We start from the raw sequence: 72089 nt of genomic DNA, 5'->3' as shown, positions 1-72089 counted from the left end.
ACGGCCGACCATCGGCTTGGTGTGTTCCTGCCTTGAAATCAGAAACATTTTATTCATTTTCGTTGGTAAAGAAGATACCTTCGGATTGAAGGCCAGAGACTTGGGGTCATGAGGGTCAACCACAGAGGGGTAAGGGTCAAAGATAATGCTTTTACGGGCAGATTCAAGTGCAGCACGACACATTGCCACCAGCAGGTCCACTACCTGTACAAAAAAACATTACCTTTATATAAAATTTAGATTTTTTTTAGTGTTTTATGCTCACCAAGGTTGCATTTTATTTGATAAAAAATACAGTAAGACAGTATTGAATGGAAATCATGATGCACTTTTCAGGATTCTTTGATGAATCGATAAATTCAAAAGAACAGCATTTATTTGAAATCTTTTGTAACATTATAAATGTATTTACTGTCACCTTTGATAAATGTAGTACTGAATAAAATAATTAAATTCTTATTTTAAAAAAAGAAATCTTAACCCAAACATTTGAATGGTAGTATATCGCAGTTTCCACAAAAATATGAAGCAGCACAACTCTTTTTAACATTGATATAATAATAAATGTTTCTTGAGCAGTAAATCAGCATATTATAATGATTTCTGAAGGATCATGTGACACTGAAGACTGGAGTAATGATGCTGAAAATTCAGCTTTGCCATCACAGGAATAAATTACATTTTAAAATATATATTTAAATAGAAAAAAGTCATTTGAAATTGTAATAATATTTCACAATATTACTTTTTTCCTGTATTTTTGATCAAATAAATAGCCTTGGTGAGCAGAAGAGACTTCTTTCATCAACAAATCTTAATTATACCAAACCTTTGACCGGTAGTGTATATAAATATTATACACAATTCTCTTACATAACAACAATTGAAGTCTTTGGTATATCCTGATTTAGCTAAAAGTTAAGTGTGTGTGATACCTCAGCTCCTGTGGCTACATCTTCTGCAGCTCCTGACATGACTCCCAGAGTGTTGAAGGAGAACACACACAGTTCCCTCGTACAAACAGCAGGCTGAACGACACAGAGAAAAGAGACTGTGATGATAGTGGTATGGATGTGCCGGTGTATTTTAATGGACATTTCCAAGTATGTGTTGTACCTTGAGCATGGAGCCATTCTGAAAGACATGCTGTTCATCACAGACCACACAATAATCGTTCAGAGTTGGGATCCTCTGCTCTGAGTACTTCATAACCTAGAGGACAAAAAAGGATAGTTGGATAATCAGAATAGTTGTGGAACATGGAAGTTAAATAGATTTAAGAATAAAACAGCAAGAAAGAAGACCAATTGCTATTTATTATGCAAATATGTACATTTAATACATTTAATTATGTTGAGGTTTACCTGCACGAGGAAGCCGTACTCCAGAGTTGGGATGCTCTTGCAGTGGATGAGCGCTTGTGAGGAGAAGAAGAGCTGAATGAGTTGCCTGGTGGTGATGTGCACTGTGGATCTTGAGCCTGGGACGGCCACAGTCTGTTAAAAAAGCATTGCATCAATCATTTGACATAAATTGTTATATAGATTTATTTATATATATATATATATATATATATATATATATATATATATATATATATATATATATATATATATATATATATATATATATACAGTACAGTCCAAAAGTTTGGAACCACTAAGATTTTTAATGTTTTTAAAAGAAGTTTCGTCTGCTCACCAAAGCTACATTTATTTAATTAAAAATACAGTAAAAACAGTAATATTGTGAAATATTATTACAATTTAAAATAACTGTTTTCTATTTAAATATATTTCACAAAGTAATTTATTCCTGTGATGCAAAGCTGAATTTTCAGCATCATTACTCCAGTCTTCAGTGTCACATGATCCTTCAGAAATCATTCTAATATGCTGATCTGCTGCTCAAGAAACATTTAATGTGTACAATTGTACAAAATATTTGTGTACAATATTTATTTTCAAGATTATTTGATGAATAGAAAGTTCAAAAGAACAGTGTTTATCTGAAATCTAATCTTTTGTAACATTATAAATGTCTTTACTGCCACTTTTGATTGATTTAATGCATCCTTGCTGAATAAAAGTATTCATTTCTTTAATTTCTTTTCAAAAAAATAAAAATAAAAATTCTTACTGACCCCAAACTTTTGAACGGTAGTGTATAATGCTACAGAAGCTTTGTATTTCAGATAAATGCTGTTCTTTTGAACTTTCTATTCATCAAGGAATCCTGAAAAAAAAAGTACACAACTGTTTTCAACATTGAAAATAATCATAAATGTTTCTTGAGCAGCAAATCAGCATATTAGAATGATTTCTGAAGGATCATGTGACACTGAAGACTGGAGTAACGATGCTGAAAATTCAGCTTTGCATCACAGGAATAAATAACAATATATTTAATATATATTGTAATAAAATAGTTATTTACAATTGTAATAATATTTCACAATACTAATGTTTAACTGTATTTTTAATCATATAAATGTAGCCTTGGTGAGTCATGATATACTGTAGATCACATTATTATATATAGGCATGTTTAAACGCACTTGTCCGGTTGGGCTGGAGGTGTTCAGTTCTCCTTTGGTGCAGGACATGGAGCGGCTCATCAAGCGGGTCACTCTCAACTCCTGTCCTGCTGGTCTTGCCTTCACCCCAGGGCCCTGAATAAGAGGAACACTGGAGCACCTGGGGGAAAAATAGCTGTTATTATATTAAATTGTTAATATTACTATTAGCATATTTGGCACATTTATTCTCTAGATCAGTGGATCTCAACCTTTTTTACTCCCCCTTCTTCTCCAAATCAATACTGAAAGACCCCCCTAAGATGCTAGTGTTATTACTTTTCTCCTGTATGTTTTTTTTTAAACAAAACAAATTCAAGATAAAGAGATATAAACCTTCAGTATTCTTTTTGCAAACCTACTTTGTAAATTAAAGCTATACTTTATAACTTCTTAAAAGATTATTATACATTTTTAAACAATATATACGACAGATTCAAAGCTACTGAATTATTCACTGCAGACATTCTTTACAACTTAAAATACCAAACAGGACCAAACCAGCCACTTTGACCTGACTGCATTTAAAGGAACACTCCACTTTTTTTGAAAATAGGCTCATTTTCCAACTCCCCTAGAGTTAAACATTTCATTTTTACCGTTTTCGAATCCATTCAGCCGATCTCCGGTTCTGGCGGTACCACTTTTAGCATAGCTTAGCATAGTTCATTGAATCTGATTAGACCGTTAGCATCGCGTTTAAAAATGACCAAAGAGTTTTGATATTTTTCCTATTTAAAACTTGACTCTTCTGTAGTTAAATCGTGTACTAAGACCGACAGAAAATGAAAAGTTGTGATTTTCTAGGCCGATATGGCTAGGAACTATACTCTCATTCAGGCGTAATAATCAAGGAACTTTGCTGCCGTATCATGGCTGCAGCAGTGTAATGATATTACGCAGCGTCTCTCACAAACGTCTCCATGGTTGCAAGGCACACTCCCTGTGTAAGCAGGGGCTCACGGGCGCTGCGTAATATCATTGCACTGCTGCAGCCATGGAACGGCAGCAAAGTTCCTTGATTATTACGCCTGAGTGAGAGTATAGTTCCTAGCCATATCAGCCTTTTTATTTTCCGTCGGTCTTAGTACACGATTTAACTACAGAAGAGTCAAGTATTAAATAGGAAAAATATCAAAACTCTTTGGTCATTTTTAAGCGCGATGCTTATGGTCTAATCAGATTCAATGAACTATGCTAAGCTATGCTAACAGTGGTACCGCCAGAACCGGAGATCGGCTGAATGGATTAGAAAACGGTAAAACTCAACTGTTTAACTCTAGGGGAGTTGGAAAATTAGCCTATTTTCAAAAAAAGTGGCGTGTTCCTTTAAGACCAATATATCGATCCATTTAGAAATAATATACACAGAAAAAAACAAACAAATGAAAAATAAAAATGACACATTGATCTGAAGGTGGGTTGACGTCATCAGTGAACAGTTCCTCTGTCAGAGCGAGTGTTTGTATTGGGAGTGTCTGATGCCCGCATGTACTGTCACAGTTATGCTTAGTTTCTTTGTGTTTTGGTTTGGTTCTGTGTCTGTTCCCTATCATTGTACGTTTGCCTATATTCCTTGTGAATGCCAATTAATCACTAATTAAAGGTGCCCTAGAACTTTTTTTTTTAAAAGATGTAATATAAGTCTAAGGTGTCCCCTGAATGTTTCTGTGAAGTTTCAGCTCAAAATACCCTATAGATTTTTTTTAATTCATTTTTTTAACTGGCTATTTTGGGGTATAATTCGAAATGAGCCGATTCAGGGTACGCGGCCCCTTTAAATCTAGTGCTCCACGCCCCAAGAGCTTGCGCTTGCCTTAAAAAACATAAAAAAAATTTCACACAGCTAATATAACCCTCAAAATGGATCTTTACAAAGTGTTCGTCATGCAGCATGTCTAATCACGTAAGTAAAGTATTTATTTGGATGTTTACATTTGATTCTGAATGAGTTTGATAGTGCTCCGTGGCTAACGGCTAATGCTACACTGTTGGAGAGATTTATAAAGAATGAAGTTGTGTTTATGAATTATACAGACTGCAAGTGTTTAAAAATGAAAATAGCAACGGAACTGAACTCTTGTTATTTAACTATGCCGAGGTAAATTCAATTTTTGAATCTAGGACACCTTCACCTGTCATTTTTTCCCCTCGTTTACCTCTGTTTATTAAGTCCTTGATTTCCTTTGTTTAGTTGTCCGTTCTTCTAGTGTTTTTAGTTCTGTTTTAAATAGTGCCACTTCTTCAGTGAGCATTATAAAACACTTGCAGGACATTCATTTTGACAACTATGCAAATCAATTGAAATGTATCACATTCGTCATCCATCAAAACTTTACTAGCGCAACACTGGTTTGCTCTGTCCAACCGAAAGATGTAGTTTGCGTACAGCAGTTGTTTTGAGCCGTCGTTCAGTCAGTATTTCACACAGAGCAGTGAAAACTGGCTTGGGCTGCTCTGAAACAATCAATCACAGAATACAAGAGATGTCGTGCTTTGTTAATTATTAATTTTACACATTAATAATGAAATTAATAAATTATAGGAATATATTTAAAGGGGTCCTTGATTATGATTTCACTTTTTAACTTTAGTTAGTGCGTAATGTTGCTGTTTGAGCATAAACAACATCTGCAAAGTTACGACGCTCAAAGTTCAACGCAAAGGGAGATATTTTCTTTTACAGAAATAGCTTTTTAAGGACTAAAACAAACAGCTGGTCGAGACTACAACGATCTTCTACCCGGGTTAGTGACATCACTAAGCCTAAAATTTACATAAACCCTGCCCTTTAGAACACACAACAAAGGGGGCGAGGCCATGTTGGGCTGCTTGAGAGAAGAGGAAGAGTTGTTGTAGTAGAGTGTTGTTGTCATGCCGTTATTTTACGCCGGAGTGCTTCGCAAACGAGGATCAATTCAATGCTGGATTTGCACAATAGATTAACATGACGGCACATGCTAGTCGAAGAGTTGAATCAACTCCACAGCAACTACATAAATGTATCCACTAACTGTTCAGAAACATCCAGTTGCATTCTAAAAGTTGTAACTTCTTCCTGAGACTCCATCAGTGTCCGACTCCGATTTGAACAATGTAAGGCTGAACACTGTTGCTGACAATCGTCAATTTGGCTGCGTGAGATTCTCCAGCTTTGTTGTTGTTGAGCAACTGAAGCTCGAGCTGTTAAAGCTCCGCCCTCTTCTAGAAAGGGGGCTGGGAGCAGCAGCTCATTTGCATTTAAAGAGACACACACAAAAACAGTTTTTGCTCCCACCCAAATAGAGGCAAATTTGACAAGCTATAATAAATGATCAGTAGTATGTAGAGCTGAACACATTCTGGGGACACCAGAGACTTACATCTTGTAAAAGGGGCATCAAAGGTCCCCTTTAAATTAATTTTACATTATCTCATGGCCCTTCTGGAGGATTACTGAGGCCCAACCCCCCATCCTCCCCTCCCCAGTTAGCTGCAGTGCCCCCCCACCCCCCCAACCCAGATGAGAACCACTGCTCTAGATTGTATTGGAACTTACTTGGTTATTGGTGAGAAGATGCTGAGTCCAGCTCTGAACTTCTTGATGGTTCCTCCAGCCTTAAACCAGCTGTGTCTCTTCCTCTGTTGTGCATTCAGGAACTCATTGCTGAGATGTTTCCATTGATTAGATACAAATGTGCTGAGAATTCTGGGAGAAGACATCAATATTAGTTGGTGTAATCATTACAGGGGCATATGCAGTATGTCAGTTTGGAAAAAAAAAATTAATAGAAAGACTGCTCACCTTTTAAGCTGCACCCCAAGGCAGAAACCATCTTTACAAGTTGGCTGGAACACCTCCACTGTGGGTTCTGAAAGAGGTGGAGATGCTGTCAGTGGATTTAGGTGGAGTCATTTCCTGTCTTCGCTAACTAAATTAGTTACTTACCTGGTCCATCCAGATACTGGGAGAGGGAGAAACGAAGGCGTAAAATGATTGGCTCTGTTCTACTGACCTTCCATGCTGACGCCACCTCCTCCTGCAGAATGCAAACATTACTTTAGTACTGATATTTTTGAATTTTGAATTTATTTATTTTCATATTTTCCGTTTTCATTTTGAGTTAAACTTTTAGTAGTTTTGTTGTGATTTTGTCATTTTATTTTATTTCAGTTAATGCTTATTTTATTTAAAGTAACAAAAGTATTTTTTATGCTTTTAGTTTTAGTTTAAGTTAACTATAATAGCCCTGATTTGGAATTTGTTAAATATGGAAATTATTAAAAGTAAATTCCAAAAGCTCTTACATCCAGGAAGCTGACGTTAATGTGCAGGTCAATATCCACATCGTCAATGGTCTCATACTCCCTGAAATATAGAGAGCAGGTAAAAACTCCACAGTTACACTGATGGTGAACATCTCTGGACAGAGGCTTCCCAAAGAAGGTAATTCATCATATAATAAAATAATCATAAATGACCTCAAATGCAGTAGAAATTACATGATTCTCATATACAAGCTCATTGATGTCCTTTTATTTCCATGTTAGCATTTCATGGGACTTGTAGAAGCTTCATGGGTCAAAATGTACCTGACAGAAACGGCACTTTCAGAATAGATGTCCTTCACGGCACCAACATCGATGTCCAGCTGCGGGTGTCGACTCAGGTCAGTGGCATAATGACACTGCAAAGAAACTTGCTTTAGCATAAGAGTCATCTACTGTACAATGTACAAGGGTACATTAAATGTCTATTGATGATAATGATAAAATATTTTTCTTCAGAAATGGCATTTTACTCACTAAGGGAAAGCATATTATAATGTATGCATCCTATCTTTTAGTTTGCTTAAAAATTGCCTTGATGCCTGCAGTGTTCATTTTTGATGCGAGTGGGTCTTGAGTTTAAAATGATAAAAGAAAAATGTTAGAGTCAACATTAATTCAGTTTATGTTTTATTTTATTTCAGATATTGAAAATGTTTTTTTTTTTTTTTTACGGTTTTAGTTGTAACTGTAACTATAAAAAAATGGTGTTTCACAACACAATGTGACCCATATGGTGTTATTTTTTTCTGTGGTGGACATTTTGAACATATTATTAGTCAAGGAGTATCTATCAGCTATTCTGGGTTGATTTCAGTGTTGCCAAGTCCACGATTTTCCCATGGAATTGGGATACTTTTAAGTTGTTGTTGTGGGTAAAAGCTTTTTCCGTGCATTGATTTCCACCCCCGTACATACGATTTTGTCATTCCAACACCCCCAAAACTACACTCAGACGTACAAATTCAGTGGAGAATTCAGCCACCCGATGGAGAAAATCACATTGGGCTATTTTTGACTGGCCATTGGGCTACTTTTGTTGCATAGACCTGGCAACCTTGGTTGGTTTGCAATATTTTTATCATTTCACTTCAAATATATGTTCAAATGAGGCTAAACTGATCAAGAAAATAGCACATGTTTGGCTAAACAAGGCCTGCCATTGAAATTATTATTGAGTCAAAATGGTGAAATTGTCAGCTATGCTCCCTGTCCACTTGTAGAGCCAATTCTTGGATAACAGATACTGTCCAGGCTCTGTGTAATTATGTCCACTGATGATAATGAATTATTAGATTGGTTTTTATCAGAGTGTGTACTGCCAGATTTGACAGGGAAAACATCCTTTCATTTGTAATATCAAAATGGTGTTTAAAGGGTTAGCTCACCCAAAAATGAAAATTATGTAATTGACTCACCCTCATGTCGTTCCAATCCCGTAAGACCTTCGTTCATCTTCGGAACACAGTTTAAGATATTTTAGATTTAGTCCGAGAGCTTTCTGTCCCTCCATTGAAAATGTATGTATGGTATACTGTCCATGTCCAGAAAGGTAATAAAAACATCATCAAAGTAGTTCATGTGACATCAGTGGGTTAGTTAGAATTTGTTGAAGCATCGAAAATACATTTTACAATAAAAATACAACCGTCGTAAAACAGGAAAGAAGAAGAAGAAGCGGAGTCGTGAACGCGAATAGACAACAAACCCTGAAGAGAATACAATGCTGAATAAAGTCATAGATTTTGTTATTTTTGGACCAAAATGTATTTTCCATGCTTCAAAATGTTGCGGATGTCCTAATCGCCAAAAACAACCACGGCGACGTAAAAGTGCATTACCAACGCCGACAGATGAAAGGATTCAATGGAATCAATTCAATGGAATCAATTCAATGGAATCAATTCAATGGAAAGGATTCCGGAAGAGAAGACAATGCTGAATAAAGTTGTAGTTTTTGTTATTTTTGGACCAAAATGTATTTTCAATGCTTCAACAAATTCTAACTAACCCACTGATGTCACATGAACTACTTTGATAATGTTTTTATTACCTTTCTGGACATGGACAGTATACCATACAAACATTTTCAATGGAGGGACAGAAAGCTCTCGGACTAAATCTAAAATACCTTAAACTGTGTTCCGAAGATGAACGGAGGTCTTACGGGTTTGGAACGGCATGAGGGTGAGTCTTCATTTTTGGGTGAACTAACCCTTTAATGGTTTAGCTTGACAAATAGTAGTTATAATACAAACTGAAACCAATAGTAATTTTACCGTTTTAGCTCAACTAATCGAAAATAATGTCCTGAATGATTTGTTATTCATTAAGAGACGATAGACACTCTTCGTTTTGGCAAGAAATCTGAAGCAAGATCAGGTAATCTGAAAAACTCAAGCCATCTGCTGCTCCTCATACTAGGGAGCCGCATTTAAACCTACACTAATCCCCTGAAAACCCCACGATACACTTTGGTAACCCCAATGTACTCTACATTCAGCCACTGGAGTATGTAGACGTAGAACAACATCAACAAATTATAGATAAAATACATAAATAAATGAACAAAATTAGCTTTGTTTGCTAATTTAGCAAATTAGCTTCAGGTTTAGCATGTGTTCTAGTAGACTGTTTGGTAATATGCTAACCTGGGCAGCGTAGAAGAAATCTTCACAATCGCTGTCACCATCTGAGTCCACATCGCTCCAGAATTGCTCACCGATGCTCTGAAAAAGTTATCACGGGTCAATCACAGCTAATTTCCCCTGTGATGCACCAATTCATTACCCATCCCCCATTCATTAGACACTGAATATCCCTTATCAGTCAGTCTGTAATCTACTCAACAAGGTGAGTGTGTCAGTAGGGCAGCCTACATCTTAGATCATCAGCTTGGTCTGGTTATACTGCCCGTCAAGGCATGTTATTTACTTGCAGTGCATTAGATAATGGTTAGCATGTGTGATTTCCCTACCATGCTGTTCATAGATGCTGCTTTAGTGAGTTTCCTCTGCCACATTCATCCATTCCAGCTAAGTGTGGTTTGGCTAGGCTGGGATTTGTTTGGGAAGTCAACGCAGGTTGAACAAAGCCGACTGAAGGGCTGTGTTCATTTTCTGGGATCCATTAGCAAAGTCATCTCCATGGCAATCTGTGACAACACAATTCAAGAGTGGCAATTCATTAAACATCCATTTAGAGTTCATTTGTGTCACCGCATATTGACATGGCACACAAACACATAAAATGTACTTAAAATGATACATATTTATACAAATACAAATTAAATTTATTGATTTTAATTACAGTAATTTATATTTTATTTTATAAAATTGATAATCTGATTTAAATGTGAACACTGTGTGAATCCATTGTTTTTGTTCTTTACAGGTGTCATTTGTCTTTGTTAATTAACCTGTACACCTGTTGGATGTTCGGATGTTTTCTTTAAACAATAAATGAACAAAACTCTGAATGAATAAAACATAATATGAGCACAAGAATCCATAAAATATTAAACTAGCTATATTACATTCACAGTAGTTCTTCACTGTAAAAGAAAATTCCAGTCTTACCTCTTGAAGACGAGGCAGATGCTTTAAACAAGGTGTGTATGGCATAACCTTAACGAAACATCCCAAAATGCTCTACACCAGGAAGCATGTATATATATATATATATATATATATAAAGTGAGTCGGCTGACACAAAGAGTCTTAATTAGAAATGTGTACCCCTATTGTCTAGCGTCACTGTCTCTCATCTGGCTCCTCTCATGGCTTGCTTTTCTCGCTGTCTCCGCTGTCTGCTTTCTCCCTGACAACACACGACAGCTCGGGCATGCTCAGTGTGTGCCGTCCAGGTCATGAGACCGGCAGCTGACAGCCAGTGTGCTAGTAGCAGGAGGGGAGGGGGTGAGCAGAAAAGACATGCCTGGTAGATCATGGAACAGAAGATCAAATGCAACCCCCTGCGTGCCCATGACCTGATATTTTAATGCATGCTGTGTTATACACACACGTGTGTGTGTTATTCATTTAACAAAAGGGTGGATCTGTTGTGTTGAGTTGTTTTCTATTCTGTATTCATTCTATTTTGTTCTATTCATTTGTTCTATTCTATTGTGTTTTATTCTATTCAGTTTTTTATGGCATGTTAAGTTCTATTCTGTGCTATTCTTTATAGTTAGTTGAATTCCATTTTGTGTTCTATTTTGTTCTATTCATCTGTTCTTTTCTATTGTGTTTTATTCTATTCAGTTTTTATGGCATGTTAAGTTCTATTCTGTGCTATTCTTTATAGTGAGTTGAATTCCATTTTGTGTTCTATTTTGTTCTATTTATCTGTCTATTCTTTTGTGTTTTATTCTATTCAGGTTTTTTATGGCATGTTAAGTTCTATTCTGTGCTATTATTTATAGTGAGTTGAATTCAATTTTGTGTTCTATTTTGTTCTATTCATCTGTTCTATTCTATCGTGTTTTATTCTATTCAGTTTTTTATGGCATGTTAAGTTCTATTCTGTGCTATTCTTTATAGTGAGTTGAATTCCATTTTGTGTTCTATTTTGTTCTATTTATCTGTCTATTCTTTTGTGTTTTATTCTATTCAGGTTTTTTATGGCATGTTAAGTTCTATTCTGTGCTATTCTTTATAGTGAGTTGAATTCAATTTTGTGTTCTATTTTGTTCTATTCATCTGTTCTATTCTATCGTGTTTTATTCTATTCAGTTTTTTATGGCATGTTAAGTTCTATTCTGTGCTATTCTTTATAGTGAGTTGAATTCCATTTTGTGTTTTATTTTGTTCTGTTCATCTGTTCTATTCTATCGTGTTTATTCTATTCAGGTTTTTTTGGCATGTTAAGTTCTATTCTGTGCTATTCTTTATATTGAGTTGAATTCTATTTTGTGTTCTATTTTGTTCTCTTCTCGTGTGTTGGGTTCTATTCTACTGTGTTGAGTTATATTTTATTCTATTCTTTTCCTTTGTGGTGAGGTTAATTCTTTTCTCTATTATGTTTTTGTTCTTTTGTGGAGTGTTGAATTCCAATTTGTGTTCTGTTATAATTTGTTCTCTTCTGGTATGTTGAGTATGGTATGTTCTATTGTGTTGACTTATGGTCTTTTGTGGTATGTCGAAATCTGTATAATTCTACTTTTTCTGTTCTGTTGTTCTGTTATGAGTTGAGCTCTATTTAATTCTGTGTTCTTTTCTAGTCTGTTCTTTTATGGTGTGGTAAATTCTGTTATATAGTGTTTTATTATATTCAGATAATTTATGGTGTGTTAAGTTCTATTCCATTGTGTTCTGTTCTATTCTAGTCTATTCTTCTGTAGCTAAATTCATTCTGTGTTCTGCTCCATTTTTTCTGGTTTGTTGAGTTCTGTTCTATTGTTTTATTCTATTCTGTTTCTGTGATGTGTTAAGTTCTATTCTATTGTGTTAAGTTGTTTTCTATTCTGTTTTCTATTCTATGTTCTATTAATCTTTTCTATTCTATTGTGTTCTATTCTATTCAGTTTTTTCATTGCATGTTAAGTTCTCTTCTATGCTATTCTCTATGGTGAGTTGAATTCCATTTTGTGTTCAGTATTTTTTTCTGGTGCATTCAGTTCCATTCTATGTTGAGTTATATTCTATTGTGTTTTATTCTAATGTGTTGAGAATGTATTTTATTCTTTTATTTTCCTTTGTGGTGAGGTAAATTGTTTTCTCTATTCTTTTTGTTCTTTTGAGGTGTGTTGAATTTTATTGTATTATGTTAAGTTTAATTTGATCCTATCCTACTCTATTGAGTTGTATTTTAATCTGTTCTTCTGTGGTGTGTTGAGTTCTATTGTGCTGAATTGTGTTCTATTCTATGTGATGTTCTATTCTAGTCTTTTGTTGTGTGTCAAAATCTGTACTATTCTATTTTTTTTTTTTTTGCTCTTATCTGTTATGAGTTGAGTTTTATTTAATTCCATGTTCTTTTCTAGTCTGTTCTTTTATGGTGAAATAGATTCTGTTCTATGGGGTTTTATTATATTCAGTTAATTTATGGTGTGTTAAGTTGTATTCCAATGTGTTATGTACTATTCTATTCTATTCTATTCTATTCTATTCTATTCTAATGTAGCTAAATTCATTCTGTGTTTGCTCCATTTTTCTGGTGTGTTGAGTTCTATTCGATTGTTTTATTCTATTCTGTTTCTATGGTGTGTTAAGTTCTGTTCTATTGTGTTCTATTCTAGTGTGTTGAACAGTGTTTTTTATTGTATTCTTTTCTTTTGTGGTGAGGTAAATTCTATTTTCTGTTTTGTTCTTTTGTGGTTTGTTGTTCTATTGTATAGTGTCAAGTTTAATTCTATCCTATCCTATTCAATTGAGTTCTAATCTGTTATTCTGTGGTGTGTTGGTTTGTGTTCTATTCTATGTTCTGTTCTATTCTGTTTTATGTGGTATGTCAAGATCTGTTCTATTCCATTTTTTCTGTTCTGTTCTTCTGTGATGAGTTGAGTTCTAGTCTGTTCTTTTATGGTGTGCTAAATTTTGTTCTATTGTGTTTTATTATATTGTTGAATTCTATTCTATGTTCTGTTCAGGTCTTCTGTGGTGTGTTGATTATTATATTTTGTTGAGTTGCGTTGTGGTGAGTTTAATTTTATATTATGTTCTATTCTGTTATTTTGTGGTGTGTTGAATTTTATATTATGTTCTATTCTGTTCTTATGTGGTGAGTTGAATTTTATATTATGTTCTATTCTGTTCTTTTGTGGTATGTTGAATGTTATATTACGTTCTATTCTATTCTGTTTTTTGTGGTGTGTTGGGTTCTATTCTACTAAGTTCTTGTAACACTGTGGTAAGCACGCATGAAGACAAAGATTAAAGTAGAGAGTCGAACATAAAGAGAGACAGGTGCAAATCATAAGTAACCATAGAAACAAACGAGGACATAATCAGTAACCAAGGAACTCGAAACTAAACAGAACAGGGAAACAGGAACCAATGGAAACAAAACAGAACATTAAAGAAAGTGTCCATAACGTGTCAGGTCGTTTTTATTCTGTTGAATTCTATTCTTTTGTTTTCTGTTCTGTTCTATTCTATTGTTGTGTTATGTTGTATTTCGATCTGTTAAGTTGTGTTATATTCTATTTGTTCTATTATGTTGTGTTTTTGTTCAATTGTATTCTATTCTATCCTGTTTTGTTCTATTCTTTATGGCATATCATTGGGCAACTAAAATGAATTTTCTGCCAAAACTATAGATACATTTTACAGCAATAATGTTTGGAAGATTATAAATTATGAAATATTATAAAATATTTATAGGAATTATCCTTGCGGACCTCAGCCCTCAACAAATCATATCTTCCTTTTACAGGTACGTTAAGCTGCTCAACAAAGTCATTTTCATAATTTATCATTTTAACAAGAACTTTGAGTGGATAAAAATAGGTTACTTTGTGACAGTACCTCATCATTTAGTCATTCCAGGGGGTGGGGAACAACTGAAAGAGATGGATGGAAGTGGAGACTGTGTGAGAGATGGAGAGAAGCCCATATAACTGTCAGAAAAGTACAGAGCAGAAGAGAGCATTAACACACTATCACTTAGCCTGTCAACAGCCCGACCCGTCCCATTTGTATCATGTTCACATTACACTAAGGGTGTTTTCTGTTGACATACAGTACAACACAGATGGTACCATAATCATTGCTTTGCATTTTTTTTTTTTACATTTTACATTATACATTGTTACTATTGTACTATAGCAATTACAATATGAAAGTAAAGCGCTTTGTGTGTTTTGCCTAAGATCTAATACACAACATCCTGGCCTTAATCTGTAATTATCCTCGTCTCAGGCACCTGGTAGCCTAATGTTGGTCCTAGACTATGCAGGTACTGCAGATGTAGCATTAGCAACTGCATATAGTCGCTGTGTACACTACAGATGCCCCAAAAAGCATTTGGAAACTTTGAAGTCACAATTAAAATGTTAAAAAATGTTCCAGTGTTAATTGCTTTTTTTATTGCCAATGTGTGAACAGATGAAACGAAATGTAAAAAATGAGACCTTCCCTGACTTCCTAGGTTGCCTATGCCTATGACGCGGGACGTTTCTGCCAGGAAAATCAAAAGGATCTGACGTTTACACTCGCTCCTGAAGCTTCTTCTTCCTACACGTGAAATGAATACAAGAATACAGGATGAAAAAGAACTTTGCAGTGAGTATTGGGGCCTTGAATCATATTCAGTCTCTTGTCCATTATGTGTATATGCTAATGTGCACTAATAACACCAATAACAAAAGGTTTCTGAATTAAAGCTCCTTTAAATGTATAATGTATATGACTCTTTGTGGTCGGAAAGTGTGCTATATGTTTTTAAAATAAATGCCACATTGTTTTATATTTTATATAGGCTATGTTTATATATTTTAAGTGTGACTTAGGTATCCAAATACTTTTATAAGCCAGTGTATGTGAATGTTTAGGTAGTGCATATGAATGTATTTTATTATCTTGGACACATTTCACACAGATTTTAACCAATATGTTTGATTTTCATTCTGTTACTTAATTGACAATGGGATTAAGAAGCAGTGATACTATTTTAAATCCTAAAAATGTTCCAGATAAATACAATTATGCAAATATTTTCAGTCAATAATTAAATATAAAATAATTGCATTAATAATTAAAATAAAACAATTGCATTAAAATTAACTGAAAGCAATTTGTCTCATGTCCAGACTACTTTAGGATGTATGAAATGGCATAGCACAAGAGACAGCAGAACTCAACTGAACCTCAATTAAAAGCAAATGGATTGAAATTTAGCACAACAAACCTTATCTCCCAACGTCTGGAGATTTAATAGTATAAAGAACGTGTATAGAGCAGGGGTGGCGAACTCGAGAGCCTGGGCTGTGGCTCTCCACCCCTGGTGTAGAGTTAGCCATCCTTGGTATAGAGTTTAGAGAAAACGACTACAGGACAAACTGTTCCATAAGAGCAGTGCTGACTGCTGCAGATATAGAGTGTATAGGGTGTGCCTGGAGTGCAGGGTGTTTAAATATAACCTGTGCATATGGAGACAAGATACACTTTCAGACCCAAGTTGTCCATGGAATTAGCCTGATGTCCACTAGAGGGATCTATGTTCAGGCTCACTTTGTCTCTCTAATAAAAAAATGATAAAAGAAAAATCAGATTTCACATTTTACCACAGAATATTCTCAAAGAAAGCAATTCTTTCTGACAATTAATAATATTTAGAAAATAATATTTATTTGGTGTATTGGCCCATTATTATCCCTCTCTTTCCATTGAATTTAACACAGGATTTTTATAATTTACTTTCTATTTTTTTATTCTATTTTTTTCATATTAATTTACCACTTTACATTTTTCAGGTGAAATCTTGGCAGACATTTATTATTATTTTAAATTATTAAATTATTCTAAAATGATTCTGAATTGAATTTAAAGATACACTATGTAACTTTTCGGTTAAAAAACAAAAGTGCATGCAAGTTCTCTTTAGCATACTCCCCTCTTCAAAACAAAACAAAACACAAAACAACACAAAACAACACAACACAACAAAACAAGATTTAGTATGCTCCATGTCAACATTTCTCGTTCAGTGTGACAACTAACCTATGCCACTCCCACATCATACACGCGTCAAAGTATCCGGAGCAACTTTTCTCTATTTCTGGATATGAAGAGACACGCACGGGCGAGCGACATATGTACGCAATTTCCCGTGAAAACAATCCTGACAGGTCTAAAGTATAAAATAAATTTAAATAATATTTACAATTTTAAAAATATACATCAATAAGTAAAATTCATGTTCTTAGCAGATGCTTTCTAGCCTAAATTTCTTATAATACAGTGTACAATCACATTACCAGTACATGGTGCTTGGGATTAGTTCACTTTCAAATAAAATATTCCTGATAATTTACTCACCCCCATGCCATCCAAGATGTTCATGTCTTTCTTTCTTCAGTCGAAAAGAAATTAAGTTTTTTGATGAAAACATTCCAGGATTATTCTCCTTATAGTGGACTTCAATGGGCACCAAACTGTTGAAGGTCAAAATTACAGTTTCAGTGCAACTTCAAAGAGCTTTAAACGATACCAGACGAGGAATAAGGGACTTATCTAGCAAAAAAATGTCATTTTTGAAAAAAAATGTAAATGTATATGCTTTATATAAACAAATGATCGCCTTGCACGTGCTTCCGCTTTCCATATTCTTCAAAATGTCCTACGCCTTCCCTATTCTACTTATGGAAAAAACAGATCTGGCACCGCGTTCGTTCGTAAGTATAGGGAAAGCATAGGACATACAGCATAAGCTTTTTGAAGAATACGGAAAGCGGAAGCACGTGCAAGGTGATCATTTGTTTATATAAAGCATATACATTTAAATTTTTTCCGAAAACGATTTCCGATCGTTTCTCTAGGTAAGACCCTTATTCCTCGTCTGGTATCGTTTAAAGCCCTTTGAAGCTGCACTGAAACTAATTTTGACCTTCAACCGTTTGGAGGACATTGAAGTCCACTATATGGAGAAAAATCCTGGAATGTTTTCATCAAAAACCTTAATTTATTTTTCGACTGAAGAAAGAAAGACATGAACATCTTGGATGACATGGGGGTGAGTAAATTATCAGGAAAATTTTATTTGAAAGTGAACTAATCCTTTAAGTCTGCAAACCTGTAAATTAGACCAATGTGCAAACCCATATGTTTTTTTTTTTTTTATATAATAAAGAAATCCTATACCTATAATTATACCTATGTCCATTCCTTATATGTATTTTAGGAGCTTCGTTGATGGACCGTCCAGAGATTTCCAAATGCCATTGGTCCAGGGTTTCTTTGAGACGTGCCCATATGACAGGGAGAACATGTTGTACCAGTGGACAAATTTGGACTGTACATGACTGCTAAAACATTTGGTTTGTCTTGAAGCAGTCTTTTTGGCCCTAAAGTTGATTTCTTGTATTCCAGTTGTCTGATTACCTATAGTTGATGCAAACATGCTGTAAATAAACACAAGTATTCGCATTTAGTACTGCAATATCTCTCACATGCATCCTTCTGATTGCAGTGAACCAAACAGATAGACAATGAAGAAACATCATGATTTTGCATAACAATAAATCAAAATTTTTTTCAAAACATGATAGTTGGCATGAGACGGAAAGTTCTCTATTGTGATGTATGAGAGAAACGTATTTTTGAACAAGAAAAAATGAATGACTTGATTTAGTCCATGGGGAATTGATTGGATGTTTGTGGTTTGCTATGCGTTGATCTCATGTGATTGACAGGTTGTCCCGCCCTCACGCCAGTAAACACATCATTAGAGAAGAGATGTTGTTTCAACAGGGAAGGCAAGTTATTTTTATTAAAGATTATGAAGGCACTTGAATAAATGATGTGCACAGATAATTGATTTATAATAAATCATACAAAATAAGTATTGTCCATTTTTAATTAATGGTGGCTTTAAAGCAGGTAGAGTTAGTTACACCTAATGTTACACAGGAAGCTATGCATTTTTAAAGATCACCCATAAGCCTACTGTTACCCATCCATCAACATGAAGGGTAAGTATGTGTATTGAATTTAATGACAGAGTAATTATGACAATACAGACAATATCTTGATATAATATATGCAAAACGTCAGATGATCTGACCTTCCTGATCTGTGGAAATGGCAGAGTGGGCAACGAATCAAACGAGCAAGCATTTCTATCATGGGCATCAAAGTTTCAGCTGTAGGCCTTGGAGTTATTATTAGTACTCCAGATGCCAGTAATGGCTGTTATTTATGAAATGACATGAAGGAGTGGTGAGGGTGTTGGTGTAGTCATTTCTACTGTTCTCTTTTTAGGAACATACAATACTTTAAACAGCAACAGAAAATCAAAATGACATGCAAAATTCAAATCTTACAAGATGGGAATTTGAAAACAATCCCTAAATGAAATCACACTTACTCCTTCAGATGACGGTATCAAGAGCTTCCTATTAACCTGCAGGTGGCGTCCGATTAGCTGCATTCGCTTAAGATGAAATAGCACCTAATATATAACACAAATATATAAATATTATCAATATACCGTATTAATAATAATGTTAATGCAGTCAAATGCACTACATTGAAAAGACCAAACTGTAATATCGCGGAAGAATACGCAGAGCTGTGGGAAGTAGTGCCGGTCAGTTCTGACTGAATAAGTTCAGCAGTGACAGTGGAAGAGATCAGAAGTTCCTGCAGGCGTTCATCTTCTGAGGTAGGACGCGAAACTCGGCAGAGGGTTTAAATAGGGCAGAACAAACTCACTAGGTTCTTATTACGACCTGAAAGTGCACTTTAGATAGCCATAGACGTTTTTACCTCTAAAATAAACGTTTGTTTAAAACATTTTTTAAATATAATTAAAAATAAATATTTTTGTCCCACGTAATTAACTGTCGCATATTGTCATGGTGATTTAATAACAAATTATGCCCTTAGTTCGTTGATTTATAAAATCTGTTTTGTCAAAACTTTTTCATATTTTGGTATTTATTGGTTGAATATTTAACAAAATATTTATATTTTAAATCATATTCTTATATTTTGCTAAATATTAGGCCTAATTCAATATATTATTGGCTGATTAGTGTACATTATTTTATATGCATGTTTATTACCGATGATGATGATGATTATTACTATTATTTATTACTTTGACAAGTCTTTTTTACCCTGAGATCACTGTTTGCTGGAATGTATGTAAGAGTTTGTGCAGTCATGCATTTAAATCCACTCTTCCTTTCTGGCTCAGGCAGAGCTGCCAGTGGCTCTCATTTACTCTTCATGTAACTTGTGGGTTAAACATCAGGAGAAACACTTAAAACCAATAGAAGTAAAGGTGATTAGTGTCATTTATTATCATCTAAACACATCTTCCCAGGTGAAAAAAGTACACTTCTATATTGAACTTAAAGTGCTCTATTTTCGCACACTCATTTTGTACTTAATATACTAAAAATTCTTCATCTTAAGATCATCTTAAGAACATCTAAGTGTACTCAACTGTGCTATTTTGAGACACCATGAAATATGAACTAAAATGTGCTTTTAATATACTATCTCTGTATTTAAAAAAATGTATTTAGTTACCACTTGTAGTACACTAAGGGTTCAAATGTACTATAAGTGATATCTGAATACATTTTTTAAATACACAGATAGTATATTAAAAGCACATTTTATTTGGTGTCTTAAAATAGCACAGTTGAGTACACTTAGATGTTCTTAAGATGATCTTAAGATGAAGAATTTTTAGTATATTAAGTACAAAATTAGTGCGTGAAAATAGAGCACTTTAAGTACATTATAGAAGTGTACTTTTTTTCACCTGGATTACATTAGGAGTAATATAGAGTTTGTGTTCTCCTGTATACGATATGATCTTTTCTTCATCTAACCTGCTACAGAAGTTATAAAACTAAATGTGAACATCATATGAAACCATGTATGCAAGGATTAGAATTAAATTTAAATAATTATTCTCTGAAAATCTTGCTTTTCAAAATTGTTCACCCTTGGGTTAGTGCACTTAAAGGGTTAGTTCACCCAAAAATGAAAATTCTGTCATTAATTACTCACCCTCATGCCGTTTTATGTCGTTTTTAAACATTTCTTATCATTTAAAGTACATTTTAATCATTATTTTTTAATAACCTTCTTAATTTGATGTTGACTAACATGATGTTGTTCTACAGAAAAAGAAAGTCAAAGGTGTCCTTACATAAGCCACCTGAACTTGCATTGTCCATGTTCCTTCCAGGACTTTTCTAGCAGTCACAGCTCCAGCTATGTCTCAGACCAAAAATACGGACTCTGCCTTCAGTCAGCAGCAGCAGATGCATGCTGCTATGGCAGAAACCTTCCTGGAGCACCTGTGTCTGCTGGACATAGACTCTGATCCTACAGTGGCTCGCACCACAGGCATCGTCTGCACCATTGGTTAGTGGGCCACCTTAGGAAATTTTTAATGCGGACTGTCCATCAACATGCAGAGGAAAAGTTTCCAATATTTCGTTTTATCTTAATGCAGGACCTGCCTCTCGTTCTGTGGAGACACTGAAGGAGATGATTAAGACCGGTATGAACGTTGCACGTATGAACTTCTCCCACGGAACTCACGAGGTACATGATCTCGTTCTTTCCAGACCTATTTCAATATACTCACTGTTCTTCGTTTTTGGGTAAAAATAAGTTTGAAATACCTTAGCAGCAGCATTTTGTCACTCCAGTGAGTTCGGTGGGGCCTTTGCTATGTTAATTTCTGCTGAAATGATATTATCAAACAGTCTATTAATCTTGTAATAAGATGCCTTCACAAAGTCTCTCTTCCTCTTACCCAGACTTTACGTTTGTACCATCGTACTGTAGATCCTCCATTATTGTGGCATTTCCCTCGTGCCTCTTCAAATGTCAGAAGTTGTAAGCTGATCTTGTTAGCCGCTCTGATCTGTCTGGTTGATACATTGAGTAGAGTAATCTTGGGCTCAAGCCAGAGCGTGAGTTTAGACTGCTCTGACCTCTCCCTTTTAAAAGTCATGGCTTTTTACCTTTTTCTGCATGGCACCTTTACTACGGATTACTACATCAGGCACAATATCATCAAGTGATGCAGTAGATATTTCCAGCTCAGGGCTTCAGAAGGTCAAAAGCTCATGTTCTTTTTTTAATAAAGTTGCTTCTGGTGTATGACAGGTAAATATGAGCACACAGTTCATTGAGAGTTCCAGTGAGCATCTTCATGTAGTTATGAGACAAGGTAACTTGTCAATCTTAAAATATATAAAATAAAAAATGTAAAATCAACATATACAATATATTAAATTGTTTTGATCTTTTATGTAAAAAATTATCCAAGATCTATAACCTTTGAACAATTGGAAATTGGGGGGAAAATCTCATTATGGAATAAATGTTTTCCTCTAACACACATTGACTTTTTGCAATCCAAGTCCATATTGATACATTCTCCTCTTCAGTTTTCTATAGGGTTTAGTTTAGGGGACTGGGATGACCATGGCAGAACCTTAGTTTTGTGCTCAGTGACACATTTTTGTGTTGATTTTGATGTTGGTTTTGCATCATTGTTCTGATGGAAGATCCAACAATGTCCCATTATAAGATTTCTAGCAGCTGCAGTCAGGTTTTGATTTTTTTATCCGTTGGTATTTGATAGAATCCATGATGCCATGTATCTGAACAAGATGTCCAGAACCTCCAAAAATAAGCCCACAGCATTAAAGATCCAGCAGTTTAAACCATGAGCATTGGGTATTTTTTTATCCCTGTGTGCTCCTTTGTCCACTCTAACTATCCTCCGGTCTCGAGTCCCACGGAGGAGCTCCAGAAGGACAAAAGGAGGAGTGACGACAGTGCAAGACAAGAGACATTTATGTTGGCGTTTCTTCGCTATGCCTGCTTCTCCTCATCATGGCGGACAGCAGCAGGTCTGGCTTCAGGTGAAGAGCTGCGCCTCCTCCGTCCCCTCATGGATGGCAGTTGCCCCTCCTTGAACCAGGCAAACAACCTCCCCCCCTTCCGAATATTGTCTCACTGCTGGCCTTGCTCCGTTCCCATGGCTCTCGGCCCCTCCCTTAATTGCCCTGATGGTGTGGAATGCTTTAGCTATTTTCTTAGTCACTTTCTACTTTGTGAAACTCAACAATATTTTGCTGCACATCAGAACTATATTCTTTGGTTTTATCCTTTGTGATGGATGATTAAGGGAATTTGGCCTTTTTGTTTCCTCATATTTATACTCATGTGGAAGTCATGGCTAGATAATTTCATGTTCCTAGTCATTATCGTTTGTATAAGTTCATGTGTTTCCCTCTTAAGTTTGTCTAGTTTTGTTTGTGTTAAGTTTGTTTACTTCGATTACCTGTTCTGGGATTTATCTTTAGAGTTTATTAAAGACTGGAATCTTCATCTTCATGTGCTTTACCATAACCGTTGCTGACAGAAGACTGGACCCTAGAAGTGATATAAGCAGAGATTTAATTTTTCCCCGTTGTGTGGTATCATGGACAATCCCTCATTTCTCCTGTTATGCCTTGAGCAGGGAGATCACTCCCTGGCGCATAGCACATTCCTTGACCTTGGCCTTCAGTCGAGCTTCCCGGACGACTGCCTTTGTTCGTTCCTCTTCACAGGACTCAACAACGTGACAAAGGCCCAGTTGTCAAGTCAAGTTTATTTATATAGCGCTTTTTACAATGCAGATTGTGTCAAAGCAGCTTTACATTGAGCTTTACATACTCAGTTGTCTGGGGAGGGTCCTCGAGGGAACTTCGCCGCATTTGTGGAGTGGGTTCTGGTGTCATGTGGATGGCCGTTCACAGTCGGACCTGACGATGAAGACATCAGCCCCACTTCCAACCCAGTGCACAGCCAGAAAACATCAGAAGGCAAGTAGCGGCAACATGTACCCACTGCAGACAGACAGACGCCGCGATGCATGAGCCAGAGCAGACAGGAATGCCTGAGCAAGACATCGCCCAGGAGCAGGAGCTTTGCGTGTCTGACAAGGGGTGTGAGCCAGCTGCATCATCCATCGCTGAGGAAGACTGTGAAGAGTTTAAGGGTGTAGAATATAGCCCCGCCCATACTCCCGCCACTGAGTGTGAGTTTCTGGCCACCAATATGAACAATTATTTTGATTTCAGAGAGAAAGATCCCCTACCACTTTTAATCCCACTGTCTGCTCTGTTTTGGACTTGCTAGTCTTGCCCAACCTCCCTCCTCCTCTCCAAATATCTAACTGTGTATCTACCCAAGCCATCGCATTTTTGGCCAGTACCTCTGTTCCTTCTCAGTCTCTTCTCCAGCCCCCAGCCACTCCAACTACCCAGTCCTCGCTGCCTCCCTTCAGCCCCTTAGTCCCTCCTCTGCCTCCTCTCAGTGGTGTGGCAACACCTCGGCCCCACTGTGAGCCAGCTTCCCGTGGGCCTAGGGATCCCTTGGCTCTGCCTCCGGCCTCAGATCCTGTCTTTTCACCTCGACCTGTTGTCCTGACTCCTTCGCTCCTTCCTCCCTTGACTCCAGCAGTGACCATCAGGCTTTCAGCTCCACCGGGCTCCCTCGGACCATCGGCTCCACCTGGGGCGGACATTGCCATGGACTTGAGGGCCGACCGCTGCTCTCCGGCCCTCCACCCCTATTGCTCTGTCCTCCCTCAGGCTTTGCCTCAGCCCTTGGTCTCTCCAGCTCCGCCTTAGCCCTCTGGTATCCTGCTTCCATCTCGGGGGGTCGTCGCTGCGGCTCTGTTGTGGCCTCCGGGATCTTCATTGTCACTTTGGCCCTTCGGCTCTCTGTCTGTGCTGAGAGCTCATTCTCCATCAGCTATGCTGCCTCCGCTCATCCTCATGGAGACATGGATACCCTCACCACCTTGGCTCCTCCCTCCAGCAATGCCACCATGGGACACTGTCCTTGCTGTGGCTTGGATCATTACCTGGCCATTCCTGCTCAAGGCTATCCCCTGGATCACACCACCACCTGCACCACCCTAGATTTTCTTTTGTTCTGCCCCTCTCCTGGATTCCCATCCTCCACCTGAGCCTCCTCCTCCATTCATCAGCCAGTGTGAGGTCGCGCCTTTCTGGGAGGGGGCGCAGTTCAGTTCAATTTGGACTTTGTTTTTGCATTTTTTTGCATTTTTGCATTATAGTAACTGATTAGATTCAGTTATTCTTCTCAGCCATGTGCACCTCATTATCGTACATGAGTTTACCTCTTAAATTTGTCCCTTTAAGTTTGTCAGCCATTTTTACATGTTGTGGCATAGTTGTGAAGTGGCTGTCTTGTTGTTTGCTTTTGCACATTCTGTAATGAGAGTGATGACATCCGAAATTTTGACTGAAGTATCAGTAAAGCTGTCACACCAGTAATATTTATTCATTGAGTTCAGAAGCAGTCAAATGCTTCTGTGGGGCACTGGAAACATAACCTACTCTCCCTGATACTATATATACCTCCCTGTCTCTGCCTTAAGCCTGCTATTGGACAGACAGGACAGAGACTATCATGGGATTTGAGCTGTAGACTTTACAGCAAACATGCTCACTTTGTTCTTTTTATTTTGCAACATTCGGTAGAGTTTTACAGTTCTCAGAGCTGTCAATCAATAAAACTTTATCTTTCTTCTGAGAGCAAGAATAAAAAAACTTATCTAGATGGCATGATGCAATTGTGTTTGGTATTATATATGAGATTTTTTTAACTGATCAGTCTTTGCCACTATTGTATATTCTTCTTGTTCATGTTGATTTCCCATATTTTTACATTTAGATTACCTTTGATGTCACCTTATACTCATTTAAAGCTAATATTTGAAATGTTATCTTCCTTCTGCGAACAAGAATCAGAAGACAAGCATAACAAAACACACAGAATAATCTAAAATAGTTAAATGAAAGTGTTCTTGAACAAAACATGATCCTATATTTATTTTTTATTGGACACTATTTTGTATGTCCTTCTTGTTCATGCTTATTTTTTACATTTAAATGACCTTTCTTATGCTTACTTAAAGTTACTATTTAAAACCGTTGATACTTAATTTTACAGTACATAACCTTTTTATGCAGTACCATGCTGAGACCATCAAGAATGTCCGTGAAGCCACTGAGAGTTTTGGATCTGGTAGCATTGAGTACAGACCTGTGGCCATTGCCCTGGATACTAAAGGCCCTGAGATCAGGACTGGACTTATTAAGGGCGTAAGTACAGCGTCTCATTTTCTGGTGTCCTTTTCAATATTAAAAACTCTGTAATAGATGTATTTATCTCTTCTCATTTTTGTGGTTTCTTCAGAGTGGCACTGAGGAGGTCAAGCTTGTCAAAGGTAACATGATCAAGCTCACTCTGGATGATAAGTTCAAGGACAACTGTGATGAGAAAACCTTGTGGTTGGACTACAAGAACATCACAAAGGTGGTGCAGCAGAACAGCCATATTTACGTAGATGATGGTCTTATTTCACTCAAGGTTAAGGAAATTGGTGAGTTTATAGTCAAAGTTGACTTCAAGTTCAATTAATCTCTCCTTTCATAACCACATAAAATGTTCAACTTTTTAACACATAATAAAAGTGATACATCACGGCAGGACTGCCAAAATTCAATGTGTTGACATTGTTGAATGTTCCAGGTTCTGATTTCCTGAACTGCGAAATTGAGAACGGAGGCATGTTGGGCAGCAAGAAAGGCGTGAACCTGCCCGGGGCCAGTGTTGACCTGCCCGCAGTGTCTGAGAAGGACATTCAGGACCTTCAGTTTGGTGTGGAGCAGGGCGTTGACATGGTTTTTGCCTCCTTTATCCGCAAGGCTGCTGACGTACAAGCTGTCAGGAAGGTGCTCGGAGAGAAAGGCAAGGACATCAAAATTATAAGCAAGCTGGAGAACCATGAGGGTGTACGCAAGTGAGTAATAATATACAGAAATATTAAATTATATATATATATATATATATATATATATATATATATATATATATATATATATGAAATGAAGTTCTATAATATGTATCAGTAAAGACTTTTATAATGTTACAAAATATTTGTATTTAAAATAAATTCTGTTCTTTTGAACTTTCTATTAATCAAAAAATGCAGAAAGAAAATATATCCTGGTTTCCACAAAATATTAAGCAACACAACTGTTTTCAACATTGATAATAATAAGAAATGTTTCTCAAGCTGCAAATCAGCCTATTAGAATGGTTTCTGAAGGATCATGTGACTTAGTAATGATGCTGAAAATTCAGCTTTGAAATCAGGAATAAATCACATTTTAAAATATGTTCACATAGAAAACAGTTATTGTAAATATATGCACAATATGTTAAATGGAATTTATGTGATTGCAAAAAGTGCAAAAAAGTGAGTTTGTTGTTCTGATTATTTCTTTATTTATATTTCTTTACTTGTGTAGGTTTGATGAGATCTTGGAGGCTAGTGATGGCATCATGGTTGCCCGTGGAGATCTGGGTATTGAGATCCCGACTGAGAAGGTGTTCCTTGCTCAAAAAATGATGATTGGTCGTTGCAACAGGATTGGAAAACCAATCATCTGCGCCACACAGGTTAGGATGATACCATGCAGAAGCAAGTGAGCCGACTCAGTTCAGCTAGCACGAATGGACTGTTGTTCATCCACCGATTGTCTCTTTGACTGACAGATGCTGGAGAGCATGATAAAGAAGCCCCGCCCCACCCGTGCCGAAAGCAGCGACGTGGCCAATGCCGTGCTCGACGGTGCCGACTGTATCATGCTGAGTGGAGAGACAGCAAAGGGAGAATACCCAATAGAGTCTGTTCGCACACAGCACCAGGTACGATCAAAAGCGGGGCTGTGCCCTGACTGGTGCCTGATAATTGTAGCAATGCTAACATTTTAATAATATACTGTAAGTTTAGCTTGCTAAGCAGAACATTCATGTAATCTTACCCCAAACCTCTAGCAAAACTAAACAGTAGTTAAATGCTAATGCTATTGCTCTAACTGTACTGACTACAACTACCTTTGTGATTACCAGTTAACCAACTTAAGTGGCCTTTTATTTCATTAATATTATGTAATCTGCAATCATGTCAATTTTTTGTGCTTCAGATTGCCCGTGAAGCAGAGGCTGCCATGTTTCACAGGCAGTTGTTCGAAGAGCTTCGTCGTACATCCCATCTGACGCGTGACCCCAGTGAGTCCGTGGCCATTGGTGCAGTGGAAGCCTCCTTCAAGTGCTGTGCCAGCGCCATCATTGTCCTCACCAAGACTGGCAGGTCAGAGACACCCTTCATAACCCTAAAGGCTTACAGTGGCATTTACACACACACGCTTGGTTCTAATATTAGGTACAGTGACCTCAACTCAGTGTTGTGCACATGAACCGAAGAATGTAAATCTTATGAATGCAAATGCTTTGTAGGATGCATCTCTTCCTATGCCATTTTAAGATAGATTTTGCTTTCTTGAAATACTTATAACTTAAATTTATCAGTTGTGTAGAGTTAGTTAGCCACATTAAAGAGTCTCTTTGTCACTCTCATACATTATCCGATTTGCCTTGTGGCTGATTGAAATGCATCTTGTTGCACTGAGCGCAGTCTGACCTTTGCAGGCCTGAACCTTGACATTTTGTAGGCTAATTTAAACTCCTTATTCATTTGTCCCACAGTAGGTTGCAGAGAGGCAAAAGTGCACACTCATTTAGGCTTATATACAGGAGTACATGTTTTAGACTGACTTCAACCAGAGGAGATACAAGCATTTAAATTATACCTATTTATTGCACGGCTATCTGGAATACTTGATTCTGATTGGTCAGTTGTATCATTCTGTTGTCGAGTATTTTGTATAATAGTTGCTAAGCTCTATAATTGACAGTTTTACTACATAGCTGTGTACACAACTTATAAGTGCTGCCATTTATGTTGCTTATGAGAAACCTTAAATGCGGCAAAAGCAAAACAGCACTACTTTTTTTAACCGTGGTACAGGAACAATTATTAGCTCTGCCCAAAAGACAGCGCAGAGCGGGCTTAGAGCGAATGCTAGGCCTCAATCATGTGACCAATAAACAGCGCAGTGAGAAGGGTTCAAGTTCGGTGCAGAGCTGTCTGATACAAACCATAAATCTCTCAGTGATTTAAACTAGTTTAAAGGCAGCGCTGACATTCTCAACAACACTGACTTGGAAAACAGGAGAAACATTGTGCTACAATGATCCAGTTAGAAAGCTTTTCAAACCACAAGTCACCAACATTTGCCACGATTTACTGTACTAACACTAACTGAAACCATGGTAGTGTGGCAGAAATGTGGGATATTCATATCGAATTTTATTATATTATTAATATAGACATGTATTAAATGTATTAAAGGCACAATATGTAGGATTTTTGGATTAAAATATCCAAAAACCACGAGAACAGTGATATATATTTTGTTGACTTGTGTACTTACATTATCCCAAATGTGTCCAAGAATGTTTAAATCCAGAGCAATAAGCAATTCATTAACCAGTGCTGCATCCCAATTCGCATACTATGCATCCTAAATAGTATTCGAAAAAAGAATTAGTATGTCCCAAATCGTAGTATGTTGAAATGAGTATTCCAAAGATACCCGGATGGTGTACTTTTTCCGGTTAGAATTCGAAGTGCAGATCCGTGCACACTTCTAACGGCTAATATTGCCCATAACACATTGCGCTTTGGACGAGGATTCGATTAGAACTACAAATACGAATAAAAAGTGTTTAAAAACTACAAACATGACGGACGTGCGAGGTACGACGGTTAAGATAAAGTGGCTTGAATGATTAATAAGCAGTGTCTAACCTGACAAAAAGATATTTATTAAATGTTATCCACATTATATTTCATCTGCAACAGCATTGTGAACTTTTATAACGATGTGTTTGGTCATTAACAAATGCATCATTATGCAAAGATGAGGAGAGTTCTCTGCATGAAAGACCCATGACTGGCAGATCAACGTGCGACTACATTTCTCTCCGAAACGGTAGGAAAATAAATTTAATTTAAATGTGGAGGATTTTAACTGTGACATGATGATTGACATGGTAGTTTAAACAGTTACAGGTTGAGTAACTAAGCAACAGAACGTCCGTTAAAGACGCAGTTATGACGAGGTAGTATGTCCCAAAACTTGCATACTCTTCTACTACACACTCAAAAGTATGTACTTTTTCTTTACAAAAAGAGTACATACTTTTAGGACGTAGTATAAGTAGGCGAATTGGGACGCAGCACTGGACACGGACTGTGTCTGTGCGTCGCCTATCAATGACATCATACCTACGTTACCCTCAATTTCTTCTATTTATTTTGTAGAAACCATGGAAACACCAAAGACGATTTTATAAAATCATATGTTTTATTAGACAAGGGAACAACTGTTTTGATACATTTATAGACAGAAAAATGAATCATTGTTATATAGCGCAACACGTTTTGTCTTATTGTTTAATTTTCTTGATTTTCCATGAGTACGTTTTCACCACGCCTCAGAGAAAAACATTATTTTGTGAAGTAGCTAACATAGCATAATCAGATGCAGCTTTATTTTTAGTAACAGTAATACAGCATTTTCTCCATCATACAATATGTTTTAAAATGAACTGCATGCCATTTATCAACACAAGATCTAGCTTAATGCAGTGTGTAACAGTGTCTCACAGCAGCCGCTGAACAAATGCACAGAGGAACGTTAGAACATAATTTTCATCACACTCAAATGTATCTAATATGATAAACAGTGCTGTGTTACCTCATAGAAGAGGCCTCGTTCCGCTCCTACAGCACTCGGTCCTGCTCTGCTTCATACTACAGTATTTTTAATAGTAATCTCATCCATGAACATGATTTCTGCCCGAGTCCCATCGGATTCTTTTCCACCGGCTGTGAGGTGAAAATGACATCTCCCAAGATTCCGCGCTCAATCTCGGTGTCATCAAGCTACACCTTTGTTTCGAATAGGCGACCTCTAGTGGCGAAAATCTACATATTGTGCCTTTACAGGAGTAATGATATATAGGCCAAATTACATAAATTTAATATAAATACAAATGCACAAAACTAAGAGCTTATAACAAAAAAAAAAAAAAAAAAAATTGCTTATAGAATAAGTAACATATAGCAATTCTAGAAACCATATTGTTACTTTTTGCCATGGTAGTGAGGTGCCATATGTGCTTTAAAATTTTTGGACATCTTATGACCGAACAAAAACAATTAAACACAGTCATGTTCTATTAGCAAATTAAAATCTCATGTAATGTGAGCTCATTTTAAGAGACTCTGTGACTAATAAGGCGACTCCATGACTAACAATATTATTAGTTTAAGATATTAATAATTATAACTTTATTAATAAAAATATGAATGTGAATTATTTATTACACATGAATAAACAACATGTATATTTATATATATATAAAACATAAAATTGTATATTTATATTTAATAATATAGAAGACTATATTATTATTGTCGTTGAATCTTAAAAGAAGACTAATTATAACATTATAATATGAATTACTATTAATAATAATATTATTATAAATAATCAAACTTTAATAATCTTGTCTTCCTGTCTGTCTCCTCAGGTCTGCCCAGCTGCTTTCCAGATACAGGCCACGTGCTCCTATCATGGCTGTGACCCGTAACGGCCAGACATCTCGGCAGCTGCACCTGTATCGCGGCGTCATTCCCATCTTCTACACCAAGCCTGCTAATGATGTATGGGCTGAGGATGTAGATCTACGTGTCAGCTTCGCCCTGGAGATCGGTAATGAGACATCTCGAGAAATCTAATACTTCATCTAGTGTCTAGTCTTTAGTTACTTACCGAGCATATTACCTTTGGCATATATATATATATATATATATATATATATATATATATATATATATATATATATATATATATATATATATATAAAGGTATATATGCTCGGTATATAACTATATATATATATATATATATATATATATATATATATATATGCCAAAGGTAATATGCTCGGTAAGTAACTAAATATATATATATATATATATATATATATATATATATATAAAACATACCTTTTGTTAAATTTTTATGTTAAATCCACTATTGTTATATAGTCTATATATAGTCTATACAGTATTTAATTAAATTACATCAGAAGTAACTGTTTAATTAATTAAATTACAGAAAAATTAAGTGTAATCCCTTACTTTACTTTTTCAAGAGAAAATAAAAATAATGCATAATACTTAAAGGTGCCCTAGAATTTAAAATTGAATTTATCTTGGCATAGTTAAATAACAAGAGTTCAGTACATGGAAATGACATACAGTGAGTCTCAAACTCCATTGTTTCCTCCTTCTTATATAAATCTCATTTGTTTAAAAGACCTCCGAAGAACAGGCGAATCTCAAACTTAACACCGACTGTTACGTAACAGTGGGGATCATTAATATGTACGCCCCCAATATTTGCATATGCCAGCTCATGTTCAAGGCATTACACAAGGGCAGCCAGTATTAACGTCTGGATGTGCACAGCTGAATCATCAGACTAGGTAAGCAAACAAGAATAACAGTGAAAAATGGCAGATGGAGCGATAATAACTGACATGATCCATGATAACATGATATTTTTAGTGATATTTGTAAATTGTCTTTCTAAATGTTTCGTTAGCATGTGGCTAATGTACTGTTAAATGTGGTTAAAGTTACCATCGTTTCTTACTGTATTCACAGAGACAAGAGCCGTCACTATTTTCATTTTTAAACACTTGCAGTCTGTATAATTCATAAACACAACTTCATTCTTTATAAATCTCTCCAACAGTGTAGCATTAGCCGTTAGCTACGGATCACAGCCTCAAACTCATTCAGAATCTAATGTAAACATCCAAATAAATACAATACTCACATAATCTGATGTATACATGCAGCATGCATGACGAACACTTTGTAAAGATCCATTTTGAGGGTTATATTAGCTGTGTGAACTTTGTTTATTCAATGATAGAGTCGAGAGCTCGGGAGGGGGCGGAGAGCGCGAGCAATTAAAGGGGCAGCAGCATGAATTGGCGCATTTCTAATTGTGCCCCAAAATAGGCAGTTAAAAAAATGTATAAAAAAAAATCTATGAGGTATTTTGAGCTGAAACTTCACAGACACATTCAGGGGACACCTTAGAGTTATATTACATCTTGTAAAAAAAACATTCAATGGCACCTTTAATAAACACCCAAAACTGACTATAACTATAAAGTTTTAATTAAAAATATATATATATATATATATATATTTTAAAAGTCTATTCTATGACGTTTTGTAGTATAAATAGTGCAAGTAGTGTGTTCACACTGAAAATTCCAAAAAAAGAAAAAGTACTATTAAATACCCAAATGGTGCCCCTTGGACACTCAAACGCCGTTCAGATGTTGAATGACAAAATTACCTCATAAAATTCATAAACTACACAGTTGAGCGCATGTGTATAAGTGCATAGTAGTGTATAGTGCATCATTTGGGACACAACTTATAACTATAACGATAATAACACAGAGGAATTATATAATGGAATCACTTTTAGAACACATTTTTTTCCAGCTGATGAAGAATAAAACATTTACAGCCAATCAGAATCAGCTTGAGCTGTGCTGGGCCTTAAAGCTAAAGCTAACATGTAGCCAATGTAGTAAAAGTCACAAACTGAAATTCAACATCCAGTTAATAAAACATGGATTATATGCGATTAGATGTGGTCAAGAGTGTTTGATATTCATATATCAGACACTAAAACCATTTACCTTTGTACTTGTAGGCCTACTTGTTTACACACCCTCTATTTTGATTTTCAGGCAAGAACCGGAAGTACTTCAAATCTGGGGATGTTATCATCGTTGTCACAGGCTGGCGCCCAGGATCTGGCTACACCAACACCATGCGCATTGTTGTGGTGCCTTGAGCACATCCTCATGAACTGTAAAGCCCATATATATTTTCACATGCAAACAGCTGTTCATCCTCCAATCAAGACATTTCAGTTCCAAAAATAGACTTGTGGTGTTGTTCACATGCCTTAAATTCCCATCAAACTCATGGTTTTTTTTTTAATCCTTTTTCATCCCACTGCAAAATTATTTTCATCAGCACTGTATCTGTATGTGAAACTATTGAGTATCCTGAACATTTAATATATTGTGAAATACCATTATTTTTCTCTGTATGCTCTATTTTAAACAGCATATCGTTTTGTTTACCGTTGTTTTTATAGGTTGTGCTTTCACATAAGGCATCTTGTAAAAGGCAAATATCCCTATAACGCCACCCCGTGGACTAAATTGAAAATACAGAATCTCAACAATTGGGTCAGTCCAATGTCATCTCTCTGTGTTAATGTGTTGATACTTCTAAATAGCACCTGATGCCAAGGAATATAGAATATTTTAACAGAAATTATATTGTTGGTTACACGCTTACATGATTGGATAAGAAAGGATTTGTTTGGCTTATGTACTCAATTAGCTGTAATTACGATCTGAGAGCAAAAGAAAGGTCATTTAAAGGGACAGTTCACCTTAAAATGAAAAATCTGTCATAATTTACTCACCCTCATTTGTTCCAAACCTATATAAATTTCTTTGTTCTGTTGAACACAAAGGAAGATATTTTGAAGAATGTGTTAAACTGAACAGTTCTGGGGCACCATTGACTTCCATAGTATTTTTTTTCCTACTATGGAAGTTAATGGTGCCCAAAAGCATCCTGGTTACAAACTTTCTTAAATATATATTCCTTTGTGTTCAGCAGAACAAAGAAATCCATACAGGTTTGGAACAACTTCAGGGGGAGAAAATGATGACAGAATTTTCATTTTTGGCCCTTTAATAATTCGTTGGCTTTAGACAGTGACCACTAGGGGGCGGTGTGTAATTGGACACCTACGGCACTGCATTGCACGTTATTTAAAAAAAAAAACTAAACAAAATACACAATGAAAACGTAAACGTTCATAATTTAATCAATTAATTTATTTGGAGTGTGCTGAAAAACAAAACAAAACTCGGATCTAAATAAAAACTCATGTTCGGTTGCATGCAGAGTGAGTCAGCAGTCTTGAAGCGCAATTAAAATTAATAACGCGACTTTTCAAACTTTCACAAGGGGAAACTAAAGAGCATCAGATTTCACTGCAGACTAGGGATCCATTTGGCATTAATATAACGGGATCACGCTGTAATTAGCAGGGCTTGCAGTCTGGGTGTACCTTGGCGGCATTGTCGGAGTGACAGGGATCAGCTGGTCAATTTGTATGCAAATAGGGTGAGGCTTAGCCAGGCTTTGATTCGCCAGCAGGGCTCGCTGACATCAAGCCGCTATGAGTGGAATTCTTACGAAGCATCAGTGCCAGAGCGGGACAAATATAATAGCTGCCTGCCATAAACACCATCTCTGCCTTTGGTTTGTTCTTTACAAGCCACCCCTGCTTGGTTCCACCCTAGGAAGATGAGCACTAGATCTGAGCGAAACATACAAATTAGATGCTCTGTTTCGTGATGATACTGATAGGGGTTAAACAGTCCAGTTTAGTGGGGGATGGAGAGCAAGACAGTAGGAGATTGATCCACTACTGTCTCGGGGAAGTGGACGATGCTATCTCAGTTCCCCACTGGAGCCACATCAAGTGTCAGGAGCGCTGGAATCTAAGTGGGAGAAACAGCGCTGTGGATTTTCAAGGACACGACCTTGTGATTCTCTCGTTCTGTGGCAGTGTTACAGAAGCCATATGCTCGGGATGATCGAAATAATGCCGATTAGAGCTGTCCTAACATTTTGAGTCGAAATAATTACATAGCTTTTAGTAATATTAAAAATAATCAAAATATAATTAGAATTACATAGCTTCCTCTGTGCAAGACTTACGATTCATATGCTTGTTAAAGTCATGGACAATTCTTATTTTTTTAATGGAATATTCCATTAGGCTATTTATTATAAATGATTTATATATATATATATATATATATATATATATATATATATATATATATATATATATATATATATATATATTATTATTATTTTTTTTTTTACGTGCCCTCGAATCTTTCCATCTTTCTTGCAGGGTCATTTTTAGGGTTGCCAGGTTTTCACAACAAAACCCCACAAATTGCGCCTCAAAATTAGCCCAATGGCATTTCAGGGGGTCCCGTACATAGACTGTAAAAAAAAAGATGGACGACGGGACGCCGCTTCCTTCCATTGTATTGAACTGAAGCCAAAATGGGCCGATGAATGGGCGCTGACACGTTACGCAATACGTCAAAAAAAAAAGTTTGGAGCCTGGGCATGCGCAGAAAGAATCGTCAGTTGAGCCGGAGGCGGAGTCGTGGTATCAAACTTCCGCCCAGACGACTGCATCATCATTCATGTATTTTAAATAGGCTATATGAATTATACACAATTTAAAATTCTACCTATAAAATAATAGGCTATTCTGTTTCTAGAGCAATAATAGTTTTGAAACTGCAAATTCAGTAGATAAACTCAATATAATATGCCACTAGAAACAACTCTAAATCATCAGAAACGGTCCTGTCATTTTAAATCAAGTTCAACTAACGTTACAGGAGATCGATTGCTGTAATTAGAGTAAGCTATCATTAGTTTTGTCCTGCTAATTATTATTTTATACCCATAAAAATAATAAGTAACTGCCAGATAACGATCACCTGCTTTTTCCCGACATTGTTAACATTAGGTGTGTTATCTAAACTAATAACATTTATTAGCTTATAACGCCCACATTTGATGTTACAGAAAAAAAGTTCAGTGATCCGTCAGATCCTGTAGGTCGGTTAGTACAGTTTACTGCTGAACAACTCATTTTGTTGGTGTTAAATAACAAAGAAATCGAAAATTAATAGTTAGTTAATACATCTTTAATCTCCCCTCGAAGCTCAGACAGTCCTCAGACAAGCTGTCAATCAACTTCGAATTATGACGACACGCCCCGTTTCTATAGCATCAAATTGCTAGCTAAAATCTAAATCATCACAAAAACGAACAATTGAATATAAATCAGCGTGATAACAACTACCTTAAATGACCAAAACCATCTTTCATTAAGGTTTATTTGAAGCAGAATTTATTTTTAAGTTTTCACTGAAGTCTCATTCGACTGCATTGAGAGGGCGGGGTTTATGACCTGTACTGCATCCAGCCACCAGGGGGCGATCAAAGAGCCCGCAGCTTCACTTTTCAGGACGTATGAGACACACCCGGTCCCGTACGGTAAAAATCGCGTTCCAGAGGGTCAAATTTGCGTTTTTAGCCGAGCTCCCCTGGTGAATTTCGCATTCCAGGGACTAAATATCACGTTATTTTGGGTCGATTCAACCTGCGGACATGAAAAAGTAGCCCAATTTCGCGGGAAAACCGCAGACTTGGCAACACTGGTCATTTCTTCTCTCATGACGTGTTTTCTGGCATGAGGGCAGGACAACCTGTCACTCACATGAGATCGACAATAGAAAAACCACAACCATCCAATCAATTCCTGACTGACAAAATCAAGTAATGTCTTACTTTGTTTTTCTAGTTTCATTCACTCAGATATAGGCGTCACAATAGAGGAGGAAAAAAAGACTATTGCAAATTCTATTTCATCCAAAGTCCCTTTCAAGGAAAGCCTGTTCACTCGGCGGCCATATTTGCAACGCCTCCGAGCAGTTATTTCGGGAATCCAAGACCAACAGTGTGTCCCAGTTCACGTACTTATGCACTATTCTATGACGTTTTTAAGTATAAATAGTGCGAGCAGTGCATTCACAATGAAAATTCCAAAAAGAACTTTAAATACCCGGATGATGCACTAAAATAAAGGAAAAAACTAAGTGAATGTTGGACACTTCATGCACTCAACTTTCACAGCTTTATTTACGTATTGGAGGGGGAGGGGTTATCAGACTCCAATGTTAAATGACAAAATAACCTACAATACAATACAATTCACGCACTACATGGATGAGTACATAAGTACATAGTGTATAAGTGCAACGTTTGGGATAAAGAGGATCTTTTCGTTGACTGAGAGACCAAAGACTTACTGAGTTTTTGAAATGAGTGCATGCATAAGAACAACCCCCCCTCCTTTCGAGGGAACGCCTCCCAAAACTTGTGCACGAGTATTGGAACACAAGTGTTTACCAACGGCATTCGCTGTGTCGTTTTAGTGGATTCATTATGTCGGACTCACCGCAGGTAACTCTTAATCTGCAGTTGTTACTCCTGTCTCCGGACAAAAACATCGCATGCGGCGCCTGTGGAATGTGGAAAGTTACTGGAGCGTGCAGCCGTGCTCGTCTCTCACAAGGAACGTCATGGCAGTGATTGACAAGCCAGAGGGCCAATCGTTTACGTGATGATCGCGTAAACGATTGGCTGATGTTTTTAAGGCCCTACCTCGTGCACAGATGATGTATATTAATATTATTCCTTTCAGTGCACCTAATAAACAGTATTTTATCAGTTAGTAAAGACAGTTTCAAGTAATATTGCAAAAATGTATAAAACAAAACATCCTCTTTAGCACCTTTAAGTGTCCCATAAATGTTGTTTCTTATGCTCAGGTAAAAAAGCTTATTTTTCAGGCTAGATGAGCCAATGCGCATGAGCCGTCCTAAGCGCGAGTCTCAGGTTTCTATGGGAACCGAGCTTCTAACTGCAGCTGCAGTGACGCAATGACTTTATCAATCAGCGACTGGCTCTTTTACTTAGAAGGCAGGACGTATTCCGCCATTTTGCGCATTGCAGTTTCTCCCATTCATAACTATCTTCTGATTTCATCTCAGCGCATCACTGTTCCCGGGTCCAAATGGAAGACACAATGTGAGGTGCGTCCCCCATGACTATTTGTAGTATAAATAGTGCGAGTAGCGTTCACACCTAGAAATAATTGCACTTTATATTAACCGAAAAATGAAGTACAAAATGTTGGACGCTATGCACTCAGCTGCCAAAGCTTTATGTGATACGACCCGAACCAGTCTAAAATAGTCCGAATATAACACTTATTTTATGTGTACCATATTTAGGATAAGTCAAAAACACAGTTTGGAAAATGGATTCATGATATACTCGCTCATTATATAATTTGTGTCAATTTTGTTATGAACAGCAGCTTTAAAATAGTTGCATACAGCCTATAATATACAGTGTGTTTGTTATAACTATAGTAAATTAAAATGATATGTTTGCAACATCAAGCAGCATGTTTTTGTACAGCTAAAATAACTGGAAGCCACTCTTACTTAAAAAAGAAGGGTAGGTATTGTTTGTTGTATTTAATATCATTGAAAATGAAATGAATGTGGTATCATTAACAGCCCTAATACAAATATAATAAAATATATAGGGAGGACTTTTACTCAAGATGCTACATGGTCAGGGAGGAAGAAAAATAAAGGACATAATAACAGACTTTACAAAGAAAAACAATAAAATTTAATTTTTTACAGTTATTTATCAATTAACAGTTCAAATGAAATATATAGCTATACTCATGAATATTTGTACATACATGATTATTCAGTATTCATGATGAACATTATATTCTGTAACATTTTGATTCTGAAGCATGTTAGTCATATTACATATTGTTACCATAATTATCATCAGGATAAAGTGAAACACTGACCAAATATGGCAAGTTGGTCATCTTCCAACTCAAAAAAAGGAAAAAAGAAGAAGAAGAAAGACTGCAGTTGTTCAAATTCCATGCGAAAATATTGCACTAATATGTTTGTGAATTCAGAAGGGGACATATTCCAGAAGGAAGTTGTTTAAGATGTAAGAATTTGTGTTTTGATGAATTGAAAGTGCACTGTAGACTGATGCATATTGACACAACTTGTCCATTGTGGATATGCCATATGACTTAACCATTTTGCCATACAGTGACCATAAATACTGTTTTGGACTATTACAATTTTTAAACTAAAAGGACTGAGCGTCCTAAATAAATCCATAGGCCACCAATACGTGACCCCCTCTTAATAAAGTCAGGCTGTCTGTAATGACGTTGGTGGGGTTAAAAATGCTACTGTATAACAATCATTAATTATTCCTCACTTTGGTTATGATAAACAATAAATGCACAGAATATTATAAAATGCTACAACATAAATGCACAGTAAAACACGCATACACGCACACAGACCTGAAAAAGAGAAATTAGTGTAATGCATTGTGTGCTCTGTAATACTGACAAAAAGCTCTTTGATGCTTTGATATTTAACTCATTAATATTCAACATCACATATACCACTCTCATTTGCATTTTGCCTTGCAATTTTATCCGACTTCAATGCAGGGAACAATGCTAACTTGAAAAATCTGGGTCTGAAAATTAAAATAATGATATGATAATCAAATGCACATTGCAAGAATGGAACAGAATTGAGTGGAATAATGACTATCTGTAGACAGTATATAGATTATGAATATATAGATTAACAAAACAAACACATACACAATAAATAGATATATACATAGACGTATTATAAAATCATATAAATTATACAATATATAAGAACCTGGGACAAAGCAGGGAATTTTCATGATCAACCTGTGTAAGCTTTGCTTAAAAGGAAGGACACTTAGAAAAATACTATTCCTCCTTTTACCACCAACCACATATGCCGTGTCATAGCATGTGCTAGGCTAACTGTTGTGTTAGCAGAGCTGTCTGCTGTACCTCTGCTGCAATACATCTTAAATAGTCAAAAATGATTAATTTCACGGATATGAAATATAATACATACTAACCAAAACATGTATTGCACAACCAGAAAGCAACCTCATGCAAATTGTGGCATATAGGCTTACTGCATTTTACAAAATGTGCATTATTGAACAGATGCAAAATGGAAACCAAATTCAAACATTTGTAATTACTAATCTTAACTCATAAGCTTTGGTAACTGCAGTGGGCTCTTTTTTTTTTTTTTTTTAATAACTGTGTCATATTGGTAGTGTCACTGCCATTGACAATCATCCAGTATGTTTTCTTAGACAGGAGGAAAGCTGCAGTTTACAGTTCAACCTCTGTGCATGTACAAAAACCAAGCATACAGTTTTATTGCTTAAGTACTGCACAAATTCACATACAAAGCACATACAAAATGATTGCAAAACATTCTTAATGTTCTCGGTTCTGTTGTGGAAGTGAGGGTGTCATTCCCTGGTGTCCAGACACTAAGGCAGTATTGTTACAAAAAGGAAAGGCCATAGATACTGAGCAGTACCTCTTTGTCAGCAAGGAGGTATGGGGTCAAGGTCAAGCGGGAAGATCATACTAGGTCTAGATAATTGTGATGTTGAGGGCTAGGTTTGTTTGTGCATGTGTGTATGTTTGTGTGCACCTCTGTGTTTGTGTATATCTGTGCCAGTGCCACCTGCCCGGAGAGACCTGTACGACGTGTTCTTTCACAGTGACAGATGATGCCCGACTGATGAAGTGCGACGAATGTAGCTTTGCTTCCCTGACCCAGCATAATTCCCTTCTTTAAAAAGAGCACACTATTATAACATTACAATAGCAATCGCTCACTCACACGTACACACAATCACAAACATACATATGTCTTTTAGAATTATTACTTTGAAGTAACTTTTTTGTTTTTTTCTTTGTTTTTTTTGGAAGTCATAATTTGCATATCCCTATACAGTCTTATCATCAGACAGTAATATTGCAAAAATTACTGACAGAACTTGGAAGACAAATTTAAGTCCCACCTTCATTCTTCTGTCAGTTTGTAGTCCATTCCTTCTTTTGGCATAACAAATAGTGAAGTCATTGGACCAATAAAAATCCAAGTAGATGAACATACACCCTCCTTCTCTGGTGAAAAATGTTAGTGTCTGACATATTAAAAAAACGTTGCTCACTCATTGTAGGAGGGTGCAGACCATTCTCACAAGTTCGATGGGAGTTTTGGGTGCAAGCTTGGCGTCCCAGGGCTGGACCTGTCACTAGACCCATGGGCTGGTGACCCACCTGAGGACCCACTTTGAGTTATGGACAACTTGGAAGTTTGTCTCGATAGGACAACATGACCAGGTATTGAGCTAAATGGTTTTATAATTGGAGGCGGCGATGGGAGTGGTGAGTAACCTGAAGCCGATCCTCGGTGATGGGATAAGTCTGGCGGTTGTGGTCCTCTTCCAACTAACTTGGACTTTTCAGGTAGTCCTGGGGTTGGAAGGGACATGGTAATGGTGGTTAAGTCTTGTGAAGGTAGGTCAACTAGAGATCCACCCCTTTGTCTTGGTTGAGGTGGTGGTGGGAAGAGTGTCTGAGGGGATAGGAGTGAGCTTTGGGATCCAGAGATGCTAGCAGGGTGGCTGTGCATGGACATCCTCATCTTCTCCACAGTAGGACTCTGGCACGTGGGACTCCAAGCTGAAGGTGTGCTACATGGGGACACATTTCCGGACCCATATTGTGCAAGAGAAGCAAGAGCAGATGGTTCTTGGGAAAGAACATCTGGCTGTAGACCAATTTGAGTGTGCTGGGATGGGACTTGCTGGGATGGTATGGGACTTGGTGGGCTCGGGACTTGTTCAAGAATGCTCCTGGAGTGGATAGGGGACTCTGTTTTAGGAGACTGGGAGGCTTTCCTTGCAACTTTATTCAAGTCTTGGCTTGGTTTTGTTGGTTGAAGATTTGGCTGAGCTGAATGCAGTTGGGTCAGGATGGGACTTACGGAGTGCGCTATCAAAGGAGTAAGGGTGGATGTAGGGGGAACTGAAAGCTGGACAGCCTCTCCTCCAACTGCTCCTTGTTGGAAGAAACCACGAAGTGATGCAGCAATGCCAGGGAAAGAGGCCTGAGGAAGTTGTGGTTGAGAATGAAGCTGGGCAACACTGAAGTCTTTGGAGCCGTGGGAGACAGGGGGTCTACAGGGGTAGAAGGAAGACTCTGTGATGCTGGAGGTGGTGGTGGTGACAGTGGTTGTGATGGTGGATGGCAGAGAGCTGGAGGACGGTGGCGGAGGTGTGGAGGTAGATGATCTCTCGGCCCTGAGTGTGTCTAGAATTGGGGTCTCTATACAAGAGCTTAACTGTGAGCTGGTTGATGAGGAGCCACCAAATGCAGCAGCGCCTGAAAGTGCAGTTGGGAACCTTTTTACATACCCTGGCTGGTCTTTCAGTGAACCAAGAAGCGGGACAGGGGGTCGGAAGAGGGTATGGGGCAAATGGGGGTGGCGAGTCAGGGCAATGGCTACTGAAGTTGTGGCTGCGGCAGCTTGTAGTGGGGCCTGAATAAGAGGTGCCCAGATGACGGGGGTGTGGGAAGATGGAGTCGGCGCTGGGTGAGGAGCTGGGGGGGGTGTCTGCATGAGGTGGGCACAATGGGCCATATCCCTGTCGTGCTGCACAATCTGCTGGATGATCTCGTTTTCTTGGTAGTTCAGAACTCCGGAATTAAGATCTCGTTGGACCTTGTGCTGGAGTACAGAGTTCCTCTTTCCTGTAAGGACAAAAAGGAAGACAGAAAAGCATAGATGATAAACTCAGTAATGTAGTTTGACTGAAGCGTTAAAGTAAAAAATGTAGGGCTGGGAAAATGAACATGAACATTTAATGCAATTAATATGGAATGGTTCCTTTGATTGCTCCACCCTGTACTTGGATACTTCAACGGGCAATTCCAGAGCTAATACTGTATGTGCAAATGAGTTCAGACATTTATCAGTAAATCCAATATTAAACATATTATTTAAATGATTAAAATTATAACCCTACATGGCCAATCAACATGAAATCACTAGGAACTTCTAGGCAGGTGTGTTGGAGCTAAACTTTGCAGGAAAGTGGCCCTATAGGAGCAGGTTTAGACACCCCTGATTTAAGCCAGGTTTTTCGCCAAATGTTAACCAATAGCCAAACAGCTACTTTGGTTTAACAAAAACACATTTTCTCTTATTATTGAATATCCTGTTTCAGAATATAATACATGACATTATGCAAATAAAAAGGGTTGCAAACTGCAAAAATTACAATAAAAGCAAGGGACAAGATGTGACCGCTTATTAAACTCTCCATTCTTCAAGGACATCTCAGAGCAGCTGTGAAAAACATAGGCCTGTTGAACTGACAGCTCTCACCTATGCGGTCAAGGCGATCGAGGGCTACAGTCTCAAAGGCGCGTCGCATCATGGGGTACTCCTCCAACACCTCGTTGAAGTGGTCCACAGAGAGCGAGTACAGACGACAGTATGTGTCCGCTCTGACGCTGGCTGTTCTTCTGCCTCGAGTCAGCAAACAGATCTCTGTGGACATTTTGCAACATGAGGCAAATGAAAACCACAAAGGAAGAACACGTATCCTACTCTTTTTGTATGAGCAACCATGTGGAAAGAACAATTTTACAAGTATATACGTTTATGTAATAAATAATAGAATGAAATAGTAAATAAATGCATGATTGGGTATACCCTAGTATCCAGCCCCTAACTGAACATTAAACATAAATGTTTCTTCAGTCTAAGTTTAGAGCACTCCAGCACTATTAATATGTGCATAAATTCACAATAGTGGGAACCATGAATTAAATATACTTGCTGTAAATGCAGTGACAGATTTTATATACTTTGAGTCTGTTTTTTTTAATGTTCTTTTTATAATCTGCACCCAGAGCATTAAAACACAATTTTGACAGCTTAGAGTTGTACTTGGTCTTCATCTGTACAGTCAGATCACATAGTAAAAGCTGTATTTGAAATGCAAAGGAAATTTCTAAGTGACAGACAAGCAGGAGTTGGAGGAGGGGACACAAGGGACTGCCAACACTAATGTAGTGATCAGGTGTTCCCAGTCAGTACCTCACCTTCAAACCCGAGAAATACAGTTTTACTGCTTTCCCAAAAGCTCACTGACTAGTTTGTAGCATTTTTAAAACCTAAAAAAGTGCATGGTTTTCTGTACACAGAACAGCTAAACACTGTTAGCCATTTTGCTAACTTCCACCAGACTTAGCCAGTAAATCGCATGAATTAGATTAGTTTTTTCTTGTTTTTTAAGCATAAATCAGGTTAAAGCTTAAAACAATCAATGACAAGTTGCCAATGGGGGTATCAAAATAAACCTAATTACAAATATATTCTCTGAAAACAGGTTTCTGAATGGCTAACACATGTAGCATGTGCTCATTTCGGCTGTTGGGCTGTCAAAGAAACAAAGTTTTATTTCTCAATTCATCAATCTGTTAATATAGGAACATTTTTAGGTGTGATATTCGAAATATAACAGCTTATACCACTTTCAAGATTATTAACAAGATATTTTTGAATGCTTGCATATGTGCAGCTGGTATTTATGATGGGTGCTGAAGAATAAAAATACTATGGGGATAAATGAGGTGCTGTTGGACATTCAAGAACCTGAAAGATGAGGTAGTGTTATTTGGGTAAGACAGAGGGGTAAAACAGGCTGTAGAGATTAATTTCACTCTCTTTTTCACCCTGTCTAGTCGTCATGGCCAGAGTCATAAAGAACCTACTGCCAAGAACCACTCCATCAGAATGCACACTCACCAACACACATCCTGAGGGGGGGAGGGAAGTAGGGTGGCATGAGGGTCAGGAAAGATGGACAAACAAAAATAAACAATAAATGACGTGCATAAAAATACAAAGACAACGTTACCATGATAATACCATGTTTGTTTTTATTATGAGGCTTTGCCATTGCTTTTCTTTTACTATATATATGATATTTGCTGTGATTTCCTTCTCAATTTGAATGCCAGCATTTTTACTTTACTTAAGATACTTTTACACAGAAGTGGTAAAATTGGATTAGAAATGCAAAAATATAGCAAATAAACTAATTATTTACACTACTGTTCAAAGGTTTTGGGTCAGTAATATTTTTTTAGTGTTTTTGTCGTAAAAAAACATTGTCGTATTTGATAATTTATTTGATCAAAATACAGTAAAAACACTATTATTGTAAAATATTATTACAATTATTAAATATAATTTAAAATGTCATTTATTCCTGTGATCCAAAGCTGAATTTTCAGCATCATAACTCCAGTCTTCAGTGTCACATGATCCTTCAGAAATCATTTTAATATGCTGATTTGCTTCTCAAGAAACATTTCATTTCATATTAAAAACAGATAAACTGATCTTTTTTTTTCCAGTATTCTCTGAGAAATAGAAAGTTCAAAAGAACAGTATTTGAAATAGAAAACTTTTGTAACATTAAAAAATGCTGAATAAAAGTAAACATTTCTTTAAAAAAAATCATACTGACCTCAAACTTTTGAATGGTACTGTATATATGTATAGTTAAATGTGCTATTGCACATTCTATTATTCTTAAATAATAAAACAGTAGGAAGTATACAGTATATACAGTGTGCTGTATTGCACTAGTATTGTACTAGTATTGCATTCTAAACTATACCAGATTGTAAAGAGAAAGAACAGATGCCACATGGGGACTGGGTGAGCTTGGTACTAGGCCACAATCCAGACTGCTCTTCCTTTCTCCACTTTCACACAGGGTTTATGGGAAAAGAGATTATGAGCGGCTTGTTGAACATGTAATGACCTCAAACGAGCCCAGGCAGAAGGGAAGGTTTTTTTGGGGGAAAATATGATGACATTTTTTTCCTTGACTAAATCTGCAGCTTACTGATAGCACAAACTACTTAGTTGTGAACCCAGAACCACACAGGAGACAGTAATAGAGTTTATAATGGCACAGAACGCTAGGAAAGAGGCTAGCTTACATTTGGAGACCAGGTGGTGTGTATAAAATAATTTATTTCAAAATATTTGCATCACCCTCATTTTCCTCAGAAAATAGAGAATGTTGATTTGTTTGTTAGACTCACCATTTGCATACAAGGTCAACTTTAATTTTTTGCAATTTTGAAAGGCATTTAATAATGGACATTAGACAACATATAAATGATAAATGGCAAAATTAAAAACAGAAAATGTACAAGACAAAAAAACACGTAAATCTATGTGGATTCATACAATGGTAATTGTAATGAGAAAAACTGCAGTGAACAGCCTCTGATGACAAAGCTCAACTCAAACTGTTATCTTCCCCTCCTTCCTCAATCTTGTGAGGGAAATTAATTTCATGAATGGTTAACTTATGCTGGGTGAGGAATTTCCCCAGGCTCAAAAAGCGTAGCCATTCACTGATTTGGTTCCCTTAGAGAACCATCCGATAACACTGAAGAACACAGTGGTACCAGCCTGAACATTAAGCACAAAAAACCTCTCTTATAAAAACACAAACTTATTTGCTGCAATTTAAATGCCAATCCATCAACATTAGGTTATAAGAGAATCCATACCAAGCAACATTTCAAAACCACCTTAATATTAGGAAACATGTAAAAGTTGCATTAAACCATCCAATCAGATCACAAACATCTCACCGATATCGGTGTTCTCTTACCTCCAAAGTAAGACCCGTCCGAGATCTTTGTCTCTTTGCTGCCCTTCGTCAGGACAGTTAGTACACCGTGTTGGATGAAATACATCTTCTTTCCGACGGTCCCCTCCCTGATAATGTAATCTCCTGGCTGGAACACCTCGAAACGTAACTTTGTTAGCATGGAGGTCACAAAGTTGGGATCTGCGTTGGCAAACAACGGCATGGTGGCTACAAGCTTTCGACAGTTAAAACTGATGATTTCCTGCAAACAAAAAATAAAGTGTATAGCAAAGTAAGTGGATAGTACTGTTCAATACTAGAACACAAGCTATGGAATGAAAGTATATGCTAAGTTTCTTGTATTTTGCTACTAACCTCTCTGAGCGGCTCGTTTAGTTCTCCCAGAATGCTTTCCTCGTCAAACATTTTGCCCTGATAGCGATGCTCATAGTAATCATGAATCCTCTGCCGCATGTCTGCAGGAAGTTTGTGGAAGGACATGTATTGCTCCACCTGTTTGTACTGCACAAATGACACGTACAATATTTTTTTTAACCTGAATATTACACATTTAGCTACATGTTTAGCAACAATAGTCAAAAAAAATAAAAAAAAATAATAAAATAATATATATATATATATTTTTTTTTTTTGGTTTCATATTTGATCCGCTATTGTCCTTAAAGAATGGTTCCAAATAATATATATATATATATATATATATATATATATATATATATATATATATATATATATATATATATATTATTTGGAACCATTCTTTAAGGACAATAGCGGATCAAATATGAAACCAAATAACATCAACACAACAAAAAACATTTAAAATAAAAATTAAATGAATAAATTAAAAAAATAAATATACAGAGAAATGTCAGTTCATCCAGTAGGATCTTATCTGAATCTTAGGATTGTTTCCAAATCAAAGAAATTCTATTAGCATTCCTTTACGATTTATTTATCTAATTTAATTGATATAGGAACTTTGGCATACAAAACAAACCAAAACACACAGCAAAATAAAAACATAGCAAAACCAAAAGCAAAGCAAAACAAAATACAAAGCAAAGTAAAACCAAAAACAATGCAAGACAAAGCGTAGTAAAACACAAAGCAAAACAAAAGCAAAGCAAAGCAAAGCAAAACACAAAGCAAAGCAAAGCAAAGCAAAACACAAAGCAAAACAAAGCAAAACACAAAGCAAAACAAAGCGAAGCAAAACGCAAAGCAAAGCAATGAAAAACACAAAATAAAACAAAGCAAAAAACCAAACAAATCAAAACATGAAACAAAGCAAAGCAATGAAAAACACAAAACAAAACAAAGCAAAAAAAAAAGAAAAAGTTTCTGTATATAAAAAGCCTTGTTCATTATCACATGCATGACATGCTTTATTTTTTTATGACACCACTGTAACATCATAATACTTTGCATATGCACTATAGTAGTACGCATTTGGTAAGGTACTATGATATTACCATCTGATACCCTGATACCATCACTTTACTAAGGTACTGTCATTTCTTTTTTTTAAAGGATCACAGTCCAATAATTTGTACTTGGATTGAAGGAGCCCATAGTGCCCATGTCATGTATGATTTTATGATTTGGTGTAAACAGACTTTAAACCCTCCTCAGACACTGAGTCTCTAACTACACTGCTACTGATAAATAAATATTGACTAAATGTCTTGCAAAACAATAGCTTGGTCAGTGTAACTGTCCGGCTCCATATTTACGGCAGTCTTCCCAGGCTCCATTTGCAAAGCTCGGCAGTATTTTCACATCAGCGGCCATCTCCCCATTTATCATTGTCTTTCTGTTTGTCTCTCTCTCCATGCCTGTCGCTTTGACTTCGAAGGAAAGGACATACAGTATCGATAGGGTTTATTTTACCCACGATCCCCTTGTACTGTCTCTTTGTTATTTCATTCGTGTCTCCGAAACTGGCAGAGAGAGCGTCTGCAGCACTGCGGCTCGGCGACATTACGCCGCACGACTCTCTGCCTCTCCTGTCCTTTCTAATAAACTTTGTTCTGTCACTAGCCATTTTGCTTTCTCTCTCCCGCTTCTATGAACTCCTGTCTCGGCTGTCGACGGTAGCCGGTTCCAATGTGCCCTTCACCACATGCTAATGTTCCTGCCATGTCAGCTGTGAACATCTCACCGGCGCAGCTACACTTGGTCTCTTAGAGTGGCTTTTCTATTATCATATTCAAGGGCAGGGGACAAAGCCAGCAGGATGAGTTCAAACAACAGGAAATAATGTCACGCAATACAGTTAGGTTTCAACTGCGGAGACCGGCGAGGGTGTGAAGTCGCTCATCGAAATGCCAGCGTAAGGCAAGCATGACTCATGGTGTCGGGGAAAAAAAGTGTGTCATTGGAATTTGTCCTTTTTCTGGAAATGGATGCTGGTAATCGCATTGACACTGAGGAGAGATATCCAATCGAAGTGTGGAAGCCCAAATACAGCAGGTAATGAAATCGGCAGCTAAGTTAACAGGACAAATTGACAACTTCAGACATTTTTATCCCTGTTGAACTCTCCCTAACCTAATCTTCCTCTCTCTCCCGGTCTCTCACTTCTGGTTGTGTTTACGCAGAGCTTCAAAACCCTCTCAAACAGATGTGGAGAGGAACTCTAAATTATGTACTGTAATCAAAACTGTCGGCCTTCATGCACTGGGCTTTTGAGAAAACAAAACACAAGAAAGAGCCGAATCCTTTCTAGAAGGAAACCACATCAATACAGGCTCCTGTATCAACAATGCAAGTTGCCACGACAACCGCAGTCGGGCTGAATTGACTTGAATCTTTTAACACAGCAGAGGTCAAAGCACTTGTATTTTCTTCTCATAGAAAATGACAACAGTTCAATTACCACTCCAGCACACTTACAGACACGATAAAACTGCGTATTGATCACCACAGAGGTCAGAAGCCTCCACGACTCGCAAACCGCATTTCAAGCCTTGCTCAAAACTCACAAACCCTCGTCGTTTAATATTTTTCTCTCCACTCATTTTCGACCCTGGTTTTTCTATTTTTAAACAGGACTTCAAAGGCAGTGAGTGAGGAAATTTTGTCTGCTGGGAAACCTTTACAATGCTCAACTAAGTGGGAAACGGCAGCTGCTCACACTCATTAAAATGGTCTTTGCCTTAATTGCTGGCTTACCAATGAATATTGCATTTTTGGGGGGTTTCCATTAGTATATATACCGACCAGGCATAACATTATGACCACCTTCATAATATTGTGTTGGTCCCCCTTTTGCTGCCAAAACAGCCCTGACCCATCGAGGCATGGACTCCACTAGACCCCTGAAGCAGATCCTTTAAGTCCTGTAAGTTGCGAGGTTTGGGCCTCCATCAGACTTATTTGAGATCTTATGAGATCTGGAGAATTTGGAGGCCAAGTCAACACCTCAAACTTGTTGTTGTGCTCCTTAAACCATTCCTCAACCATTTTTGCTTTGTTGCAGGATATTATCTTGCTGAAAGAGGCCACAGCCACCAGGGAATACCGTTTCCATGAAAGGGTGTACATGGTCTGCAACAATGCTTAGGTAGGTGGTACGTGTCAAAGTAACATCCACGTGGATGGCAGGACCCAATGTTTCCCAGCAAAACATTGCCCAAAGCATCACACTGCCTCCGCTGGCTTGCCTTCTTTTTCACATAGTGCATCCTGGTGCCATGTGTTCCCCAGATAAGCGACGCATACGCACCTGGCTATCCACGTGATGTTAAAGGAAACGTGATTCATCAGACCAGGCCACCTTTTTCCATTGCTCCGTGGTCCAGTTCTGATGCTCACATGCCCACTATTGGCGCTTTCGGCGGTGGACAGGGGTCAGCATGAGCACCCTGACTTGTCTGACAACTTTCTATCAGAACCAGCATTAACTTCTTGAGCAATTTGAGCTGCAGAAGCTCGTCTGTTGGATCGGACCACACGGGCCAGCCTTCGCTCCCCACTTGCATCAATGAGCCTTGGCCGCCCATGAACCTGTCGCTGGTTCACCACTGTTCCTTCCTTGGACCACTTTTGATAGATACTGACCACTGCAGACTGGAAACACCCCACAAGAGCTGCAGTTTTGGAGATGCTCTGTCCCAGTCATCTAGCGATCACAATTTGGCCCTAGTCAAACACGCTCAAATCCTTATACTTGCCCATTTTTCCTGCTTGTAACACATCAACTTTGAGGACAAAATGTTCACTTGCTGCCTAATATATCCCACCCACTAACAGGTGACATGATGAAGAGATAATCAGTGTTATTCACCTCATCTGTCAGTGGTCATAATGTTATGCCTGATCGGTGTATTTTCCACAACTATAAAAAGAATACAGCAGACAGTTGTAACATGTTCCTTCATAACTAATGGACTGCTACTAACCTCCGTTATTTGGTATAAGAAATAGTTATATGTGCCAAAAATAAATGCACCATCAACAGTGATGGCGGTAAAGTAAAGTAACGCATTACTTTTTCAATTTACAACAAAATATGTTGAGAGAAATCGAGAGTAAGTGTAGAGGTGTTATGTACGCTGTGTAAACATGATGGCTATTGTAGTTCTAGACTAAATGTAAGCATTTACTCATCTCACTTGCACAAAAACTGATTCAGTATTCATCAAAATGAACACATTACTTTCCATAAAAAGTAACTTAGTAACGCAAGTAGTTACTTTTTAAGGGTGTGACATAATATTGTAATGCATTACTTTTAAAAGTAACTTTCCCCAACACCGACCATCAATATAATATACACTACTGTTCAGAGTTTGGGGTCAGTAAGATATTTTTAGGCAATTAATACTTTTATTCAGCATTAAAGGGATAGTTCACCCAAAAATGAAAATTTGATGTTTATCTGCTTACCCCCAGGGCATCCAAGATGTAGGTGACTTTGTTTCTTCAGTAGAACACAAATGATGATTTTTAACTTCAACCGTTGTGGTCTGTCAGTCTTATAATGCATGTCAATGGGAACTTCCATCTATAAGAGTAAAAAAAACATGCACAGACAAGTCCAAATTAAACCCTGCGGCTCATGACGACACATTGATGTCCTAAGTTTTTGCGAGAAACCGAACAGTATTTATATAATATTTTACCGCTAATGTGGTAGGTGTGTGAGGTCTGAAAACTCGCTCTGATGCTGGAAACGATCTCTCGCGGGTATATGTCAACGAGTGCGAGAGATCGCTTCCGGTATCAGAGTGCATTCAGACCTCACACACCGGATGCTCAAGGCAGTTGGACATAGTGGTGTATTATAGGTAAAAAATGATATAAATACTGTTTGGTTTCTCGCACAAACCGATCGATTTGTGTCTTAGGATATCAATGTGTTGTCATGAGCCGCAGAGTTTAATTCGGATTTGTCTGTGCATGTTTTTTTTTTAAATCTTAAAGATGGAGTTCCCATTGCCATGCATTATATGACTGACAGACCGCAGCGGTTGAAGTTAAAAATCATCATTTGTGTTCTACTGAAGAAACAAATTCACCTACATCTTGGATGCCCTGGGGTAAGCAGATAAACATCAAATTTTCATTTTTGGGTGAACTATCCCTTTAAATTGATCAAAAGTGACTTTTACTTTTACAATGGCCCCCAACTTGATCAAATAAAATTGATATGAACTGTGTTCCAAGGGAATCAGAATTTCAGACATCCAAACATAATTTCTCAAAGCACAAACTTTACTGAGCATGTGCAGAGTATGTGTTTTAGCTTATTTATGAGCAAAGGAATTTTGCGTTACAGTTGCCCCAAGCTTCCCTATATTAAATTATTCTGTAATATAATACAAAATAATAATTAATCATTTAAATAATTTTACATCGCAATGCATCTGAACATTCAGACTTTAGCATCTCGGAGCAACTGATTTCATAACCTCCTCTTTTTTTACTAACCTTCTCCTGGTACTGCCTGCGTGAGGAGTCCAGTGATTGAATGAGGGCGGTGGCATGGCCCACAAACATGGCATAGCAGGTTGCGCCCACGATCATGCTGAGGATGGTCAGCCACACATCCGTCATGCCCACAGGAGGGTACATGCCATACCCGATACACAGCATGTGGCTCATGGCCTTAAACAGGGCATAAGAGTACTGCTGACCCCATGTGTCATTCTGTGAGGAAAGAGAGAAAGGGAGCGATGGACAGAAAGAGAGAAAGCGGGAAAGAGATAAAGAGAAAAAAGAACCCAAATTAAAGCATGAATATAATTATAAGCTTGAAAGACATCAATTGTGATAGAGAGCAAAAGAAATAGGAGACTGTGAAAGAGGGACAAAACGTGTCGTGAAGGGACAAAGGTATGAACCAATGAGAGGGAGAAGAGAGAAAATAGAGTTGAGAATGACAGAATGTGAGAGAAAGAGCGCGAGAGAGTGTTAGACTGAAAAAAAAGTGACAGTGTTTCTATATATTTCTGACAGGACTCAGAAAGAGCCTTAGTAAAGGCCAGAGAGAGAGAGAGAGAGAGAGGGAAATATCACGTCCTTTAGCAGAAGGGTCATTGCGAACGCTGCACGTGCTTTCTTGATATCAGAGGATGGAGGAAAGCAGAAGGTACTGTTTAACAAATGCAAATGAAGCATAGTCACAAACAGTATTTGTCTTTTTGCAAAATGATTTGCTCAGGCCTGGCACTTTTGGGCCAAATACTTATCATGCAGGTCCAGGAAATGATGCAGCTGACCTTATTTCAGTCAAAAACATTACTTTTATAAATATTAGTTCAATATGCAAGCCAGTACTGCCTCAGAGTAAAAAATTAAAAAGTAATTACGACTTGATAGCTTACAATTGCAACGTTGTTTGTCATAATTGTGACTTTATTTCTTGTAATTTTGACCATAATTCTTAATATCTACAATGTGTTTTTTTTTTGTAATTGCATCTTTATTTCTCATACTTGTGACTATTTCTCGCAATTGCAACATAGTTTCCCATAATTGGAACATTTTTTCTCATAATTCTCCCAATTTCACCTTCATATTTCACAATGTGGCTTTATATCATGAAAAACTGCAACAATTTCTTTTAATTTATGATCTCGTAATTGTGACTTTATATTTCACAGTGTGGCTTAATATTGCTAAATCTGACTTTTTATCTCATAAATGGCACTTTATTTCACATAAATGCCACATTATAATTGTCACTATATATCTCACAATGTGACTTCATTTCTTGCGATTGTGCCTTTGCTTTTTAGTAGTTGTGACACACAAAGGACTTAACTTCTGTCATGACAACTCTCATGTTTGACATGGTAATGGATATTACAATGTTGATATGTTTGGTCTTGAAGGAATAGATCTGCTACGCTGCTGCTGCTGTTTGTTATTGCTGCTTTTATTGCTGCTGCTGCTGTTATTGCTGCTTCTGCTGCTGTTATTGCTGCTTCTGCGGCTGTTATTGCTACTGCTGCTGTTGGTTATTGTTGCTTCTGCGGCTGTTATTGCTACTGCTTCTGTTATTGCTGCTGCTGCAGAACATGTACAGGACTTGCTACTGCCGATACATACACAACACACTGCTGTGAAAAAGTAAGACATGCTGTTATTGCTACTGCTGCTGTTATTGCTACTGCTGCTGTTTTTGGTTATTGCTGCTGGTGTTGGTTATTGCTGCTTCTGCAGCTGTTATTGCTGCTACTGTTATCACTGCTGCTGTTGATTATTGCTGCTTCTGCGGCTGTTATTGCTGCTGCTGTTGATGATTGCTGCTGCTGCTGCAGAACATGTACAGGACTTGCTACTGCTGATACATACACAACACGCTGCTGTTAAAAAGTAAGACATGCTGTTATTGCTGCTGCTGCTGCTGCTGTTATCACTGCTGCTGTTGATTATCGCTGCTGCTGCAGAACAAGTACGGGACTTGCTACTGCCGATACATACACAACACACTGCTGTGAAAAAGTAAGACATGCTGTTATTGCTGCTGCTGTTATTGCTACTGCTGCTGTTTTTGGTTATTGCTGCTGCTGTTGTTTATTGCTGCTTCTGTGGCTGTTATTTCTACTGCTGCTGTTATTGCTACTGCTGCTGTTATTGCTGTTGCTATTATTGCTGCTACTGTCATCACTGCTGCTGTTATTGTTGCTGCTGTTGATTATCGCTGCTGCTGCAGAACATTGCTACTGCCGATACATACACAACATGATGCTGTGAGAAAGTAAGACATGCTGCTGCTGTTCAATATAGCCTACATGAATTACACATAGCAGATCTATACAGGTGGAGCTGGGGAAGGTGGAGGGTTTCTGAAAGTGCTGAAAACTGCTACAGCAAATGCTGACCAAGTGTTTGAAAGTTGAGCAGCGAGCTCATTGGCCACTGATACAGCAGGAACCAATCAGCTGTGCCCTATAGAGAATGATGTGATTGCAAGCAGATTGAGTTAAGGACCTATCAGCCTGCACCATCTATAATTTCATGACAGAACTTTGTATTTCTCAATGTAAACTTCATCTTACAATTACTTTGTTATTTTTACTCTGAGGCAGAAACAGCCTTCCATAATTCAAAATGTTCTATCCAGGCCATTTATTCTGTTTTGCAGCAGTTATGTAAATACAGGCATTCTATTCTGCTGCATATATGTTGTCAGGTTTTTTTCAGAATGTGGATACTGGAATCAAAAAAACTTATGCCCATGTAAAATAAACAAGAAACAAACATGGATTGGCCCTTCACACTTACCACCATTTTGTTTTTGGCCACCCAGCAATCTGAAGGGAAATCCTGCAGCATGGGCACCAGGAACTGCAAGCATCCGTCCCAGTGGCACAGCAACAACATCATTCCAATGAGATTCACAATGCGCACCATGGCACTAGCCAGATCATAGGTCATGTGAAAAATCTAAAGGAAAAAGAGGTCAGAGATGTGCGACCATGATGGCAGAACTAGAATATACTGCACTGGGTCACAATTAAGATTTAATCCTCACTGAGTTCTAGGCCACATTGTCCTTAAGCTGGTTTTTAGTAGCAAAATGCTTGGCTTGTGGAGTATTACATAAGGTACTGTATCTCTTCTGCTAATGTCACTAATAGTTCCTAGGAGATCAGTGGGAGGCCAAAAGAGAGGCTGATGTTACCCACAATCCATAACGGCACCAATGCACCACCCCCCAGTGAACAAAAAGATGGCGTTCCCAAATAGCAGTAATTAAAGTGCGAAATCCAATAGATTTCCGTTAACTTGCAAAGTTGGGGGCCGATAGGGTTGAGCGATCGATGCAATTAAAGGGTCATGGTGCACTCTTTTAACTTTGCCATGGACAAACAATGGTTAGGTTGAGTAACACATTGCTGTCTGCAATTGTGGCTAATTGCAGCTTGATTTAGAAGCAGCTTTCTTTGGCAGAGCTAAAATTAAATCCACGTGATGGGAAAACTGTCCCTGAGTTTCAGATACGAGTGTGACTTTTTGTCCATTGTTGCTGACCGTGATTTTAACAAGTAGGGTGTGTTCCTGGATCAACACTCGTTGGTCCTAGAACAACATTTCCATTAGCCATTCTATTAGGTCAGTATTAAGGTCAGTTCACACGTTACAGACAGATGCCGACCAACAGCAAAAGATACTTTGTTGGATCAGTGTGTTACTCCTGTCGGCGTCTGTCGGCGCTTGTTTTCGCCAGTTGAACATTGTTGGGTCGTGGGATGTCCAAGAACTGACTGTAATCTAGTGATTGTTCACATTTGTTGGCATCTGTTGGTACAGTGTGAAACTACCTTTAGAGGACACTGTTACCAATCATTTCCCCCTGATTCCATAGGTATTTAAAAGAAGAGTCCATTCAAAATTAAATTTCTGCCATCATTTAAATGTTGTTCCAAACCTAAAAGTGTTGCATAGTACCCAATCCTCACCAAGGCTGCATGTATTTGACCAAAATACAGTAAAAACAGTAATATTATGAAATATCATTACAATTTAAAATAACTGTTTACTATTTTAATATATTTTAAAATGTAATTTATTCCTGTGATATTTCGGCATCATTACTCCAGTCTTCAGTGTCACATGATCCATAATTCTATTATTATCAATGTTGAAATCATTTGTGCAAGAAAAAAAACCCTACTGACCCCAAACTTTTCAACAGTTGTGTATATATTAAAATAAGCAGTATTTTTGGTACTTCTATGGTACTTTTAAATTTTTTTTTTTGTCATTTTAGAGCTCAACAGCCCAAATCTCCATCCTTCATGACTTGAGAATGACATGAGGGTGAGTAAATGATGGCAGAATTTTAATTTCAAGTAAAAAAAATTGCTTTAATGGTTTACATTACGGTTACAGTTGTGTTTATGGAATGAGTATATTCATTAGACACGGTATGGGAATATTAAACAAGCCGCAAGAAAATGTGTTTATTTGCAATAGATATGTTACAATCTAACAGTCAACACAGGTGTATCTTACCTCCTCCCATTGGTGGATGTATCTAATGAGTCTGGACAATCTCAGTAGCCGAAGCAGACTGAGTATTTTAGTGAAACGCACAATCCTCAAAGCTCGCGCCGTCTTGTAGAAGTCCGAGTCGATTCGTGTCTCAACAATGAGGAAGATGTAATCCACAGGGATGGAGGAGATGAAATCCACAGCGAACCAGCTCCGAAGATACTTCACCTTGATCTGCTGAGGGTCCAGAATGATTTCCGTGCTGTCTTCCTTGACGATCCCAGTGCGGAAGTTCAGCACCAAGTCAACCAGGAAGAATGTGTCAGAGACCACGTTAAAGACTATCCAGGCGGGAGTGTGTTCATCTTTGAAGAAGGTGATGCCTACGGGGATGATGATCAAGTTGCCCACCATCAAGAGCAGCATGATCAGGTCCCAGTAGAACCTGGAGGACATAAAATAGACAAAGCGTTAGGAAGAGAAGAGTCTGTAATGACCTTTGGACTCATTACCGATTAAAGGCAATTAAAGATTATATATTACAGTTAAGTGCTTCTTTTTTAATAGTAGTTGAATTCTCTTTTACATACAAACCAACATGCACAGAAACATTAAAAGGGATAGTTCACCCAGTAATGAAATTTCTGTTATTAATTACTCACCCTCATGTTGTTCCACACCTGTAAGACTTTCATCTTCGGAATGCAAATAAAGATCTTTTTGATGAAATCTGAGAGCTTTCTGTCCCTCCATTGACTGCTACATAACTATCACTTTGAGGCTTCAAAAAGTTCATGAAGACATTGTAAAACTAATCCATATGAATTGAGTGGTTTAGTACAAATTTTCTGAAAAGACTTGATCGCTTTATATGATGAACAGATTGAATTTAGGCTTATATTCACATATAAACAATCATCAACTCACACATCAGTTGTGGTAAACAGAAGCTCAAGCATGTTCACTTGACGTTCAAGAACCATTGAGGTTCGTTCTCGATTACACCGCACATTTGAGCTTCCGCAAGAGGTTTGTTCTCGCGTTTCGATTGAGCTTCTGTTTATGTTCGCTGATCAATGTTTATATGTGAAAAAAAGCCTAAATTAAATCTGTTCATCATATAAAGCGACAAAGTCTCTTCAGAAGATTTGGATTAAACCGCTCAATTGACCATTTGCAAAGACCCGCCCCCTTTAGTTACTGTTGCTATGTCCCAAAAACCATGCTGCTCTTACGCCACACATCATGTTCTCACACAGTGAAAAATACATTGGGGAGCAAAGACGACACTGACAACGCGTCGACAGACAAGACAGAGCAGGTTACTTTTGAAATGAAACCAAGTCTCAAAGAAATTTAAACAATAAATACCGTTTTGTGGCTCTTTAATGTGTTGTGACAGATCACTGTAACACCTCAGTTCAAGCGGCTCATCGCTTCCTACTAGCTAATTTATAGCATCAAATACACGTGAATGAACATCAGAAGGAATGTTGTTTCAACCGTGGAAATACGTCAAGTTCAAGTTCACTGATTTTAATCTACTAACTCCCCTGACTGCTTTGTCGGACAAAACAGCAGATTTGGTGTTATGATTGGTTAGATCACCTGTCAATCAAACTCCTGGCGAAGGGTCAATTCATATAGATTTGTTTTACGATCTTTTTTTTACCTTTTTTATGCGTCATAGTGTCAGTTGCGTAGCCGTCTATGGAGGGACAAAAAACTCTCAGATTTCATCAAAAAGATTTTCATTTGTGTTCCGAAGATAAAAACGAAAGTCTGATGGGTTTGGAACGACATGATGGTTAGTAAATGATGACATAATTTTCATTTTTGGGTGAACTAACACTTTAAGACCAACTAGCAAGCTCACACAGAACTGGAAAGCATGTAGTTAAACTGATGCGCCAGGGAATAATTGATAAGATGCTTGCCTTGAAAGCACTGTTAGTGGTTTTGGGTACATGCATCAGCCAAAAGCATACACATAATCATCTGCCATAATTTCCTCAAGATAAGTATTATGATGTCAGTAATGACAAACACTAATCTAAAAACCGTACTCAGGATTCCTTTTGAACGCTTCATGAGCTCAGACCCTGACTGACGCTGGAAATGGCTGGCTGTCTGGTTGGGCTATTACTTCTCGTTTATGGATGAGTTCCCTGTTTGGTAATTGGATGTGTCGTATGTATGTAAATGAAAGGGGCTGGAAGACATCCAGGAGACCTCTGGCAATACCGCCATTTCATCAATAAAAGATCTGCTGGGTGAAACGTTTACACAAAAACAAGCCGCCATAATTGCTCAATGCAGCATTAATTACCCCATTGGCCCTTACATGCCAAAATGAGCCTTTTCTGGTTGCACAAAACATTCAATAATGCTTCTCATATTTCACACTATTTTACTTTATTTGCCTGACTCTTTTCCCCATATGCTAATATTCATTCAAATCATTGGATATACCCCACAAACTGAAGTCGTTGAATAGCATTCTTCATTTATAGCGTGGTGGAGAGCTAGTTGGTTAATAAATTCCAGTCCTTTGCTGCTGTTGTAATTAAGCAGGAATCGATCACACAGAGGGTTGATAAACCATCCAGCTCGGTATGGATTGCAAAGAGAGAATGAGGCTCTCAGCATTTCAGAGTTGTCCAGTGGGATTAGGTGTTGTTTGACACCATGGACAAGAAAAAAAACATTCTGTTCGATTTTAAACTTGGCCCTTATATTTGTGTATAAATAGGTCACAATGTTTTCTTCAGTGACAAATTGCTTGTGAAATGATCACAGAAACGATCAAAAGCAGATTATCCATGATCTCACACAGTATCAGATCATGACTGAAGGGTACACTTATCAGCAATCATATTAGCGTAAACAACCATAAACACATAAAAAAGCTATATTGTTACACAGACAGCTGAAAATTGGGGTTTTGATGTTTTGAGTCTTGCCAAAAGTATAAAAACCCAACATTTAGTTAACGTTCTGTCAAGGTTCTCTAAAAGTTACGATAAAAATGTTCATCCAGTAATGTTAATAGAATGTTTCTTCAATGTTGTGGTCTAATAATGTTCTCAAAATGTTAGCACAAAAACATTATTTATTTATACATCATTCGTATTTTTTTTTTCGGAAATGTTTTAGTTGGAAGTGTTAGTACGCCTAACATTTTTTTAAATGTTACTACTAAGCAGGGCTTTAACCACCATAGGCATTGAGGGGGACAAGTCCCCCCAATTGGAAATGACCAAATTGTGCCCCCCAATATCTGATATTTCATAATGCTGCTCTCCATTACACACCACTCTGCTTGTTGTTAGGATGACAGTAAAAAAATTACATTTTTAGGCTGGTCTGCCTCAGCGGTCTAACAACGCTTGTCAATGTCAACATGATTGCCAATCAAATCAAAGAAGGCGGGGCTTAATGTTAAAGTGTGAATTCCAACGCAACACTTTTAGTTTTTACAGTGAAAGAGTGCGTACGTGGTAAAATATAAGAAGCTAAACATTAAATTTAGAAAATACTTTTGTTAGCTAGGTTCTTGTCTGGGAAATCTGTACAAAATATTAAGGATTTATTTTGCACTACACAGATTTGTTTAATTAAATTCTCCCAACAATAATGTTCCTAAAACCACTTTCAATTGACCAGCAACTAGCATTTTATTAGCTAGCAAAATGCTAGCATAAGCTAGCATTTTATTAGCTAGCCTTATAATATATCCCACTGAAACTTACTGTTTTATTAAGAAATACAGTACAAAAACCTGTGCTTTGCTTGTCAATCTATTTCATGGAATCTTATCTGAATAAAGTATCTGAATAAAATTACGCTAATATTATATGCTGCTTCTCTGGCAAGATAATACTATAATCACATATATGTTAAATACCTACTTTTTAAGCGCAATATAAAATCTAGGTTTAATCAAATGGAAAAATACTATTTCCACTCTTCTGCATCGCATTGCTCTATTTTACATAGCTTGAAATGAGCTTTGGGGGAGATTAAACAAGAACAAACCATCTATAGGAAGTGTCACTAAATCTGCCAGATTATTCTCAGACAGTTTTCAGATTATAAAGGATTTGCCATTGACATTTAGCCTTGGACAGATGCTCCAGTGGTCAAAGCAGTCAGTAGGCAAAAAGAATAAGTAATACAGCAACATGTGCTGAACTGTTTGTACCGTACACTTATGCAAGAACTATAACCGTTAAAAGAAAACAAAACCACATTGTAATAATTTCTGTAAAATGTGAAATTTATAGTTTTCAATAAGAAACTATGCTGTATTTAAGACCACGTCACAGAATTTTACATGGTCCCCAGACCTTGTGTGTTTGTTAGTTAAATATTTTAATAAATAATACATTTTTCCACATTTAAACCAGATTTTTTCCCCTCAAAATAAGCATGAAAATTGAAAGGAAAAACAACAACAACAAACAGATTCTGTCTGGCCTACCAATTAGTTGGTAATCTCTTCATATCACATCACATCACATCACAGTATTTTCTTGGTCCACTTAATCTCAGGATTATATTATGGTCTGTAAGCTTCCATCATGTGTATATTAGCCTTTACACTGTCAGTGAATTTAAAGTTCATTTCAATTAACCGGTTCACTTCATCAGATTGATTCGCTTAAGAATCGGACATCACTAGTCATGCAACATGTATATGCAACCATCAACCCACACTGTTACTAGAGCCCTAATTGTATTGGGAATATCCAACTGTAACCACATTAACAAGTGTAAACAAGTGATATATCATATGAACCTACACTATAAACAACCAGAAACCACAAGAGTCATTTGCAAGCAATGTGAATCTCAGATTGTCACGATATACTGTAAAATGGACACCTGCCGTGGGTATGAACTTGAGAACTTGAGCTTAGAAAAGTGGAAATGGTTCTGCAAGAAAGTCTAGCATTGTTTGTGTGGCCTTCATTGGAGTTGTATGAATCTTTAACAACCCTATTTAGGCTAAAAATCAACTAACAGAGGAGAGTTACTGTTAAATGACAGCAGAGGGAACACATTTCATCCAAACAAAAGCCTTTGCAATAATCAGCTTTCTGTTACAATCTGCCAAAAATACACTCTCCATTCTCATTCTCTATCTGTTGCTGCTTAGCATATTATGAGTCCTAATTGTCTTTCCCAATCCCCATCCCTCCAATTGTGATGATCTCTCTGTGGAATCTGTGTCAACTCTACTCACCAGATCTAGCCATCATCCCGAACGCTCTGCACCAGAGCTCAACCAGTCGCTCTGGCCTCTGGAGTTCCCTGCAGAAAGCTAATGTGTTGGGTACATAATAATAGGTTTATGCAAGACTATTGCCACGATTCACTTGGGTGGCTGTCATGCAAAAGAATCAAATTAATACAGATAAAAGGTCTAAAGGATGTTTCTTCAATGGGCACTTTTGGCCTTGTAGGCCTTTAGAAAGTGAACTCAACCCAGACCTACAACACACTCACTAGTTCTGTCATGACAACTCTCAGACTGTTTGGCATGGTGATGGATATGACAATGTTGATATGTTTGGTCTTGGCCAAATAGATTTGCTACACTGCTGCTGTGGAGCAAGTATGGGACTTGCTACAGCCAATAGGTACACAATACATCTGCTGTAGGCAAGTAAGACATGCTGCTGCTGTGCAATAGCATTCATGAATTACGCAAAGCAGATCTATACAGGTGGAGCTGGGGAAGGAGGAGGGTTTTTGAAAGTGCGCTGCAACTGCTACAGCAAATGCTGACTAAGCATTTGAAGTTTTAGCTGTGATCTCATTGGCTGCTGATACGGCAGAAACAAATCAGCTGTGCTCTATAGAGAATGATGTGATTGTAAGCAGATTGAGTTAAAGGAACACTCCACTTTTTTTGAAAATAGGCTCATTTTCCAACTCCCCTAAAGTTAAACAGTTGAGTTTTACCATTTTCAAATTCATTCAGCCGATCTCCGGTTCTGGCGGTAGCACTTTTAGCATAGCTTAGCATAGTTCATTGAATCTGATTAGACCATTAGCAATGATATTACACAGTGCATGTGACCCCCTGCTTGCACAGGGAACGTGCCTTGCAACCATGGAGACGTTTGTGAGAGACGCTACATAATATCATTGCACTGCTGCAGCCATGATACGGCAGCAAAGTTCCTTGATTATTACGCCGGAATGAGAGTATAGTTCCTAGCCATATCGGCCTAGAAAATCGCAACTTTTCATTTTCTGTCGGTCTTAGTACAGAATGTAACTACAGAAGTGTCAAGTTTTAAATAGGAAAAATATCGAAACTCTTTCGTCATTTTTGAGCGAGATGCTAACGGCCTAATCAGATTCAATGAACTATGCTAAGCTATGCTAAAAGTGCTAGCACCAGACCCGGAGATCGGCTGAATGGATTCGAAAACAGTAAAACTCAACTGTTTAACTCTAGGGGAGTTGGAAAATTATTATTTTTGGAGTGTTCCTTTAAGGACCTATCGGCCTGAACTTTGAAAGAAATGGGCCCCTTTGCTGTATTTTAATGAAAACCTATAGTACACAAACTCCCAAATGTCTTTACCATAGAGACACAATGCTATCACAAACAAATCAAATAAGTTTTCATTAAAAATGTTAACATTATATGGTTATTGGGCTTTAATTTTAAAAAAATTAGGAAGATATCTGGAAGAATATGGGTAACCAAACAATTGATGGATTGATTTTTTTTTTTCCTGTTTGGTTATCCATATTCTTCAAAACATCTTCTTTTGTGTTCAGCAGAGGAAAGAAATTCATACAAGTTTGGAACAACTTTAGGGTGAGTAAATTCAGAATTCAGAAAAAAATGGTATTACACTTGACATTTCTGCCCCCCTCACTTTTTTTGTAGCTGTTCTTGAAATAGTTGTAAGATATGATATGCTGTTTATTATTATTATTAATAATAAAAATGTATGGTTTTACACTGATACTTTAAGTTTTGCAATGAAATGGCTCCAAAAAATGAAATGGCTCAAAACATTAAAACCATAACAACTTTTCTAACTCTTAATGCTTAAAATAATGTGTGTTAAAGGGATAGTTCACCCAAAAATGAAAATTTTATGTTTATCTGCTTACCCCAGGGCATCCAAGATGTAGAGGACTTTTTTTCTTCAGTCGAACGCAAATTTTGATTTGTCTAAGCAAGTTTTATTTACTGTTATAGATGAAGTTCCCATCTACTGCTATTATTTGACTGACAGACAGCAGCGGTTGCAGTTAAAAATCATAATTTGCGTTCGACTGAAGAAAAAAAGTCACCTACATCTTGGATGCACTGGGGGTAAGCAGATAAACATCAAATTTTCATTTTTGGGTGAACTATCCCTTTAACATTTGTTCACAAAAGGGTGATAATCCTTTAAAAGTTGTTATGAAATGGCTTGATAAAAATCCATAAAAATAAAATAAATGTAAATAAACCTTCATGTGACACAAAATATGTTAGTTCAATCTATGGGACACAAAAGTGTGCAACGTTGAAGAAACACCTATGAATTGCTTAAGCACAGAATTCCACATCCATTGCAGTAATATGTTTAGTGTATAATTTAATAAAGAGCTAAAATGTTTGCTCTGTTAAAAATGGCTAAAATGTTTGTCACTGATTTTAGTGACGGAGGATTTTTTTTGCTTTCATTCTCCACTGAAGCTAATGGAGAAATGATGTGATGCACCATATTGTTTAGCAGAAAATTATATTTCCTATGCTTTCCAAATGCACTGCAGAACAGAGCTGCTCTGTGGTGATTCATTAAAAAAGCACGTCTCTTTGCTTCACTTATTCCAGAACCCCTTGAACACTGACGCTAACCTTCCACCCCCTCTCAACAGCTCTACATTCTGACACTCTCTTCTCATTTTCTTCATCAACCAGGTGATGCAATCAGCAAATGGAACTCCCTGCATCGCCCATCCCCTTCCCTAACAGTGCTGAGGGGAGGAAGGTCAGAGAGCACGGGGAGAGAGGGATGTAGCAAGTGCGAGAGGAAGGAGACAAGGGCAAATGTGAAAATGACACCTGAAAATGCCAGACGACTAAGGACATTGCCTCTTGTGACAGGTGAATCTTTACAAATCACCTGCTGCTGTGTTTTTTGGGTCCTCAACAAGTCTCGCTGACACATTTTTTCTCGGTTCTTTACTGGCATTGATGGTTCCATGAAGAACCTCTGATATCCATCGAACCTTACCATCACAAAAGGTTCTTTATATTGAAAACATTCTGCAGATTGTTAAAAATTCCTACACTCCAAAGAAAAAAATGGGTCTTTTAAGAGCAGTTCACCAAAAGAAACAAAAATGGTATTTTATATGGCATTGCTGCAAAACCCTCTTTATTTTAAAGAGTTTTCAGTCAGATGAATGGTTTGGATGTTGGATGGTTTTGCCAGTACAAATGCTACTGAAGTTAAAGGATTAGTTCACTTTCAAATTAAAATTTCCTGATAATTTACTCACCCCCATGTCATCCAAGATGTTCATGTCTTTCCTTCTTCAATCAAAAAGAAATTAAGGTTTTTGAGAAAAAAATTCCAGGATTATTCTCCATATAGTGGACTTCAATGGCCTCCAAATGGTTAAAGGTCAAAATTACAGTTTCAGTGCAGCTTCAAAGGGCTTTAAACGATACCAGACGAGAAATAAGGGTCTTATCTAGAGAAACTATCGCTCATTTTCTAAAAAAAAAAAAAAAAGTATACACGTTTTAACCATAAATGCTCATCTTGAACTAGCGCTCTTCTTCTTCTTCTTTTTCTCTATTTGTATTTCAGCAGTGTAGACACTGCTAAGTGTATTACTGCCCTCCACAGGTCAAAGTTTAAACTAATTTGTCATTCATGCTAGTGCAAGTATATAACAATTAGTTCAAACTTTGACCTGTGGAGGGCAGCAATACACTTAGCAGTGTCTACACTGCTAGAAAAGAAGAGGGCTAGTTCAAGATGAGCATTTATGGTTAAAATGTATATTATTTTTATTTTATTTTTTTCGAAAATGACTGATCGTTTCTCTAGATAAGACCCTTATTCCTCGTCTGGTATCGTTTAAAGCCCTTTGAAGCTGCACTGAAACTGTAATTTTGACCTTTAACCATTTGGAGGCCATTGAAGTCCACTATATGGAGAATAATCCTGGAATGTTTTCATCATGAACATTTTGGATGACATGGGGGTCAGTAAATTATCAGGAAATTTTAATTTGAAAGTGAACTAATCCTTTAAAGGGAAACAATAAGAAAAATCCATAAAAATAGGGCCCAATATATTTTTTTAGATTTATTTTTGCCTTTCTTATGATAATAGGATAGTAAGCAAACAGGAAGCGAAGTGGGAGAGAGGGGGACAGGATCGGGAAAGGTCCACAAGCTGAGACTCAAAGTTGAGTCGCCCGAAGCGCAAAAGTGCTATATGTCGGCGCTGCCCACAAGGCTATTGGCGCCAACCCAACATACTGCGTTAATAAGAAATTTTCCGTAATGACTTTTCACAGGTGTTTGTTTTACTAATATTCTGAATTACGCATTGCAAAGAAACAAAAACAAAACAAACAAAATGAAAATACTGCCATTATTTACTCACCTTCATCTTGTTCCAACCCTGTATGACTTAATATATGTATGACTTATGTGGAACAGTGGATTGTTTTTTGTCCATACAAAGTCAATGGGGTCCAAACAAAACAAACAAAAAAAATGGATTTTGACTTTCATTGTAAGCAGATGTTTTAAAAAAAAAACAAGTCATACAGGTTTGGAACGTTATGAGAATGATTAAATGATGATTAAAAGCTACTGTCGATTTCAAAGTCCACATTTGCAACACTACTGTAGCACAACCCCAATTTAAGTCTTTCATTTCATCTGATATCCAAAACAATGTGGCAAAAGCTCATTAGAAGCGCATAACTGCTCGGCTTACACGATGTCCTGACTGTGCGAAGGCCATGTGGTCCATTTCAGCTACCTGACTGTTAGTATACTGCCCCCTCCAACTCAGACCATTCAGCCACACCAACCATAGTGCCATTAAATAAATTGTATTGTCGTAATCCTCTCTTATGTTTGCTCCCAATAATGCTTGTCGTCATGTTAACCCATTTTGATCACCCTATACAGCTCTGTTAGAGAGAAAACAGCAGCGTCGCATTAGAACAACACAAATCTAAATATGACTGTGTGACTTATTTCCATGCAGTAAAAGTAAGAGATTAGAGACAGCTCACTTCTGTGATGGTGCAGTGAAAGTTTCACACAATGAGTGCCAAAACAATCACAGAAACTCATAGGCACGTTTGCCCTTGCATTATGTGTTCTGGCAATGTGGATGGTATCAATGTCATTCAAACAGGAAAGAGGTGAATATGACCAGGTAATGTTAGTGAAGGCAGCAGCATGGGCCTGATTTTAATATCCTTGGCAAGCTCAAGGACACAGAAAGACGTTTTTAAAAACAAAACTATAAAATAGGCTGTATTTAATCTTCTCGGAGATGTGAGCAAAGCTCAATATCAGTTTAATTTTGGCGAGCTCCTTGCTGGAGGCCTAATGGCAGAGGGAATATTTGCATAGACGATAATTTGACAGTGAATTACCTGAAGTCACTATATGGGTGAATGATCCAAAAGCCTGCAGATTTGACCCGTTCTTGCTCGCGCTCCACTGCCTTCTCGCTCCCGAACATTCGAAGCGAGAACTTGTTGACTCCCGGTTGAAGCATCGCTCCAAACTGCCTGTGCATAAAGCCCGCCTGGTATAACCTCTCATCGTCCGGCAGGATCTGATCGATACCCTCCAACTTTACGAAAGTGGACTGTTCTTCTGAGGGCGCCTGCTGTGCCCCGTCGCCGCTACCGCCCTGCGCGCCCTGGCTCTCTCCAGGTCCGGTTTGCTCCAAGGGACCTTCGTCCTCGGGGCTTGCATCCCCGATGAGGCGCCTCTGCTCCGCCAGATCCGCGTCTGGAGCATGTCGGCTGGTGATGGAAGAGAGGCTGCCCCTGAACCTCCGGCAGTCGCCGTTCACGTTGGTTCTGAAGGGTCTCCCCACATCGGTCTCCGCGTCTCCGCTCTTGGCCTCGCTGACACCTTTAGAGCTCCCCGTGGAGGGAAGATGCTTCATCTTGACACTTTTCCTCCGAGTGTCCTTGTCGCTGTCTTCGCCGTCTCGATTCATAGCACCCTTGTGTCCAAACTGATGTGGCAAGCTATAGAGACGTTTGCGCATGGAAGAATGCATTGTGATCGACCACCTTAACAGAACAAATGACAGTCGGTATCATCTGAGAAGAGGCAGGAAAATAGGTCGTCAAAAATATGAATGCACAAATATGCATCCCGCTGCATCTGTAATACTAGACACCTATTCCGAGAGCGCAGAATCAAAGCGCGCACACTGGATGCGGGAAGACGGACGGACGTGTCTGAACGAGAAGCAATTTGACGCGCGTCTCAATGACAAATCATTGCACCCCCCCTTTACAAACTACTCTTGAAACAGCACTTATACGAAGCACCCGGCCATTGACACATCAGTAATCCAGTGTGCAAAAGATGTCCAGTTCAGTTGTGGTAACATGCGTGGGGATGGATAATCTATTACGTTGCCATAGAAGCGCAGACAGCAAATAAGCACGCACCACCTAAACCGACTGTTAGGGGTGTAGCAAAAAAAAAAAAAAAAAAGACATATGGCATGACATCTTCAGCTTGCCTATCTTTGCTGATGTGTATTTTCGCTAAACATTAAATAAAAAAAATGCAAAATGGCAAAACTAACGTTTTTACGTCATTCAGTGTATTACGTCAAGAAGCCTGATGGAAAAGAATTGGTATTGTTCCAGCTAACAGCTGTTTATCAGTTGGCTTGACAGAATCAGACCAACAGGGAAGAAGTCAAAACAAAATAGTATGTATTCGTTTTACGTAAGGATTCGCGATATCCAACAGCGTTTTCAAACGTTTCAGTAACCATAAAAGTTGAAATCGCGTTCACTGGAGAAAGTAACCATGGCAACAGTTCGCTGGTTAGGATCAGTATCGGACGTGAAGCAACAAAACATATCACTTTACTGTAGATTATTCACAAAACACAACAAAGTAATAAAATACTTGTCTTTAAAGTCACCATGAAATTAAATTTCTTTTTATTTCAGTATAAATTATTAGCCTATTTATTAAATTATTTATTTATTCATTTGCCCTTATTATCTTTAATCAAAATAACTTCCCCTGTGAGGCCAGACAACCTGTCACTCACATGAGATCGACCGATAGCAAACCACAACAATTCAAGCAATTCCCGATGGACAAATTCAAGTGCATGCCTACATTTTTTCTTGTTCGAAAAGCCGTTTCACTCGGAGACAGAGAAGAAAAGATTATCGCAACTTCCGTTTCATGCGACTTTAAAGGGATAGTTCACCCCAAAATGAAAATAATGTAATTAATTACTCACCCTCATGGCGTTTCACACCTGTAAGACCTTCGTTCATCTTCAGAACACAAATTAAGATATTTTTGATGAAATCTGATGGCTCAGTGAGGCCTGCATAGTCAGCAATGACATTTCCTCTCTCAAGATCCATTAATGTACTAAAAACATATTTAAATCAGTTCATGTGAGTACAGTGGTTGAATATTAATATTATAAAGCGACGAGAATATTTTTGGTGCAGCAAAAAAACAAAATAATGACTTATATAGTGATGGCCGATTTCAAAACACTGTTTCGACAAAGTTTTCTCAGTGTGTTCCGCACCGTCGGCTGAAGTTGGTCCTCGGCTTTTTTTCGGCCGATTCGAAATGTTGAATTGGAGCTCGTTGGGCCATCTGATCATTCTGATTGGCTGTTCAGCTACTGCCACCTGCTGGTTCGGAAAGGAATTTCATCTCACGCAGGCGCAGAACTGACGTGCTACTTGAGCCAACCCTGCAGTCTGCTTTCGTCTCCACTAGTTTGTCGGCGTTGGCTTGGTGTGTTCTGGCCTTTAAGCTTCGGAGCGTTATGAATCTTTTGTGTCGAATCATGATTCGGATCGCATGTCAAACCGCCAAACTGCTGAAATCACGTGACTTTGGCGCTCCGAACCGCTGATTCGACACAAAAGATTCATAATGTTCCGAAGCTTCATGAAGCAGTGTTTTGAAATCAGCCAGCACTATATAAGTCTTTATTTTTCAATACATATCGATACTGAAATATCTGAAATGCTCCAATACTCATTTTCCGAAGAATAGACATACAATACCAGCTGCGAGTTGACACAGATACCCGCCTCCCCTCACTCACTTGTTTCATTTGCACCGGATGAATATTGTTGGTGTTACAGGACTTGAATTTCGGCGTGGGATTGTGTGTATTGCGCACAATTTTATTTATTCCCGCAGCTTATGCTCACACCCAAAGTTGCGCACAAATAAAGCCAACTCTTAGTACTAAATTGAGTTTTTTTCACTGCTTATTGCAGTCATATACACACAAAACAGTGTCTAAATGCCAGTCTTGGCGAGTATTCACGTAAAAACAATCAGTTATGCTTTAAGTGAATGTAAACAGTTGAGAAAGAAAATGCATGTGTAACAGTATAATGGATCTGTGCGTCAGGTCTTAAAGGAACACTCCACTTTTTTTGAAAATAGGCTCATTTTCCAACTCCAGTTAAACAGTTGAGTTTTACCGTTTTTAAATCCATTCAGCCGATCTCCGGTTCTGGCGGTACCACTTTTAGCATAGCTTAGCATAGTTCATTGAATCTGATTAGACCGTTAGCATCGCGCTTAAAAATGACCAAAGAGTTTTGATAATAACTCTTTGGTAATATCATTGCACTGCTGCAGCCATGGAACGGCAGCAAAGTTCCTTGATTATTACGCCTGAATGAGAGTATAGTTCCTAGCCATATCAGCCTAGAAAATCACAACTTTTCATTTTCTGTCGGTCTTAGTACACGATTTAACTACAGAAGAGTCAAGTTTTAAATAGGAAAAATATCAAAACTCTTTGGTCATTTTTAAGCGCGATGCTAACGGTCTAATCAGATTCAATGAACTATGCTAAGCTATGCTAAAAGTGGTACCGCCAGAACTGGAGATCGGCTGAATGGATTCGAAAACGGTAAAACTCAACTATTTAACTCTAGGGGGAGTTGGAAAATGAGCCTATTTTCAAAAAAAGTGGAGTGTTCCTTTAAAGTGACAGCAGCCTAATATACCTGCTGCCAAATTATGAGATAATATTAGTTTATAGTTTTTCACCATAGTACTGATGTCAAAATTGTGGCCAGTGAAAATGCTGATAAATATATATATGGCTGGTTGTCAGACAATGCCATCACTGCTAAAAGAAAAAGAGGAAGACAGCTTTCAGGTTTGGTTTATTTAGGTTTGGTAAGTGTGCTAAAGTGAATCTGGTTGAAGAAGATAGTGTTGCTGGTTATACTGATACAGAGGTCTAGTGAGGACAACAGCTACGACATTCATTATAGGGATGGATCTTGTTTTGATGTTTATGACACATCAGTGTGATGAATAAGAGAATCACACCACAAAATGTAACAGTTAATAGCCTATATG

The 72089-nt window shown here is 37.6% G+C and overlaps 3 protein-coding genes and 1 long non-coding RNA gene across 6 annotated transcripts in view; 2 read left to right on the top strand and 2 right to left on the bottom strand.

Annotated features, from left to right (window-relative positions):
* Window positions 1-10671, bottom strand: part of parp6b (poly (ADP-ribose) polymerase family, member 6b) — an 18647-nt gene extending 7976 nt beyond the window's left edge. For both annotated transcript variants that reach the window (XR_010893914.1, XM_067379578.1), the window contains exons 1-13: window positions 10462-10671; window positions 9861-10037; window positions 9535-9612; window positions 7148-7242; window positions 6863-6923; window positions 6504-6594; window positions 6360-6426; window positions 6114-6263; window positions 2558-2696; window positions 1365-1496; window positions 1117-1212; window positions 936-1028; window positions 79-204 (exon numbers count right to left, since the gene is read on the bottom strand). Coding sequence is in view for 1 of the 2 variants with exons in the window: in XM_067379578.1 (XP_067235679.1) it covers window positions 79-204; window positions 936-1028; window positions 1117-1212; window positions 1365-1496; window positions 2558-2696; window positions 6114-6263; window positions 6360-6426; window positions 6504-6594; window positions 6863-6923; window positions 7148-7242; window positions 9535-9612; window positions 9861-9905 (1173 nt within the window). In the remaining variant the exon portion in view is untranslated. The remainder of the gene's footprint in view (window positions 1-78; window positions 205-935; window positions 1029-1116; window positions 1213-1364; window positions 1497-2557; window positions 2697-6113; window positions 6264-6359; window positions 6427-6503; window positions 6595-6862; window positions 6924-7147; window positions 7243-9534; window positions 9613-9860; window positions 10038-10461) is intronic.
* A 1219-nt stretch (window positions 10672-11890) lies between these two features.
* Window positions 11891-17933, top strand: LOC137015420 (uncharacterized). The gene is made up of 3 exons (XR_010893967.1): window positions 11891-14257; window positions 14972-15105; window positions 17723-17933. It is a non-coding gene; the product is annotated as an uncharacterized lncRNA (long non-coding RNA).
* Window positions 17934-19091: 1158 nt separating this feature from the next.
* pkmb (pyruvate kinase M1/2b) lies at window positions 19092-33895 on the top strand. 2 transcript variants are annotated; one of them, XM_067379181.1, is made up of 11 exons: window positions 19092-19204; window positions 20750-20928; window positions 21020-21111; window positions 25575-25706; window positions 25801-25987; window positions 26137-26407; window positions 26919-27069; window positions 27166-27318; window positions 27597-27763; window positions 31114-31295; window positions 33367-33894. In XM_067379181.1, exons 2-11 carry the CDS (start codon window positions 20778-20780, stop codon window positions 33471-33473), a joined length of 1593 nt encoding a protein of 530 aa, XP_067235282.1. In that variant the 5' UTR covers window positions 19092-19204; window positions 20750-20777; the 3' UTR covers window positions 33474-33894. The 2 variants fall into 2 exon arrangements, with proteins under 2 accessions (XP_067235282.1, XP_067235283.1); XM_067379182.1 differs by lacking the exon at window positions 19092-19204 and having other exon boundaries at window positions 33367-33895.
* A 7589-nt stretch (window positions 33896-41484) lies between these two features.
* Window positions 41485-68754, bottom strand: hcn4l (hyperpolarization activated cyclic nucleotide-gated potassium channel 4l). The gene is made up of 8 exons (XM_067379727.1): window positions 68114-68754; window positions 57476-57899; window positions 55742-55903; window positions 52940-53158; window positions 47357-47503; window positions 47003-47243; window positions 43681-43845; window positions 41485-43043 (listed from the first exon to the last, which is right to left on the bottom strand). The coding sequence occupies exons 1-8, from the start codon at window positions 68752-68754 to the stop codon at window positions 41485-41487; spliced, it is 3558 nt and encodes a 1185-aa protein (XP_067235828.1).
* Between the last annotated feature and the right edge of the window lie 3335 nt (window positions 68755-72089).

The sequence above is a fragment of the Chanodichthys erythropterus genome, chromosome 24 (genome assembly GCF_024489055.1).
Source record: "Chanodichthys erythropterus isolate Z2021 chromosome 24, ASM2448905v1, whole genome shotgun sequence".
NCBI lineage: Eukaryota > Metazoa > Chordata > Actinopteri > Cypriniformes > Xenocyprididae > Chanodichthys > Chanodichthys erythropterus.
Note: the sequence above shows the minus strand (reverse complement) of the source record. Positions and strands in the feature narration are given on the sequence as shown.

Excerpts from the sequence above, each read along its gene's own strand:
- hcn4l (XM_067379727.1), bottom strand. The coding sequence starts at position 68,754 with ATGCATTCTTCCATGCGCAAACGTCTCTATAGCTTGCCACATCAGTTT. Across the intron at positions 57,900-68,113 it reads CACCCATATAGTGACTTCAG|GTTCTACTGGGACCTGATCA; the intron begins GTAATTCACTGT and ends TATGTCCTCCAG. Across the intron at positions 43,044-43,680 it reads CGATCGCCTTGACCGCATAG|GAAAGAGGAACTCTGTACTC; the intron begins GTGAGAGCTGTC and ends TTGTCCTTACAG.
- pkmb (XM_067379182.1), top strand. The coding sequence starts at position 20,778 with ATGTCTCAGACCAAAAATACGGACTCTGCCTTCAGTCAGCAGCAGCAG. Across the intron at positions 25,707-25,800 it reads GGACTGGACTTATTAAGGGC|AGTGGCACTGAGGAGGTCAA; the intron begins GTAAGTACAGCG and ends TGGTTTCTTCAG. Across the intron at positions 25,988-26,136 it reads ACTCAAGGTTAAGGAAATTG|GTTCTGATTTCCTGAACTGC; the intron begins GTGAGTTTATAG and ends TGAATGTTCCAG.